We start from the raw sequence: 72,089 nt of genomic DNA, 5'->3' as shown, positions 1-72,089 counted from the left end.
AAGCTAGAAAAGCATGTTACGTGATTTAACCAACTTGTTGTTATTAGATTTATTGTTAATAATTTTTTACAACTGTCTAGTTTTAGAAGTTTATTGACACGACCAAAAGATTGATGTCTTCTCCCAAGTGTAGGAGTGTCGAAGTAATAAATAACCCGGCAAGACCGGGGTCGAACCACAGGGAGGTTAATTGTATAAATTATAGATAACAATAATACAACAACAACAATAACAACAATAATAATAATAGTGAAGAAGAAGAGGAAGAAGTTGATGAGGACTTTGAGATGGAAGATTAACGTAAGGATTAAACAATGATAACAACAAATGTCAAGGTTAGAGGATCCACTAATGGTATTTCAAACAAGTATAGTATAAACTCTTTTTATTCAATTGGAAACCACACACAAAGGAGGTTCTAATCAGATTATAAATTGTTAACATGATTACATTAGTTATCTTATTCGAATAATACTAATACTTGTAAATGTTGTCAGGCATTCATGATTATAACTTATGTTAACAACAAATCAAGTTCCTTTCATAGCTCAGGTGTCGGTTATACCATACAGTATGGGCTATGAAAGTGCCAAGTATTTGTTGTACCAAGTGTTATACAACATAAATCTAGATTAACCATTTAACAAGCAAAGTATTAAAAGTGAACAAGATAACAAATATAGACCATGTTAGTATCCAACATTAAGGTCCATGTTAAGTTTATATTATACTTATTCTTACACCATTAGTGTACCCTTTTCACCTTGACATAATTAACTTAGCAACACATAATGAAAGAAAGAAACATAAATAAACAAGGAAAGGAAATGAAAAGCATAAGCAAGAAATTAATATAAGCAAAACTTAAGCATTACAAAATATAAAGAGAGAGCAAGAGCATGATCTTGATCTGAACACCAAGATGCCTAAATACATGGCAAATGCCTCCTTTTATAGGCCAAAATTCGGAACTATTGATTTGTTGACTAATTGATGAGTGGGTGGCCACATCTTGACTTGGTGACAATTCTTATCTTCTTGTCTGCCAAAAACGTCATTGATGACGTCATAATTTGAACAAACTTAAATCATGAAAGTTCTAGGGAATTGTCTCATCTTTCCAGGATAAAAATTTGAGATCATTTGGACTTCTAGAACTCGAGATATGGGCTGAACACTGAACAGTGTCTGGGTTGCAGGACAGATTCGGGCTTCTTCATTGTTGCTACAATTTGGACTCGAAAACGGCCTTATTAAATCTTGGGCTCCGCATGAAAGTTGTAGGCCTATGTCTTACCTTTCCATCCATATAAAGTAGACCTAAATCCGAGATCTACAGCTCCAGATATAGCCCGATTACCGAACAATGTTCCAGTTTGGACTGCACCAACATCTCTTTTCTAAGTTTGGCCATCTCTTTGTCCTTTCAATTTCAGTACTTCAACTCATCAATCAATTCTTTCATTTATGTGATAGGCCTGCATTTAAGATGAACATTTACCATAAATTAAAGGTATCTTATATTATTAGATACGTTATTATAAAACATGCTTTAGTTAAGGAGTTATTGATACTTCAAGTGCAAAATAATGATATAAAACCTTGATAAAAATGCACTTTTAAGTACTAATCAAACCCCCCAACCAGCTTATTACTAGTCCCTAGTAATCCAAGCGTTAAAATAGAAAAACTATTTGCAAATTTCACAAAGCAAGGCATTCATCATTCAACTTCCATTAATCTATTCAGATAAACAAACTCTCATTAAATTTTATATATCTGCTCAATACCTCTTAAACAAAATATTATTAAACCTTCCTTTTTATGTGCTCAATGTATGAAAACATAGATGATGGGGCTTTTATTGGAAGAAAACAATATTTTGTTCTAATGTTTAAGGTTAACTTCCTTGGGTTGGGATTATTATCTTCTTTTTTTTTTTCTTTTTTTTTTTCTTTTTCTCTTTTTTTTTTTTGGTATTTTTTTTCAATATATATATACATATACTTAAAACACAATGCATCTTTAACCCATGTAACGAGCTTTCGGCTAATGACTCCCAGACCAGTTGATCTTAGGGCATTAGGTGTTGAGACACCCCTACGAGCTTAGTAACTCGGGTTGCAGATACTGATACGTAGATAGTGCAATGTTTGATTCCCTTAAGCTTTTCTCCTTAACCCATGTAACAAGCTTTGGGCCAATAGCTCCCAAGTCAGTTGACTTTAGGGTATTAGGTGTTAAAACACCCCTTCGGGCTTAATTGCTTAAGTTAGGGAGGCTACGAAACCAAACTTATCTACGTTTTTATTATCATCATTTTTTTATTATCATCATTTTTTTTCTCTTTTTTTTTTCTTCTTTTTTTTTTTTGAAAATTATATACTATCCCTATCCCTTAGTTGTTACCTTTAACAAAAGAACATAAATAATGTAATAATCCAATATGCAACCCACAATCATATGTTACAGTGTGTGTGAAAATGAAGGTTTAAGAATACTTGTTAAATGAGTATATGAGCAGAATCAAGTGATAATAATGCGAGAGTTTGTAAACCTGAATATTTCAAGAAGTATTCTAATAGGCCTTGTTATGAATATTGCAAATAACCATTGGAAAATGTTTACTAAGATGCGTCTCAAGAGTCACTAAAATTTCCCCTTACTCTGCCATCCTAGTAATAACAGTTTTGTCAAATGGTTTTAATAATAGCAAAAACAGTTAGTAAGTTAGTTTTTTTTTTTTTTTAATGTCAACTACTACCCTCTCCCCCCAACCAGAACAAGACATTGTCCTCAATGTCATAAGATAGAAAGATAGAGTATAGAAGACATCACCTGAAATAACGAACACTGACAAACCTGAAACACACTTAAACAAATATAAGAAATAACAAAACAAAATAATATGCTAATAATAAAACCAAAAGACACAAGGATTCACAAACGAAGGCTCAAATCCAATCTAAGCTTTTTACGGCTTTCTGTAGTTGACCAATTTATGCGACTCATGGAAGGATCAATTATAGGGGTGAAAGATTGTAGTTTGTCGATCAATTGTTCAGCAGTAGCAGCAGAGATTATGATTTGTCGTGCCGAAGATGTTAGAAATTCCTGTTCCACAGCTTGATCAAGAAAAGACAACAAATTATCATAAAAACCATTAACATTGAGCAAACCTATAGGTTTATGGTGAATGTGAAGTTGGGCCCAAGAGGAAATATGAAAGATCTCTTCCAATGTGCCCAAACCACCTGGTAAGGCAATGAAGGCATCAGCATGGTTAAACATTGCATTCAATCGATCAGACATTGTGGAGACCTGTAGTGTCTCTCCAATTGTTCTTCCAATGATGTCCCCTTTTGTTAAAGCTTCGGGGACGACCCCCAAAACTTGACTACCTCCTAAAAATGCAGCTATTGCCACACCCCCCATTAACCCAAGGCTGCCTCCCCCATACACTAAATGAATCTTTTTCTCAGCTAGTACCTGACCAAGATGATTTGCTGCTTCCAAAAAAACTATTTCCTTCCCAGGACTGGATCCACCGAAAACACAAATATTTTTTATGTGATAACTTGAGGGACCTGCCATTTCTACACACTTCTATATCTGTCTAATGTAAGGGTTGAGTAGAAATGAGGGGAAGGAAGAGAAGATTTTATAGATGAGGATTTGAAAATGCAATCATATCACCTAGATATAGGCCAGCTGGAGTCTCACACTCTCTCTCTCTCTTTATGTATTTATTTATTTATTTATTTTGAAAAGCATGTGTATGTACAGGTAGTTGTGATTGTGGCTCACATCTTCCCTTGGTTTTACGTCCAAGAACGGCTTAAACGCCCTCTATGGGTCGGGGATAGGCTTCCCATCCAGTTTTCTTAAAAACTGGCAAACAGGGTCTTTTTTAGTCAGATTCCCAAGACTAAGTCGATCATGTTCTTTATGAAAATGGGGTTATAAATCATGAATTGCACGATGCACATCTCCACTAGGATGCGTCTCAAGGGTTAATAGAAGATTATCTAAAGACCCCTTACTCAGGCCATCCTTAATGAATTGTATTTTGTCTTCACGATTTATAGATACCATTCCTAAAGAACGACATGTTGCATTACAAGTCCATCTAGCACATCGGTGACAGACTTTCAGTCGTTTTGCACGACGTTTCTTTGCAAAAGTGCTTTTACCTGTTCCAGGCATGTGTGAAATGAAAGAATTAGAGGACTCACCTGATAATCGGACCTTTGCTTCAATCAGCCAACAAATATCTTCAGGAATTCCATGATTCATTAACAACCTCAATCTTGCACACCTAGCACGGTAAATTTTTGTAATCGCATTCTGAGGCAGAGCGGGAAAGTACTTTTTCAATTTTTCAAGAGTGGTGTCCATTTTCAAATGAGAATTGGAGAAGAGAGTCAAAGAAGGGAGAAAGAGCAAAGAATTGCACAAATATACAGATATCAGTTATTATGGGAAACTGAAAGAACCGACTGAAGTCACGGAGTACCGTTATCCGCCATTTGACCGGGGTGAGAGAGACTAACAAAACAAAATTCACACCAAAAAGAAACACAAAACAATGTGAGAAAAACAAAATACTCAACCTTTATCTATAGGATCATTCAAACCAATGGATTCATTTTCACTAGGAAAATTATCAAAATAAGCTTTCAAACGATGTCCATTTCCATTAGGAACATTGTCATTCTTTGGATTCTCAATATCAAAGGCCCCATAAGGATACACATGTTTCTCAATAAATGGACCGCTCCATCTTGATCTTAGCTTTCCAGGACATAAATGGAGTCGAGAATTATAAAGCAAGACTTTTTGACCAGTATCAACTTTTTGACAATTTTCACAAGTTTTGCAGAATGCATGTGTGTCCTTGAACATGGTGGGCCAATAAAATCCATTTTGTAAAATTTTCGCAGCTGTCTTTTTTGACGAGAAATGACTCCCACATGCTTCAGAATGACAAAGTTTAATGACATTACTTACCTCATTGTCAGGAATGCATCTTCGAAATATTTGATCAGGACAATATTCGAATAAGTAAGGGTCATCCCAATAAAATTTCTTCACTTCGTTCAAAAACTTACCTTTGTCTTCGGTACTCCAATGAGTTGGCAAATCTCCTGTAGCAAGAAAATTGATATTTTTAGCAAACCAAGACATTGAACTAAGAGAAGGTAAGGATTCATCAAGAAAGTAATCATCGATTGGTGTGATGTCGGATGTCGAATCTGTTGTCACTTTTGACAAAAGATCCGCATCAACATTTTCGGTGTCTTTTTCATCCGTGATTTCTTCCTGAGAATAAATCACTTGCAAATCTTCAGATTCATCCAATTCAATTTTACTCAAAGTAGATTCAAGTTGATCATAAACTAATTCTTCAATAGAATCTACTTCTTGTAAATCATTATCATCTCCAGGTTGCTTGCAAATGTTGAAAATATTCATCTCCAATGTCATGTTTCCAAAAGATAGCTTCATTAGTCCATTCCTACAATTAATCAATGCATTAGAAGTTGCAAGAAACGGACGTCCTAAAATAACAGGAAATGAATTACATGCTTCAACAGGTTGTGTATCCAAGACAATAAAATCCACAGGGTAAATGAATTTATCGACTTGTACTAACACATCTTCAATTATTCCTCTAGGCACTTTTACAGATCTATCGGCAAGTAAAAGAGTCACAGAAGTTGGTTTTAACTCACCTAGATTGAGACTTTGAAAAACTGAATATGGAAGTAAATTCACACTAGCTCCAAGATCAAGTAAGGCTCTTTCAATTTTATGTTCTCCAATAAAGCAAGAAATTGTAGGACAACCAGGGTCTTTATATTTCAATGCATTATTGTTCTGAAGAATGGCACTTACTTGTTCGGCTAAAAAGGCTTTCTTTTTCACATTCAGTTTTCTCTTCACAGTGCACAGATCTTTCAAAAATTTAGCATAAGAAGGAACCTGTTTAATAGCATCCAACAAAGGTATATTGATCCTTACCTGTTTGAAAGTTTCAAAGATTTCAGAGTTGTGATTAACTTTCCTTTGTTTGGTCATGGCATGAGGAAATGGAAGTGCTGGCGAAGAATCAGTCTTTTCTTTGCAATGATCAGATTCAACCCCTTCCTTACCCTCAGAGATTGACTCATCATCATTCTCACAAGGTTCAAGATTGGGTTTTTCAATAATCTTACCACTGCGAAGAGTGATGACTGATTTTACGTGATCCATGTGTTGGCTTCCCGAACTACTTGCATTTGCATGGTACTGCCCCTTGGGATTTTGTTGAGGTTGAGATGGAAACTTACCTTTCTCTTGGAAACTAAGAGCAGTTGTGAACTTTGCAAGAGTATCTTTAAGATCTGTCATGCTTTGAGCAAGTTGAGTGTTAATTGTCTCTTGCTTTTCCATGAATGCATGCAATGTTTCCTCAAGATTTCTTCTAGGAGGTGGAGCATAAGGAGGTGCATATCCATGAGAATTTTGGAAGTTATGGTGTGCTTGAAACGGTGGTTGTGAAGTTTGTGCATTATTGTTATCACTCTTCCAATTGAAATTTGGGTGATTTCTCCAACCAGGGTTGTATGTTTGCGAGTATGGGTTATGATTGGGCCTTTGGAAACTGTTTAATGCGTGGGCTTGTTCATGGAGACATTCTTTAAAAGAAGGCAAGGTTGGACAGTCATTGGTTGAATGTTCGTTGGTTTCACAGATTTGACACGCAATGTCTTGAACAGATTTTAATTGACCATTCTTTTTCAATTCTAGTGCCTCGACTTTTTTAGCTAAAGATGCAAACTTGGCTTGGAGGTCATGATCTTCCCTAAGGTTGTACATACCTCCACTAGATGTATGAGGTTGGGTTTTACTTGGTGCCTCATAAGTTCCTGTAGTGTCCCAATTTTGTGCATTTTCAGCTAGCAAGTCTAGGTATTCCATGGCTTCATTGGGGTCTTTATCCTCAAAAGTTCCATTGCACATTAATTCAACCATTTGCCTATCTCTAGGAGTTAACCCTTCATAAAAATGTGAAACTAATCTCCATGTTTCAAAACCATGATGGGGGCAAGTATTAAGCAAGTCTCGATACCTATCCCAACATTGGTAAAATGTTTCTCCTGGTTTTTGAGAGAAAGTGATTATTTGTCTTTTGAAAGAGTTTGTTCTGTGAGATGGAAAAAACTTCTTTAAAAATTATTGTTGCATATCATCCCAAGCACGAATAGATCCAGGTCTCAAATTTTGTAGCCAAGTTTTAGCTTTATCTTTTAATGAAAAAGGAAAAAGCTTTAACCTAATGGTGTTCATGCTACAATTTGAGTCATTATAGGTGTTACAGACCTCCTCAAATTCCCTTAAATGCAAGTATGGATTTTCTAAATCTAAGCCATGAAAAGATGGTAAAAGTTGAATAATGCCTGGCTTAAAATTAAAATGAGATGCATCAGGAGGAAAAACTATGCATGAGGGTGCACTTGTTCTTGTGGGATTCATGTGGTCTCTAAGTGTTCTAACCCGAATATTCTCATTATTCTCATTATGAAGTGATTGGTTATCTTCTTCAGCCATATTTTTTGAAAATGATGAGGATACCCTACAAAGTCTACCACTTAATGTACGTGACCACACTCTCATGCACGTGTAGGAAGAGAATAAAAGAAAGAAAAGAAAAACAATAGAAAAAGAAACAAAACAAAAGAAACAAAGTTAGATACAAGAAAAGAGAAAAGAGAAAAGAGAAAATAAAATAAATACTATAATTTGTACAAGAATTTACCTCCCCGGCAACGGCGCCAAAAACTTGACACGACCAAAAGATTGATGTCTTCTCCCAAGTGTAGGAGTGTCGAAGTAATAAATAACCCGGCAAGACCGGGGTCGAACCACAGGGAGGTTAATTGTATAAATTATAGATAACAATAATACAACAACAACAATAACAACAATAATAATAATAGTGAAGAAGAAGAGGAAGAAGTTGATGAGGACTTTGAGATGGAAGATTAACGTAAGGATTAAACAATGATAACAACAAATGTCAAGGTTAGAGGATCCACTAATGGTATTTCAAACAAGTATAGTATAAACTCTTTTTATTCAATTGGAAACCACACACAAAGGAGGTTCTAATCAGATTATAAATTGTTAACATGATTACATTAGTTATCTTATTCGAATAATACTAATACTTGTAAATGTTGTCAGGCATTCATGATTATAACTTATGTTAACAACAAATCAAGTTCCTTTCATAGCTCAGGTGTCGGTTATACCATACAGTATGGGCTATGAAAGTGCCAAGTATTTGTTGTACCAAGTGTTATACAACATAAATCTAGATTAACCATTTAACAAGCAAAGTATTAAAAGTGAACAAGATAACAAATATAGACCATGTTAGTATCCAACATTAAGGTCCATGTTAAGTTTATATTATACTTATTCTTACACCATTAGTGTACCCTTTTCACCTTGACATAATTAACTTAGCAACACATAATGAAAGAAAGAAACATAAATAAACAAGGAAAGGAAATGAAAAGCATAAGCAAGAAATTAATATAAGCAAAACTTAAGCATTACAAAATATAAAGAGAGAGCAAGAGCATGATCTTGATCTGAACACCAAGATGCCTAAATACATGGCAAATGCCTCCTTTTATAGGCCAAAATTCGGAACTATTGATTTGTTGACTAATTGATGAGTGGGTGGCCACATCTTGACTTGGTGACAATTCTTATCTTCTTGTCTGCCAAAAACGTCATTGATGACGTCATAATTTGAACAAACTTAAATCATGAAAGTTCTAGGGAATTGTCTCATCTTTCCAGGATAAAAATTTGAGATCATTTGGACTTCTAGAACTCGAGATATGGGCTGAACACTGAACAGTGTCTGGGTTGCAGGACAGATTCGGGCTTCTTCATTGTTGCTACAATTTGGACTCGAAAACGGCCTTATTAAATCTTGGGCTCCGCATGAAAGTTGTAGGCCTATGTCTTACCTTTCCATCCATATAAAGTAGACCTAAATCCGAGATCTACAGCTCCAGATATAGCCCGATTACCGAACAATGTTCCAGTTTGGACTGCACCAACATCTCTTTTCTAAGTTTGGCCATCTCTTTGTCCTTTCAATTTCAGTACTTCAACTCATCAATCAATTCTTTCATTTATGTGATAGGCCTGCATTTAAGATGAACATTTACCATAAATTAAAGGTATCTTATATTATTAGATACGTTATTATAAAACATGCTTTAGTTAAGGAGTTATTGATACTTCAAGTGCAAAATAATGATATAAAACCTTGATAAAAATGCACTTTTAAGTACTAATCAAACCCCCCAACCAGCTTATTACTAGTCCCTAGTAATCAAAGCGTTAAAATAGAAAAACTATTTGCAAATTTCACAAAGCAAGGCATTCATCATTCAACTTCCATTAATCTATTCAGATAAACAAACTCTCATTAAATTTTATATATCTGCTCAATACCTCTTAAACAAAATATTATTAAACCTTCCTTTTTATGTGCTCAATGTATGAAAACATAGATGATGGGGCTTTTATTGGAAGAAAACAATATTTTGTTCTAATGTTTAAGGTTAACTTCCTTGGGTTGGGATTATTATCTTCTTTTTTTTTTCTTTTTTTTTTCTTTTTCTCTTTTTTTTTTTTGGTATTTTTTTTCAATATATATATACATATACTTAAAACACAATGCATCTTTAACCCATGTAACGAGCTTTCGGCTAATGACTCCCAGACCAGTTGATCTTAGGGCATTAGGTGTTGAGACACCCCTACGAGCTTAGTAACTCGGGTTGCAGATACTGATACGTAGATAGTGCAATGTTTGATTCCCTTAAGCTTTTCTCCTTAACCCATGTAACAAGCTTTGGGCCAATAGCTCCCAAGTCAGTTGACTTTAGGGTATTAGGTGTTAAAACACCCCTTCGGGCTTAATTGCTTAAGTTAGGGAGGCTACGAAACCAAACTTATCTACGTTTTTATTATCATCATTTTTTTATTATCATCATTTTTTTTCTCTTTTTTTTTTCTTCTTTTTTTTTTTTTGAAAATTATATACTATCCCTATCCCTTAGTTGTTACCTTTAACAAAAGAACATAAATAATGTAATAATCCAATATGCAACCCACAATCATATGTTACAGTGTGTGTGAAAATGAAGGTTTAAGAATACTTGTTAAATGAGTATATGAGCAGAATCAAGTGATAATAATGCGAGAGTTTGTAAACCTGAATATTTCAAGAAGTATTCTAATAGGCCTTGTTATGAATATTGCAAATAACCATTGGAAAATGTTTACTAAGATGCGTCTCAAGAGTCACTAAAATTTCCCCTTACTCTGCCATCCTAGTAATAACAGTTTTGTCAAATGGTTTTAATAATAGCAAAAACAGTTAGTAAGTTAGTTTTTTTTTTTTTTTAATGTCAACTACTACCCTCTCCCCCCAACCAGAACAAGACATTGTCCTCAATGTCATAAGATAGAAAGATAGAGTATAGAAGACATCACCTGAAATAACGAACACTGACAAACCTGAAACACACTTAAACAAATATAAGAAATAACAAAACAAAATAATATGCTAATAATAAAACCAAAAGACACAAGGATTCACAAACGAAGGCTCAAATCCAATCTAAGCTTTTTACGGCTTTCTGTAGTTGACCAATTTATGCGACTCATGGAAGGATCAATTATAGGGGTGAAAGATTGTAGTTTGTCGATCAATTGTTCAGCAGTAGCAGCAGAGATTATGATTTGTCGTGCCGAAGATGTTAGAAATTCCTGTTCCACAACTTGATCAAGAAAAGACAACAAATTATCATAAAAACCATTAACATTGAGCAAACCTATAGGTTTATGGTGAATGTGAAGTTGGGCCCAAGAGGAAATATGAAAGATCTCTTCCAATGTGCCCAAACCACCTGGTAAGGCAATGAAGGCATCAGCATGGTTAAACATTGCATTCAATCGATCAGACATTGTGGAGACCTGTAGTGTCTCTCCAATTGTTCTTCCAATGATGTCCCCTTTTGTTAAAGCTTCGGGGACGACCCCCAAAACTTGACTACCTCCTAAAAATGCAGCTATTGCCACACCCCCCATTAACCCAAGGCTGCCTCCCCCATACACTAAATGAATCTTTTTCTCAGCTAGTACCTGACCAAGATGATTTGCTGCTTCCAAAAAAACTATTTCCTTCCCAGGACTGGATCCACCGAAAACACAAATATTTTTTATGTGATAACTTGAGGGACCTGCCATTTCTACACACTTCTATATCTGTCTAATGTAAGGGTTGAGTAGAAATGAGGGGAAGGAAGAGAAGATTTTATAGATGAGGATTTGAAAATGCAATCATATCACCTAGATATAGGCCAGCTGGAGTCTCACACTCTCTCTCTCTCTTTATGTATTTATTTATTTATTTATTTTGAAAAGCATGTGTATGTACAGGTAGTTGTGATTGTGGCTCACATCTTCCCTTGGTTTTACGTCCAAGAACGGCTTAAACGCCCTCTATGGGTCGGGGATAGGCTTCCCATCCAGTTTTCTTAAAAACTGGCAAACAGGGTCTTTTTTAGTCAGATTCCCAAGACTAAGTCGATCATGTTCTTTATGAAAATGGGGTTATAAATCATGAATTGCACGATGCACATCTCCACTAGGATGCGTCTCAAGGGTTAATAGAAGATTATCTAAAGACCCCTTACTCAGGCCATCCTTAATGAATTGTATTTTGTCTTCACGATTTATAGATACCATTCCTAAAGAACGACATGTTGCATTACAAGTCCATCTAGCACATCGGTGACAGACTTTCAGTCGTTTTGCACGACGTTTCTTTGCAAAAGTGCTTTTACCTGTTCCAGGCATGTGTGAAATGAAAGAATTAGAGGACTCACCTGATAATCGGACCTTTGCTTCAATCAGCCAACAAATATCTTCAGGAATTCCATGATTCATTAACAACCTCAATCTTGCACACCTAGCACGGTAAATTTTTGTAATCGCATTCTGAGGCAGAGCGGGAAAGTACTTTTTCAATTTTTCAAGAGTGGTGTCCATTTTCAAATGAGAATTGGAGAAGAGAGTCAAAGAAGGGAGAAAGAGCAAAGAATTGCACAAATATACAGATATCAGTTATTATGGGAAACTGAAAGAACCGACTGAAGTCACGGAGTACCGTTATCCGCCATTTGACCGGGGTGAGAGAGACTAACAAAACAAAATTCACACCAAAAAGAAACACAAAACAATGTGAGAAAAACAAAATACTCAACCTTTATCTATAGGATCATTCAAACCAATGGATTCATTTTCACTAGGAAAATTATCAAAATAAGCTTTCAAACGATGTCCATTTCCATTAGGAACATTGTCATTCTTTGGATTCTCAATATCAAAGGCCCCATAAGGATACACATGTTTCTCAATAAATGGACCGCTCCATCTTGATCTTAGCTTTCCAGGACATAAATGGAGTCGAGAATTATAAAGCAAGACTTTTTGACCAGTATCAACTTTTTGACAATTTTCACAAGTTTTGCAGAATGCATGTGTGTCCTTGAACATGGTGGGCCAATAAAATCCATTTTGTAAAATTTTCGCAGCTGTCTTTTTTGACGAGAAATGACTCCCACATGCTTCAGAATGACAAAGTTTAATGACATTACTTACCTCATTGTCAGGAATGCATCTTCGAAATATTTGATCAGGACAATATTCGAATAAGTAAGGGTCATCCCAATAAAATTTCTTCACTTCGTTCAAAAACTTACCTTTGTCTTCGGTACTCCAATGAGTTGGCAAATCTCCTGTAGCAAGAAAATTGATATTTTTAGCAAACCAAGACATTGAACTAAGAGAAGGTAAGGATTCATCAAGAAAGTAATCATCGATTGGTGTGATGTCGGATGTCGAATCTGTTGTCACTTTTGACAAAAGATCCGCATCAACATTTTCGGTGTCTTTTTCATCCGTGATTTCTTCCTGAGAATAAATCACTTGCAAATCTTCAGATTCATCCAATTCAATTTTACTCAAAGTAGATTCAAGTTGATCATAAACTAATTCTTCAATAGAATCTACTTCTTGTAAATCATTATCATCTCCAGGTTGCTTGCAAATGTTGAAAATATTCATCTTCAATGTCATGTTTCCAAAAGATAGCTTCATTAGTCCATTCCTACAATTAATCAATGCATTAGAAGTTGCAAGAAACGGACGTCCTAAAATAACAGGAAATGAATTACATGCTTCAACAGGTTGTGTATCCAAGACAATAAAATCCACAGGGTAAATGAATTTATCGACTTGTACTAACACATCTTCAATTATTCCTCTAGGCACTTTTACAGATCTATCGGCAAGTAAAAGAGTCACAGAAGTTGGTTTTAACTCACCTAGATTGAGACTTTGAAAAACTGAATATGGAAGTAAATTCACACTAGCTCCAAGATCAAGTAAGGCTCTTTCAATTTTATGTTCTCCAATAAAGCAAGAAATTGTAGGACAACCAGGGTCTTTATATTTCAATGCATTATTGTTCTGAAGAATGGCACTTACTTGTTCGGCTAAAAAGGCTTTCTTTTTCACATTCAGTTTTCTCTTCACAGTGCACAGATCTTTCAAAAATTTAGCATAAGAAGGAACCTGTTTAATAGCATCCAACAAAGGTATATTGATCCTTACCTGTTTGAAAGTTTCAAAGATTTCAGAGTTGTGATTAACTTTCCTTTGTTTGGTCATGGCATGAGGAAATGGAAGTGCTGGCGAAGAATCAGTCTTTTCTTTGCAATGATCAGATTCAACCCCTTCCTTACCCTCAGAGATTGACTCATCATCATTCTCACAAGGTTCAAGATTGGGTTTTTCAATAATCTTACCACTGCGAAGAGTGATGACTGATTTTACGTGATCCATGTGTTGGCTTCCCGAACTACTTGCATTTGCATGGTACTGCCCCTTGGGATTTTGTTGAGGTTGAGATGGAAACTTACCTTTCTCTTGGAAACTAAGAGCAGTTGTGAACTTTGCAAGAGTATCTTTAAGATCTGTCATGCTTTGAGCAAGTTGAGTGTTAATTGTCTCTTGCTTTTCCATGAATGCATGCAATGTTTCCTCAAGATTTCTTCTAGGAGGTGGAGCATAAGGAGGTGCATATCCATGAGAATTTTGGAAGTTATGGTGTGCTTGAAACGGTGGTTGTGAAGTTTGTGCATTATTGTTATCACTCTTCCAATTGAAATTTGGGTGATTTCTCCAACCAGGGTTGTATGTTTGCGAGTATGGGTTATGATTGGGCCTTTGGAAACTGTTTAATGCGTGGGCTTGTTCATGGAGACATTCTTTAAAAGAAGGCAAGGTTGGACAGTCATTGGTTGAATGTTCGTTGGTTTCACAGATTTGACACGCAATGTCTTGAACAGATTTTAATTGACCATTCTTTTTCAATTCTAGTGCCTCGACTTTTTTAGCTAAAGATGCAAACTTGGCTTGGAGGTCATGATCTTCCCTAAGGTTGTACATACCTCCACTAGATGTATGAGGTTGGGTTTTACTTGGTGCCTCATAAGTTCCTGTAGTGTCCCAATTTTGTGCATTTTCAGCTAGCAAGTCTAGGTATTCCATGGCTTCATTGGGGTCTTTATCCTCAAAAGTTCCATTGCACATTAATTCAACCATTTGCCTATCTCTAGGAGTTAACCCTTCATAAAAATGTGAAACTAATCTCCATGTTTCAAAACCATGATGGGGGCAAGTATTAAGCAAGTCTCGATACCTATCCCAACATTGGTAAAATGTTTCTCCTGGTTTTTGAGAGAAAGTGATTATTTGTCTTTTGAAAGAGTTTGTTCTGTGAGATGGAAAAAACTTCTTTAAAAATTATTGTTGCATATCATCCCAAGCACGAATAGATCCAGGTCTCAAATTTTGTAGCCAAGTTTTAGCTTTATCTTTTAATGAAAAAGGAAAAAGCTTTAACCTAATGGTGTTCATGCTACAATTTGAGTCATTATAGGTGTTACAGACCTCCTCAAATTCCCTTAAATGCAAGTATGGATTTTCTAAATCTAAGCCATGAAAAGATGGTAAAAGTTGAATAATGCCTGGCTTAAAATTAAAATGAGATGCATCAAGAGGAAAAACTATGCATGAGGGTGCACTTGTTCTTGTGGGATTCATGTGGTCTCTAAGTGTTCTAACCCGAATATTCTCATTATTCTCATTATGAAGTGATTGGTTATCTTCTTCAGCCATATTTTTTGAAAATGATGAGGATACCCTACAAAGTCTACCACTTAATGTACGTGACCACACTCTCATGCACGTGTAGGAAGAGAATAAAAGAAAGAAAAGAAAAACAATAGAAAAAGAAACAAAACAAAAGAAACAAAGTTAGATACAAGAAAAGAGAAAAGAGAAAAGAGAAAATAAAATAAATACTATAATTTGTACAAGAATTTACCTCCCCGGCAACGGCGCCAAAAACTTGACACGACCAAAAGATTGATGTCTTCTCCCAAGTGTAGGAGTGTCGAAGTAATAAATAACCCGGCAAGACCGGGGTCGAACCACAGGGAGGTTAATTGTATAAATTATAGATAACAATAATACAACAACAACAATAACAACAATAATAATAATAGTGAAGAAGAAGAGGAAGAAGTTGATGAGGACTTTGAGATGGAAGATTAACGTAAGGATTAAACAATGATAACAACAAATGTCAAGGTTAGAGGATCCACTAATGGTATTTCAAACAAGTATAGTATAAACTCTTTTTATTCAATTGGAAACCACACACAAAGGAGGTTCTAATCAGATTATAAATTGTTAACATGATTACATTAGTTATCTTATTCGAATAATACTAATACTTGTAAATGTTGTCAGGCATTCATGATTATAACTTATGTTAACAACAAATCAAGTTCCTTTCATAGCTCAGGTGTCGGTTATACCATACAGTATGGGCTATGAAAGTGCCAAGTATTTGTTGTACCAAGTGTTATACAACATAAATCTAGATTAACCATTTAACAAGCAAAGTATTAAAAGTGAACAAGATAACAAATATAGACCATGTTAGTATCCAACATTAAGGTCCATGTTAAGTTTATATTATACTTATTCTTACACCATTAGTGTACCCTTTTCACCTTGACATAATTAACTTAGCAACACATAATGAAAGAAAGAAACATAAATAAACAAGGAAAGGAAATGAAAAGCATAAGCAAGAAATTAATATAAGCAAAACTTAAGCATTACAAAATATAAAGAGAGAGCAAGAGCATGATCTTGATCTGAACACCAAGATGCCTAAATACATGGCAAATGCCTCCTTTTATAGGCCAAAATTCGGAACTATTGATTTGTTGACTAATTGATGAGTGGGTGGCCACATCTTGACTTGGTGACAATTCTTATCTTCTTGTCTGCCAAAAACGTCATTGATGACGTCATAATTTGAACAAACTTAAATCATGAAAGTTCTAGGGAATTGTCTCATCTTTCCAGGATAAAAATTTGAGATCATTTGGACTTCTAGAACTCGAGATATGGGCTGAACACTGAACAGTGTCTGGGTTGCAGGACAGATTCGGGCTTCTTCATTGTTGCTACAATTTGGACTCGAAAACGGCCTTATTAAATCTTGGGCTCCGCATGAAAGTTGTAGGCCTATGTCTTACCTTTCCATCCATATAAAGTAGACCTAAATCCGAGATCTACAGCTCCAGATATAGCCCGATTACCGAACAATGTTCCAGTTTGGACTGCACCAACATCTCTTTTCTAAGTTTGGCCATCTCTTTGTCCTTTCAATTTCAGTACTTCAACTCATCAATCAATTCTTTCATTTATGTGATAGGCCTGCATTTAAGATGAACATTTACCATAAATTAAAGGTATCTTATATTATTAGATACGTTATTATAAAACATGCTTTAGTTAAGGAGTTATTGATACTTCAAGTGCAAAATAATGATATAAAACCTTGATAAAAATGCACTTTTAAGTACTAATCATTTATCATAACTATGTTACAGTTATACTAGATGTTATTACAACTGGTTTTCATCCTTCTGTAACTAAGTTCTAAGAAACAATTATTTACTCTATGGCTTCTTAAATAAAGAGAACAAAGATTTACTTTCTCAAATTCTATCCTGGTATCAGAGCTCCCGATCAAAGGTATGGGAATTCTCCTCTTTTTCTTTTTTTTTTCTCTTGCACTTTCCATCTCTTTCTTTTGATCCAATTATGGCTTTCGCTTCTACTTAATCTTCTTCATCCCCTAGCTCAATTGGATATGGACAAAGCACAATAATGGCATCCATTCCTTCCTATCAGATGCTTAACCACACACTGTTTGTGAAACTTGGTTGAACCAATTACATCTTGTGGAGATCTCAGATTGATAATGTTGTTTTTGCTAATGGTTTTAAGGATTTCATAGATGGAACCTCCATCTATACGGAGAAAGAACTAAGTCCAGGAGTGATCCATCCAGCTTTTGTTGCTTGGAGAAGATAAGATCAAACAATCCTCAGCTGGATCTACTCATCTCTCACACCAACAATCATGACACATATCATAGGCCACAATTCTTCTCACTCTGCTTGGAATGCATTGGAGAAAACCTTCTCGTCTTCCTCAAGAGCTAGAATAATGCAACTAAGGCTCGAGTTACAGTCCACGAAGAAAGGATTTGTCTATGATAGACTACATCATGAAGGTCAAATGAGTTGCAGATAGTCTAGGAGCCATTGGAGAACCTATCTCAGAACAAGATCAGGTTATGAATCTCCTTGGAGGCCTTAGATCTATCTATAATGCAGTTGTTACTACTATTAACATTAGAGATGACAAGATCTCTATTAAAGCTGTTTACATTATGCTTCTAGCTTTTGAGCATTGTCTTAAGCAACAAAGCTCGATTGAACAAATCTCCATTATGTCTGCCAATTATACCTCTTCCTCTAATAACAGAGGTGGTGGAAGGAAATATAATGGTGGTCGAGGACAAAACTATACTCCAAATACCAGCAACTACACCTACAAAGGTCGTGGTCACGGGGGTAGATATGGACAGAATGGAACGCACAATTCAACCAACTCTGAGAAGCCACAATGCCAATTATGTGGCAAGTTTTGTCATACGGTTCAGGTCTATTACCACATATTTGATATCTCTTATCAAAGCTCTTAGAATAGTGGTACTCCTTCTTCAAATGCTGGTAATCAAAACTCTATACCTTTTATGGTTGCCTCTTCTAATAACCTTGCAGATGACACTTGGTATCTTGATTCTAGAGCAAGTCATCATTTGACTCAGAACATGGGAAATTTAACCAGTTCTACACCATACACGGGGATAGATAAGGTCATAATTGGTAATGGTAAGCACCTATCCATTTCAAACACTGGTTCCCAACGTTTAGTCTCTAATTCACACTCTTTCCAACTCAAAAAGGTGTTTCATGTTTCGTTTATCTCAGCAAACTTGATAAGTGTTGCTAAGTTCTGCTCAGATAATAATGCCTTAATTAAGTTTCGATCTAATAGTTTCTTTGTGAAGGATTTACATACGAAGAAGGTGTTTGCTCAAGGCAGGTTTGGGAATGGCCTTTATAGGTTTCCAGTATTGAACAACAAGAAAATGGCTTATATTGATGTTAATAATTATTCTACTTTTCACTCCCATAGTTTCAGTACTGTTGATAATAAAGTAGAGATATGACATCACAGACTAGGTCATACTGCTACTGACATTGTAACCCGAGTAATGCAAAGTTGTAATGTTTATTATGAAAAGAATAAAGCTACTGTTTTCTCAACTGTTTGCTTTTCTTGGCAGCTTACTAAAAGACATAGATTACCTACTCATCTTTCTCTTTCCCATGCATCCAAACCTTTGGAACTTGTTCACACTAACATCTGGGGAACTGCCTCGGTCAAGTCTACATCTGGTGCTAAATATTTCATCTTATTTCTAGATAACTACTCACAGTACACATAATTCTATCCTCTACAAACAAAGGACCAAGCTCTTCCTATTTTTAAGCAGTTTAAACTTTAAGTAAAGAATCAATTTGATGCTAAAATCAAAAGTATACAATCTGATAATGGTAGCGAGTTCAGGTCATTTATGACTTTTCTTCAACAATTTGGCATACTTCATCGTTTTTCTTGCCCTTACAACTCAGCTCAGAATGGAAGAGTTGAGAGGAAGCATAGGCACATTGTTGAATCTGGGATGGCCTTGTTATCTCATGCCTTCTTACCAATGAAATTATGGCAATATGCCTTTTAGACAACAACCTTTCTCATAAACAGAATGCCAAGCAAAGTACTAAAAAATGACTCAGCCTATTTCACTTTTTTTCAAAAAAATTCTTGATTACAAGTCTCTTAGAGTGCTTGGTTGCTTGTGTTACCCATTTATTCGTCCTTACAACAATTATAAGTTGCAGTACCGATCTGTTCAGTGTCTTTTTCTTGGCTATAGCTTCAATAACAAAGGATTTTTGTGTCTTGATTTTCTGACTGGACGAGTTTATGTTACACCTCATGTTATCTTTGATGAAACACAACTTCCACCAACTAAAACTCTTTATCCTTCCCCAACCAATGATACTTCAACATAAATTTTCACTCCAACCATTATAACTTCCTCTACTTCTTCAACTTCTTGTTCTAATAGGAGACACGAATCACTACCATCTTTTTTCACTTTTACGAGTGACAATTCAAATTCTATAAGTAGTCCTACAACTACTCCTGCCTCTAGTACCTTACCTGAGTCAATACATGAGGCTCAAACTCCCTCTCCTCCTCCAGCTCCACGCATGACAACAAGATTGATGCGAGGTATAACCAAGAAAAAGACCATCCTTGATTTATCTGCTATAAAGATCTCAGAACCATACACTCTCAAACAAGCCCTCAAAGATCCAAATTGGACTCAAGCTATAGATATAGAGATTACTGCTCTTCATCGAAACCACACTTGGGATCTTGTTAAACAACCTTCTGATGTCAATATAATAGGTTGTAAATGGGTGTACAAGCTAAAACACAAGCCAGATGGGAGCATAGAAATGTACAAAGCCAAGCTTGTGGCTAAAAGGTATAACCAAACTCATGGTTTTGATTATTTTGAGACCTTTAGTCCAGTTGTTAAGGCTGCAACTATTCGAATCATACTAACTATTACTCTTAGTTTTAGTGGGAAATTCGACAACTTGATGTTCATAATGCTTTCCTAAATGGTGAGTTAGAAGAGCAAGTACATGTGTCTTAACCTCCTAGATATGTGGACACTCAATTCCCAACAAAAATGTGTAGATTGAATAAGGCTTTATATGGTTTGAAACAAGCACCATGAGCTTGGTTTCAAAGACTCAGTTCTGTTCTTCTATAGTGGGGATTCAACAATTCTAGGACTAATAGTTCTATGTTTCTACACTGTGGTGAGTCCATAACTTTGATAGTCATTGTTTATATTGATGATATAATCATTACCGACAGCTCATCAACATAAATTTCTTCACTCATGGCTAAGCTTGACTCTGTTTTTGCTTTAAGAGACTTGGGGCAGCTATCTTATTTCCTAGGTATAGAGTTCTTTTACAATGAAGGCTTTATAAATTTGAGCCAAACCAAATACATTTCAAATCTACTATATAGAACTGAAATGTTTGATACCAAACCAGCAAAAACACCTGGTGTTATTGGGAATAATTTGTTCAAATTTGATGGTGATCCTATGAAAGAGGTTACTCAATATCGAAGTGTAGTAGGGGCACTTTAGTATCTTACAATAACAAGGCATAATATAGCTTTTACTGTTAATAAGGCATGCCAATTCATGCAACAGCCAACATCAGCTCACTGGCTTTCAGTCAAAAAGATCCTTCAGTATCTAAGAGGAACAATGCAAGATGGGTTATTGTTAAGTGCTTCAAGCAACTTGACAATAGAAGGATTCACAGATGTAGACTGGGGTGCTCAACCTGATGATAGGCGAAGTTCAAGTGAGTACTTGGTTTATCTAGGGGGTAACTTAATCTTTTGGTCCTCTACCAAACAAAAAGGAGTGTCTCGTAGTAGTGCAGAATCTGAGTATCGAGGCCTCGCTTTAGGTACTGCTGAAATTGTTTGGATGTAAGCCTTGTTGCAAGAACTATGTATATCTATACTTGAAATCCCGCTACTCTGGTAGAATAATATCAATGCTTATCATATGGCAAAGAACCCTATATTTCATGCTAGAATAAAGCACATAGAAATAGATCTTCACTTCATCCGAGATCAAGTTATAAGAGGAAAGATACAGTTGCATTTTGTTCCTGCTGAAGAGCAACCAGCTAATCTATTGACTAGGCACCTCACAAGTTCAAGGTTTTTATCCCTCAAAACACAGCTTTGTATAGCTCTAAGTCCCTTTCACTTTAGGGGGGATGATAAGCCAAAGCTAGAAGAGTCTGTTACGTGATTTACCCAACTTGTTGTTGTTAGATTTATTGTTAATAATTTGTTACAATTGTCTATTTCTAGAAGCTTATAATAGTTGTTTTACAGTTATACCAATTGTTATTACAGCTAGTTTTCATCTTTCTATAACCAAGTTCTAAGGAACAATATATATATATATATATATATATATATATATATATATATATATATATATATATATATAAAAAAAATTTACTTTCTGGCTTCTTAAATAAAGAGAACAGAGATTTACTTTCTCAAATTCTATATTAGCACATGGAAGAGGCAGTGGAAAGGGATAACGGAGAGAGGAACAGAAAGTCTAAGACGGTTCTTTCTAAGGACAAGGATGACAACCCTTTGAAATTACATTCCAAAAGGGGAAAGGTGATTGACATGCAGTCTGAGAGTAATAGTCCAAGGAGGTTGAAATTCAGGCGAGTGAGAGTGTTGGGAGATAACCAAAATCACAAAGCTGATGGCAGAAGAAGCTTTAAGAGGAGAGGAGCTAATGGATCCGTAATTGACAGTAAACCTGATTCAGAAAATATTGTTTTGAGACATCAAGACGTTCATAGGAAAAAATATGCACAGGGGCTGTGCAATAATGTCATTGAAGAAACAACATGCAAACTTGTTGAGACAAGGAAAAGTAAGGTTAAGGCCATGGTGGGTGCTGTCGAGATGGTAATCTCCCTCCAAGATGGCAAACCCCCTGCAAATATTGTCTCTTGAATAGGAAATTAACTATTAAACTAAAAATCAAGTCAAGTTTATAAAAAATAAAATAAATAAATAAAAAGTCAAAGTGAATGCTTTTTCATTAACAATACAATAGTTTTGTAGAGGATTGGTAGGAAATTTTTTTAAAAAAAAAACTAAAATGCATCATTATTTTACTATCACCTAAGAGTTATAGTCTTATTGATTGAAACAAAATTATGATTTCTAAACTATTTTATCAAAATTGAAAGATGTTTTTTAAAGTGATTTTATATTTTCATGAGGATTTAAATGACATTGTTGAATTTATTAGGGGCTGGTCTTCACATAAAATTTTGGTATGGTATAATGAATTTTTTACCTTTAAAAACAAAATAACTTATACCTATCACTTGGAGGTATTCTTAGCGTTTTCATATTTGATTGTATAGTGAATTCACGAACTTACCCCTAAAAAAAAAACAGGTGTGCAAGGGTATTTGTGTATTTTCCTTTTGGTTTTTTGGGTAATTATCTTTTACCAATTATATAATATTATATAAATTATTAAATTGGAGGCACGTGGGACTCCAGAAATTTTGTGGCAGCGCGTGCAACCAAGTTACGTGGCCAAATGGTGGCTTTCAAGGCAACGATGGATCTTTTTAGTGGTGCCTACCTGACCATGCAGCGTGTATTTCTTCTTCGCTTTTGGTTCACTGTCAACGACTATTGTTTTTCCTTCTCCTTTTCTCTCTCATTTTAGAAAAGCACTCAGTCCATTAAAAAAAATTCATGCAGCCTTTTAATTAGTTTTATCTTTAGATTTGATCCTTGATTTATTGATTAGCTTTTTTTTTATTTGAAATAATTTATATATATAAAAAAGTTGTTTTCAATTTCATCCTCAATGGATTTTTTTATCTTTGAAATTTGGTCTTTACAAATCACAATGCAGCCCTTCTATTAGTTTTTTTTTTCTTTAGATTTCATCTTTGGTATTTTGATTAGTATTTTTTTATTTGAAATAATTTATAAAATTAGATATTTTTTTTTCAATTTCATTCTCCATGGATATTTTCATATGTTTAATATGATTCTCATTCTTTTAATTTCTATTTATTTTATTTAAAAAGGTTTATAGAATTAGTTTGTTTTTTTATTTTATTCTCCTTGGGTTTTCTTTCCTGTTGAAATTTTAAACTTTATTTTTTTTAGTTTGATTTTATTTTTCGATTTTATCATTTAGCATTAAATTTTTCGGGTGTTGACCTTCTTAATTGAGCACATGTCTAGAGCTTAACAATTTGCAAGTTTGCGATATTAATCCGGGGTTCAGAGGTTCTTCCGAGCTTACTTGGTTTTTCTCATTCTTTTTTTTAATATATTTTTTGGTTTCATCATCCGGTATTTTTTTCCATTTTCGATAGGACGTTTCTGACTTTTTGAGAGTAACCCGAGTTGCCTCTATTTTTTTTTGTCTTTGCTAGATCTACCTCTTTTAAAAGGATTTTTTTAAAATTAGATTAAATTAATTTATTTTATTTTTCAACATTAAATCGACCTGGTATTGCCTCGGTTTTTTTGTGTGTTCTTTGTTAGATCTTGGTATTTTAAAATATTTTTTTAATTAAATTAATTTGTTTTACCCTTCAACATTAAATTTGTTTTATATTAATCTTTTTAGTTGAGCCTAAGTGTGGAATTTAACGATTTGCAGCTCTAAGGGATTGATCTGGGTTTAGAAGGTTCAACCAGATTTGATTGGTTTTTTCCCTTTTTTTACTCATTTTTTTCCAGTTTCATCCTTAAATGTTTTCTTAGTTTTTTCGCCACTTTCTATGGGATTTTCCATTTATTTTGAAAAAAACACATGTTACCTAGAGCTTTTGTTTTCAAGCTTTGTCCAATTTAGTTTTTTTATGAAGATTTTTACTTTTAAATTAAATATAAGCAACAAATGTTTTTTTATGCTTTATTGCAATTTCTTTTGAAAACGAGGCCAGTCTCAGCTCCAGGTCTCTTGGGTCACAAATCAACCTGTTGGGTTTAGCATAGTTTTAAATAATGTATTTTGATTTTAATTTTTTTCTCTTTCTCAAATTGAGTCCTTACTCTCTTGATTTTTATTTTTATTTTGAATTCTTTTGTGAAGTTGTGGCCTTAGGAATTTTTAATTTTGTCATTCAATTCAATATTTGATGATATTTGAGGTTTTAACTCTTAATATTTTGATTTTTAATTTTTATTCTTCATTTTTTTATCAAATTTTAATTTGTTTTTAATTTCATCGTTAGATCCATAATTTTGATTTTTCTTTTTAATTTCAATTCACTTGGATGTGCTGGTATTTTTTTTACTTTTTTTTTCGATTACATCTTTTATCATTTTGATTCATAGGAATTAATAATTATTTTTTTTTCAAATCTTTTTCTATAATGTTGAGTTGCTAATTTTTTTAAAATATATTTACAACACTTAAGTATTGTTTTTTCACACTTTAAAAAAATTAATCCAACACACCTCGAAGCGTAAGCAAGCTATTTAGTTCTGTATGTTTGGCAGTGTGGTTACGATTGCTTTTTAAATAACTTTTCGTATCAAAATGCATGTCAATAATATATTTTTTATTTTTAAAAAATTATTTTTAACATCAAAATATCAAAACAATTCAAAATATATAAAATATATTAAATTTTAATAAAAAATAAAATTAATTTTTAAAAAACATGGTGTGGTTAAACTTGTACTTGGGAGTGTGGTTGGCGTGGAAGTGTAAAAATGATTGTGTTGGGTTGTCATTAGATTGCTTCGAGGTGGAGTTGGACGGAAAGTCTAATGAGTATTGATCTTGACGTGCCTTTTATCCATCTTCTTACCTTTCAAACCTTGTACATAGTAGTATGATTGGATTCTATCTGTGAAGTAAACAAAGATATATATACTCGTGTAGTTTTGCTGCACTAGCAGAAGAAAGCTTCATGACATGATTTTTCATTCTTCCATGATTTATTGTTGAAAACTGTTTACTGATGAACTGAGGATGGGTTTTTTTTTCAACATTGCCATATTGTTGAAATATAATCTCAATTTCATCTCTTTTGTTTGCTTAATTTTCTTTCTTCTAATGTAATCTCCCTTTGCTGCTTTGGGGGTATCTAATTACAAAGAGGCTGTTCTTCCAATAACAAGCAGTACCTGTAATTAATAAGTTAATCAAGAAACGTTTTGATGCCCAGAAAAAAAAAAGGAGAAGATGATGAAGAAGAAGAAGATAATGATGATGATTTTAAGCTATTCACTTAACATCGTCATCACCAGGAAGAACATCGGTTGATCATCTGAAAGAAGAAGAAGAAGAAGAAGAAGAAGGAGAAGAAGGTCTTGATGCACAGACACTGTAATTAGATACAGTGTTTGTGCGATTTCAATATGCAGAAAGGATTAGTAAGAGTGCTTTGTTTGGAACAGCCGCAGCTAGGGCTGAGCATTTCCGGTTCGGTCCGGTTTTAAACCAAAATAAACAACCAAACCGAATTTATTTTTTTTTAATTTTTTGAACCGAACCGAACCGAAAACCGGTTCAAACCGATTAATTTCGGTTCGGTTCGGTTCGGTTTTTTCCCCTTCCAAACCGGTTCAAACCCAATGGTCCTCTCTGCTTCTCCTACAACCTTGACCGCAACAACGTTCAACTGCACATAGCGTTGATTGTTCGAGGGAAAGTTCATCCATTTCATTGTAATTAATCAAATGGCAGGGGGTTGTAGAAATCCACGGATATGAAAAATAAAAAAAAAGGAATGGATCTACTATTCCAATTCCAACCCAAAGGAACCAAATCCATAAGGGAGGGGAGGAAAATCAAAGGCAGAGGGTAAAGTGAGAAAGATGCAGAGAAGGGAGGAATGGATCTACTATTCCAATTCCATTTGTGGCACAGACTCAACAAGAAAATTAAAACCCAAAGGAATCAAATCCATAAGGGAGGGGAGGAAAATCAAAGGCTAAAGTGAGAAAGATGCAGAGAAGGGAGAGGGTGGGGGGGGGGGGGGACCGTGAGGGGCAGAGAAGTGAAAGGGTAAAGTGAGAGACAAAGAAGGGAGAGGGTTAGGGGGGGTAACGTGAGATGCAGGGGGATGAAGTGAGAGGGAGAGGGGGGGGAGGCGGCTAGGGTTAGGAAATGTCAGCTAGGGTTAGGAAATGTTTGTATTTATAGTTGTTTTTTTTTTTAAATGTTGGTTGATTGAACCGGTTCGGTTCGGTTCGGTTCAATCGGTTTCAGACTTTAGAAACCGAAACCGAACCGAACCGGAATTTTTTTATGATTTTTTAATCGGTTAATTCGGTTTTTTTTTTCGGTTCGGTTTCTTTGGTTATTTTTTTTCCGGTTTTCTCGGTTTAATCGGTTTATCGGTTTTTTTGCTCACCCCTAGCCGCAGCAGATGTTGTCACCAAGATCCAATCCTTTATCTTCACCTTCATAAATACAAACATCTATCTTTAAGATAACGTTTGGGAACGCGGCTGTGGCTTTGTTTTAAAAAAATTTTAATTTTTTTTTTTATTAAAATTTAATATAGTTTGTATGTTTTGAATCGTTTTGATGTGTTGATATCAAAAATAATTTTTAAAAATAAAAAATTATTATTAACATTTATTTTAACACGAAAAATTATTTAAAAAATACTTCCAACTACATTACTAAACACGCTCGTTAATCTCTGAACACAGCAATGCCCCCATCAAATCAAAGAAAAACAGGTGTAAGAATCCCTCCTGTGGACTGGACAGTGTCGTGCCCACTCCTATTTACTCTGGACCCACATGACTACTGTCCTTTTCTCCCAAATAACCCACCAACCACCTACTAACACATTAACCATTCTAAGCAGCCAGCCTCAAAATTCTCCCCCTCTTTACTCTCTCACGTGGCGCAATATGAGTTGTGTTTATTCAAGTAAATAACAAGCATGTTATTTTATCTTTTCAAATAACATAAAACTATTTTATGGAAAGCCGTCATGTCTCTCTCTCACTCCAATCTGAGTTTGCTTCGCTCTCCACGCCTTCTCTCTCTCTCTCTCTCTCTCTCTCCGTGGAGTGCGTTGTTTCGAACCGAAATACCCTTGTGGAGAAAGCGACTCTCTAGTTGTTTTTGTGCTTGTAAGTGGTCAAAGCTTGTGGCTTTTTTCGTTAAAGTATTTTTTTTTTAATTTCTAGTGTTTCACAACAACCTAATCCTTGCTTCGGTTATTTGTGTAGATTTGTGTTTCTAGGGTTTTGGAGGCTATGAGAATAGGATGCTTCTTTTTCTGAGGTAAGGAATTTTTGGTTTTGATTTGATTTTAATTACGATCCTATCCACTTCTAGCTTCTTTGCTCTTCTTGGTTGATTTTGATGTGGGCTAGGGTTTTCTTACTTCTTCAACTTCGAGTTCTGTTCTTTCATGATGAAGTGAATATGTGAAGTGGGTTTCGTTTAGATTAAAGTGATCGTGTGTATTTTTTTCCGATTAAAATGGCTTGGAGTTTGATAAAGGGTTGTTGTGGATCTAAGCTTTGGAGGGTGACTGACATCGATAGAGAAATGAAGAGAAAACAGTTGTCTTAGTTTGGTATGGGATGCTTGAGATGATGGAACCTAGACAAGTTTTAATAATGGTCAGGATTAGGTGTTAAGCTATACTGTGGCTAGTTTCCTATTAGTGTTGTTAATGTTTAAAGCATGTGTACTCGAACTGAAGCACCAGATTTCTCCTTTGTTATGCAATATGTAGCTGGTATTCATATTCAATACTTACATATAGATTAAACTTGAACCTTTTTTTGATAAGGTTCTGTTTTTCAACTAAAGTTTGTTACAATTGTGTATCTTTTGTGGCCACCATGAAGATTGTGATGCTGTGTGCTTTCAAATTTACATTTTTTTTTCTTTTCCCAATTAACTTCTGGATTAATTATTGCCGAAGATAGTAGAGATTATGAAAGAAATAGCATTTAAGCGATGTAGAGGAAGTTATGTTTATGCTTAAATCTGTGCATTAATAAAATGGAGAAATTTGCGAGATCCCCTGATTCTATTTTATATGCGCATTTGGTTGTGATAAAGATGGTATTTATTTCTGTCTTTGTACAGATGTTGATTATCATCTTACAAAAGTAGTTTGCCTAACTGATCTAGAGTTACATGGAATGTTAATTATCACAGATTTTGTGTATCGTTCCCTATTTCCACAGACATGCATAATGATTGGCCTGACTTGCATGCAGTTGATAATATTATTCATATGATGGCTTCATATTTGGTCACACATTTAATTGTTTGAGGAGTAAGTTGTTTGGTGGGTAGTTTTATTTGTTAAGATCACAGTTCATGAATTTTCTTGACTTAACATCATTGTTGTGGACACTTATTCATGTTCTTGGCTGAGAATCTATAATTTGAATGGTTAGCTTGTAGCTGTATGACTTCAAAGAGAGCCATATTCACTTCCTTGACTATATAAATGATATTTAACATGTTAGTCTTATTATTATATCATACATATAAAGAAGATCAGAATCCTAGTCTGACTTTTTTTGTCCACTTTTCAAATTTGGTTATCAGATGCCATAACTGTTACTGTTAATTATCATCTTCATTTCCTTTCTTTCTTTCCTTCTTACTAGGTGGAGACAATGATTTTAACAAAGCAATATCGTTGTATACACTCCTCGAGTTGTCAATGCACAAAAGGGCACCTAAGTGAAGACGTGATTTTTTTAGTATTTCAACAGCTGAACTGGAACCCTAAGTTCATTGCTACTATGTCCTGTGTGTGCAAATGGTTTGATGATCTTGCCAAGCGAGTGTTATGGAAGGAGTTTTGCCGAACAAGGGCTCCAAAGATGATGCTTGATCTGCAATCTAGTGGAAGTCACAGTGTTGATGGGAATTGGAGGGCACTTGGGAAACTGCTTATTTACTGTTCAGGATGTACAAAGGGTGGCCTGTTCAATAACATTAACATCCCTGGTCATTTTGTTTATAGGACTCGGTTTTCTAGGACTTCAGGGAAGAGCTTTCTTTTGCCACAATGCAGGACAGATGTATTATACGTGTCTGATCCCTGTGAACATCTTGACCAGGGGGATGAAGGGGATGTGGGGTTTTTTCGAGGAATTTTCAAGTCATTTTCCATGTCAAAGGTTCGGAAAATGCTAATTAAAAGGAAGGCCCAGCTTCACCCAACAGAGGTGTGTCCTTACTGTAAGGCGAAGTTGTGGAGTATGCAGCAAGCTGAAATGATACCACAGAGTGCCAGCTGCAGACTGGGTGCCTATGATGACTGCATTGAGTATTATGTGTGCCTCAATGGACACATGCTTGGAATATGCACTCTCCTACCTTTGTCTGATTCAGAAGAGGCCTCTGAGTTGGAATAAATGCAGGTATCCCCCTCAACTGAGGAATATAGTTTTTGTTAGATAAAATTTCGGGGAGATTTTGACTGTGGTCAAAGAGACATCTATTTGTCACGAACAATATGGTAATAATTTGTTAGACAGGATACAGTCTCTTTTTGGTCATGGAGGCTAGGAAGATGTATGTGTTTCCCTTTATGAAATTAGATCTACGAGCAGATCATTTTGTTCAATAACTAACAGTAAGGAATTAAACCACAGCTTTGCTAACAAAGCATGCCTTCATGAATTTTGGTATTCCTACTCATTTGGACCTTATGATAATAGTCATTTTCTTGTACATCATCTGTGGTGGAGAAATTCATTTGCGTTATGGTATGTTGTTAGTAGACTGATCTGTGTTTGGTCTAGGACATGCCGTAGAGCTACCTGTTCATTCTACACTCTGCCTGTTACTGACATGTAAGGTATTTCATGTGCTTTTCCTTACCAGCAAAAATCTATAGCTTACAGAATCTTCTTTGTTTCTCAACAGTTGTGTAGGCCTGGGTTTGTTTCTTGTTGTGGACAGCAAATTTGGATGGAAAGTGATAGGCTTCCTGATAGCTTTATTACCCTGGAGCTGAAACCAATCATCACAATTTAAACTTCGATTCTGCTTCCTGGTCCTGCTTAGGCCAATTGTTTCATAGAGAAGGGTTGGAGTCTATTGCTGACCGTGGTTTAATCATCTGTTACTTATTGTGAGCGTGTGATACTGTAGTGTACATTTTATGTATTGCCCATATTTGTATTTGGATGGCAGATTGGTAACTGCAATAATTCACAGCCCCATGTTGTCAATGATCAGTTGTTTTGCCTGTTAGATTTTCTATGAAAATCTTAATATGATTTAGAAGGTTAATCACCGGTACATGTTTTGCATGAGCGATGTGGTCTTTATCAGCTAGGGCGAGATGACAGTCTATTTTTATTCTTGTTTCTCACTGTGGCGCCAGAAATGCATGATAGGAAGTTGGTTTATCTTCTCAATTTAGGGCTGACTTGCCCCTCTGGTTGATTTTATGGGTTGCCATATGAAAAGTTATTCGCTGTGTCATTTCAATTTTTAATAAACAGACGAAGAAGCAGTGTGTTGTTCATACTGAGAGGGTGTTTGTTTACGCGGTAGCTTTTGCTTTTAAAGTAAACCGTGTAAACCAGGCGTTTGGTAACATGTAAAAAGCAGTTTATTATTTGGTGGGTTCCATAATTTTTTGCATCAGTGTTTTGCACAAGCAGCTGGGAGCTGCTTCTCTTATAGAGTGTGTTTGGTATTGCAGTAGCTGTTGTGGTTGTGGTTTGAAAAAAGTTGTTTTATAAAAAATACTTTTAGTTGAGGTTGGTTTGAAAAAATAGGTGTTTGGTTAAAACTGTGGTTGAAATTGAGGTTGAAGAAAAAGTAGTTTAATGTGTTTGGTTAAGAATGCTTTTGAAATTGAGGTTATAAAATAATTTTAAAAAATATATATTAATATTGATGGTTTTTAATTTAAATATTGTAGATTTAACTATTACTATTATATCATAAAATAAATAATATTTTATATAAAATATTTTTTATTGTTCCATTAATTTTTTTAAGAGTGCAACAACATAGATAAAAATAAAAAATATTTTGTTAAAAATAAAAAATATTTTTTTTATTTTGTTAGATCGGACCCGGTTTAATGTATTTTTAGAATTGAACCGGACCGGTCCGGCCAGAACAGTGGAGCATGCTCCACTGTCCATGGAAGAAACCCATGAACAGTGGAGCATGCTCCACTGTTCATTAAAGGAAACCCATGAACAGTGGAGCTAGCTCCACTGTTCATGAGTTTCCCAGCTCAAGAAGCAGCAAATTGCTGCTTCTTGCAAACTTGTGGCCGTGCCACAATTAACGGTAGGCCCCACCAGTAGAAATCTGTTGTGGGAGCATTACCAAACGGGTGAGTTGCTGTGATTGCTTCAAACGCAGAAGCAACCATGCAACCAAACACCCTCGTAATTCACATGGACATTGTTCATAACAGTGCCCATGCCAGGTGAATTATAATTCACCAGCGAGAAGCATTCACCTGGCACTGTTCACGTGAACAGTGCCAGGTGAATTTTTTTTGCATTATTCATACGAGTAAAATTTATTGGACCGCGTCCGACCTGGTAAAAAAAATTTAATTCTTTTAAAATTGTATTTTACTAAAAAAAAAAAATATTTAATATTATTTAATAACACTACATAAATTAGAAGAACATCGCATGATGACATAGCACTTGTGGAATTTAATCGCAATTTCAATTCTGTTTCTGATGATATTTTACCTGATTTTGTTGCACGCTCAAAAAACCATGAAAACTATAGTTCTTATCAGATGAATTTTATACGTGATGAAATTCTAGATAATTTAATGGAATAATAAAAAGTATTTGATATAAAATATTATTTATTTAATAATGTAATAATGATAGTTAAATCTACAATATTTAAATTAAAAACCATCAAAATATATATATATATATATATATATATATATATATATATATATAACCTCAATTTGAAAAACATTTTTTTAACCAAACACATTAAACTACTTTTTACTCAACCACAGTTTTAACTAAACATATATTTTTCCAAACCAACCTCAACTAAAAGTACTTTTTATAAAATAATTTTTTTCAAATCACAATCAAAACAACAACCGCAATACAAAACACATTCTGAAAACAGAAGACCCCAGCTTGGCTTATGAAGAAATTTGTCTTTTTCCCCGTGTCCTAGTCTTGAGATTTATTTTCCTTGTTCTGGACAAAACTGGAATGCAAGGCCCTTTAATTGATTAGATATGATTGATGTACCCGATTTCTTTAATTAGGATGATGGTTGTGCAATAAAGTTGCGCTTAGAAAGTTGGTCCTGAGTTTTCTTGCTGAGCATAAGATTAGCATAATTTGGATAAAGCAGGGAGGAATGAAAATGGTCTGTAGGAAGAGGCCAGCAGTTTGACTGTGATATCATGACTGTAAGCCTGTGACAGGAAAATTCGCCTACAAGAGCTCTCTCTTTCAGCCTCGGAATCGGAGGAAGAAAGAATACAATGGTATGCAACGGAGCCCTCAAGTTGAAGATATGCTCTCCTGTGAATAATAGGACAAGCTAGCCTTAAAAATCACTTGTTCATGAAATGAAGCAACAGAGGCCCTTGTTTACGAAGTGCATTTTTCGATCCTAGATGAGCAACCATATCAAGAAAGCATTAAATTGATTGATTTTAACACACAACGCAAAACAAGTATTAAAATAAGCTAATAAGCTGCACGTTAGTCCAATAATCATCAACAAATCCAAAACAATTCGAGTTGAGTGGTGCAGGAATCTGTTACAAAATTCTATGCGAACCAAGCTTATATTATTATAATTCAACAATTTCTGAGGTTTACAAGCTATACAACTTTACTTGTAGGAAACTGTCATGACTGAAAAAAAAGAGTCTTGTCAGAATAAAGCTTATATAAATCAGTAACTACTGGACTTGTTGACATAATCTGATTACTGAAAGCAGTTGCAAGCACTACGGGTTGCTCGCTATCAGTTAGCAATTTCTTATTTTATTTTTTCGTTGTGGCCAGAATGAGCTAGCTCGCTCTTGACGCTTATGGTTAAGAATGGTATGAAACCAATAGAGGATGCAATGCATGCGGTAATTGGTGCATGTTCAGAGGAGGGGAATTGGAACTTGGCTTTGAATGTCTTCCAAAATATGCTGAAGCAGCCAAATCTTATTGCCTGTAATGCGTTGATTAACTTACTCGGGAAAGCAGGGGAGATCAAACTAGCATTTAAGGTCTTAAAAATTCTTGAGTCTTGGGGCCATACACCTGACGAATACATTGCTTGGTGGCCTGTACAGAGCAAATCAACATGTTGATGCTCTTCAGCTCTTTGAGAGAATATAAGGAAAACAAAGATCTCAATTGAATGAACATTTATACAACACTGCTCCGGTGTCATGCCAGAAACTAGGATTATGGGATAGAGCTCTTCAGCTTTGATGGCAGGTGGAAGCTTCTGGACTTCAAGTTGGTGCTTGTGAAGTTGCTCAAAAGCCAAAAAGTTGCATTGGAAGTATATGAGCACATGGTTCACCAGAAATGCACTCTAGACACATTTACTAATCTGTCATTGATTGCATTTGGGCATCTCTTTGGGATGAAGTGGAGGGAGTTCTAGATGTAGGTTTATTTCTGAACTTTCTATCCTTTCGTGCTCGAGAATAATCTCATACAAAGATTGATCTAGTCTATCTTCAAGCCTTCACTCTTCATGAACTCTTCCTTGCTTCTACCAGAGTAGCTGTGATAATTGACTGACCAGAAGGGTAAAGAATTAATGTGAATTCAGGTCCTTGTCTGTAACTCGGTAGTCCTATAAAGTTCAGAATCAAATGCCAAAGTGCAAAGTTTGGTCCTTCAAAACCTTACAGGTGGACCCTTCTCTTTGGAAGAGCATTGCAGATGGTTCAGAATAACTGATAAATTTCAGTTCATCTCATCTGCAGCAAGTTCCACCAGATGTCTCCCTCTACAACGCTGTAGTTCATGGAATGTGTTTAAGATGCAAGATTGAATCAGCGAAGAAGCTGTAGAGGAAATTGGTCTCAAACATGAGATGGCAAGACACGGGCCTTGATCCTACAGGAGTTGCGAAAGAATTCGCCTATAAAAGGAGCAGGTTCTGTACCCACCGTAGATTTTCATATCCTCAGTACTGTAACTAGAAATCGAGGAAGAGAACACAAATGAAAGAGTTTACTGACAAATGCTGTTCTGACCTGTTCAGAACCCACGTTACGTAGTTGTAGCATGATATGGCAAAGTAAATGAGCTGAGCCGTGTGTGGTCTTCTGGCATCTCTCTCCTCTTGCTCGATTCTATAAATGGAGGGCATTGTGAGTCAGAGGGCTGGCAAATTAACTCCATATTCCCCTGGTTGCTCATGTCCAAAAGGAATTTGTCTTGGCTGTTGTTTTTTACCGGTTCATGTCCTTCTTGATTGAAGATTTGTATCATAGACAGGGTTAATCATCTGGGTAATCATTGTAATTTCCACCCATCTCTTAATCATCTGCTGCTAATGAACACGATATCGTTATGTTTTCTAAAACCATGAATTTCTGATACAACGTGACGAATTCGAATGCAGAGACATACCAGCAGCAACACAGCCAAATACATTAGGAATGGCTTTGTAAGAGCGACTTTTCCTTTGTTTTGTCCACTCCAAAATACCTCGCAAAGAATTCATTTAAATAAAAATACTGTCAATTCGTTTCACTTTTAAGAGCATGTATAACAACAGTTCTGGTCTGTCAAATTAGTATCATGTCGCTCTCGTGCACTAATGACTACAAGAACACAAGATCACCCCAACTTCACCAACCACAAAGGAATATAAAATATGTTGTTAGGAAGTCAAGGCACCTTACAAAAACTCCTCGAGACCTGTAATTTTACACAAGATGGGAAATACTCATTTAGCATGAGTTATGAACCCTCTACCCAAAATGTATAGCACCTGTATAGTGTAGTGCGGGTAAAAACATTTAGACAGTCTGTGAAAAAGCTCGACTTTCTGCAGCAGCCTTATCTTCACTAGTTTCCAGACGCTTGAAAACTAGCTTTTGTTGGGGGAGGTGGCCATTAGCAAATGCTGTAACCTGCGTATCTATTGCGACAGAATCCTCATCCTTCAATTCCCCTCTCAAGATACCCTTGGCAAGTTCGTTTTCAACATGCTGCTGAATCACCCTTTTGACTGGCCTAGCACCATAGTTGGGATCATACCCAAGAGTCCCTAGAAACTCTACAGCTGCATCGGTGACCAATAATTTAATCTTTCGGTCTGCAAGCCTTTGCTGGACACGTCCGAGCTGAAATGCACAAGCAAACATGGCATAAGCAGTCAGGAAAACGCATGAAAACAGGACCAAAATGCAATATGCTACGTGCAGTGTAAAAAGCATAGTGAAGTTAGCATTGGAATTCAAATCAAATCACTCCATGATTATCCAATAAGAGGTCATTTCCCATGAGTCTCCATGAAGAGTTGTAAAAGATCCAGCACATCTTCGCACACATACATGTAAGCACACATACATCTACCAGGCTGCAAGATGATTGCAGTTAACAGCTAGGATTCAAAACACAATTATTAATTTGGGCAGTAGGATCTAGAATGAACCAAACAAGCTCTAACCATGTTTCTGTAATTATAGTTTATAACAAGTTGCAAAGACATTCACTGAAGAAAAATCATTATCAACCCAAACAAACAATACCAACATACCTGTAACCTGACAATACTGTTTATCTGATCACGATCCAGAGGCTGGAAAACTATGTACTCATCAACCCTATTCATGAACTCAGGCCGAAAGACTGATCTAGCAGCATCCATTACCCTCCTCTTAATTGTTTCATTAGCTACCTCCTTTGGCAAGTTATCATCTGTGTCGAGTATATATTGTGAACCCACGTTTGAAGTCATAATGATGACAGTGTTCGTGAAACTGACAGTGCGACCTTGTGAATCAGTCACCCTACCATCATCCAAAACCTGAAGGAAGATATTAAACACGTCAGAGTGAGCCTTTTCTATCTCATCAAAGAGAATAACTGCATACGGCCTCCTGCGAACTGTCTCTGTTAACTGCCCCCCTTCTTCATACCCTACATAACCAGGTGGGGCTCCTACTAATCGTGAGACTGAATGCTTTTCCATGTATTCACTCATATCAATTCGTACAAGGGCTTCTTCAGTGTTGAACATATAGGAAGCTAGGGCTTTAGCTAGTTCTGTTTTTCCAACACCAGTGGGGCCCATGAACATGAAACTAGCAATTGGACGGTGAGGATCTGAGAGACCAGCACGAGATCGCTGAATGGCCTCAGCTACTGCTTTCACCGCAGGGTCCTGGCCCACCACACGTTTATGCAGTTCATCTTCCAAATGTAATAGCTTCTCCCTCTCAGATTGTTTAAGCTTGGAAATAGGAATACCAGTCCACTTGCTAACAATTTCAGCAATGTCATCACCTGTTACTTCTTCTCTCAGCATGGACTTTCCTGACTTTATATACTCATCCAACTCCTTTTCAGCACTTTCAAGTTGGCGTTGCAGAGAGCTCAGGCTCCTATACTTCAATTCAGCAGCACGATTTAGATCATACTCTCGCTCAGCCTGCTGAATCTCAAGATTTACCCTGTCAATCTGTATAAAGCAAAGGAATAAATTTTAGCTTTGAGATTGTTACATCAATATGCATTTTATTATTTATTTTTAAATGATTTTTGGCAAATTTGTTTTGATAATAGTTAAATTACATTGGAGGTCACACTTATAATTAAGTTTGTCTTTTTTAAACTAGTAAGTGTGGCAGTGTGCAACAGAACTGTCCTCAGAGTTATCTAATATATGCTGAAGGGAAAGTTTAACTTCTGACAAATATTCATGGTGAAAATATACCTCTTCTTTAATTGATTGAATGCATGTCATGACAGACTTCTCGTGCTCCCATTGCTCTGTCAGCTCAGCTTGTTTCTTTTTTAGCAGAGATAACTCAGTATCAAGGCGGCTCAACCTATCTTTTGAAGCTTTATCTGTGTCATTCATAAGAGATAACCTCTCCATCTCCAGCTTTAATACTGAACGGTTGATTTCATCTAGGGCAGTAGGCTTTGAAGTAATTTCCATTTTCAGTTTTGCAGCTGCTTCATCAACTAGATCAATAGCTGCAATTTGAAAAACATGAGCATTTTGTGGAACTTGTAGTTCTTAAAAAAAATATTGTACAGACACTTAGACATTGTAGGAGCATGTGCATCTAGAAAAGAGTGTGTGTGTGTGTGTGTATTCATGCAAACCTTGCAAGTTTATGCTTTCCCAAAAGAGAACAAAATATAGGACTTAATACAAATTTTATGCACAATTGATATCTCTTCTAAATAAATTTAGCATATGATCATGAGGTTTAATATTAGCCATTGGCTGCAAGCACAATTTTGGAAGAATGACAAAAAGGTACAGAATTGTCACATTCAATCATCCAATACAAAATAAAAAATCTTCCAGCCTTTTAGGCTGTTATATATCTATGTGCATCAGTTTTACCTTTGTCAGGTAAAAATCTTCCACTGATGTAACGGTCAGACAGAACCGCAGCCTCCACAAGTGCACTATCAGAAATACGGACTCCATGATGCAGCTCATATCTTTCACGCAGTCCCCGGAGTATAGATATTGTATCCTCTACTGTAGGTTGATCAACAAAAACTTGCTGGAAACGACGCTCCAAAGCAGGATCTTTCTCAATATACTTACGATGCTCGTCCAGTGTTGTTGCACCAATACATCGCAACTCTCCCCTGCCAAGCATGGGTTTCAAGAGATTCCCCGCATCCATCGCCCCATTTGTGGCTCCTGAGACAAGTATTACCATGTCATTATTGCTATCCAATGTACTATCAACAGTTCATTAACAAACCTCATTTCACATATTAGAACAGCCCCTAGGTCTAGGCCACATTCAAATTCTTTATTATATTAAGAATCACCTCCTTCCAATCTAACTTCATCCAAATTACAGGTATGTTTCACTAAGTAATGGCATTCTCAAATAATTACATTATTCTAATTAAAGAAAATTCAATTCATAAAAACATAAGAGCTCAAAGGAAAAGGATATAAAGTAAAAATATCTGATATGCAGCTTACCAGCACCAACCACTGTGTGAATCTCATCAATGAAAAGGATTATCTGACCATCTGAATCCGTGACTTCCTTAAGTACAGCCTTCAATCTATCCTCAAATTCTCCTCGATATTTCGCCCCAGCAATGAGGGAACCCATGTCAAGGGATATTAGCTGTAAAGCAACAGCTAACAAAATCATTACCAGGTTATGGACAAGGCAGCCCTTCCTCTGATAACATGGGAGAGGAGAAAGGAATAGTTCCAGTGAGTAGAACTTAAGATGCACATAAAGAATGCACCTTCCGGTTCATCAAAGCTTGAGGTACATCCCCTTCCACAATTCTCTGGGCAAGCCTGTCCAAAAGTACAGTCAGAGTCATCTACACAGTACAGAAGTAGACCACCAAGACGTCATGGAAACCTAATGTAGGCAGTCAAACTAGACAAAAATTATTTAACCAACCCCCTTGCAAACTCCCCACGGCATCCAGAAGCTCAAACCAGGTCCATAAAACAAACAATCCAGTAGGAGAGTGCTGATCCCTGCACTTGGGACTTGGCACATACTTGAGTACTGTTTTCATTATCTTAATATGTTCTATGATACAAGTAAAATATTGACATAACAATGAGTAAGTTTGTTTAAGCTGCAAGTCAAAAAAAAGTTCAGGAATAACAACTTATAAAGCCAATTGCTGGTTTGAAGTAAGCCAGAAAGTGGTCAGATCAAGAACCCAATGTATCAGAAATACCCAGCATCATGGTTGATCCTACCCAATGATATTGTTTCTATGAAGAAGCAAACACTTAACTGCTTACCCTTCGGAAATTGCAGTTTTCCCCACACCTGGTTCACCAATAAGCACAGGATTGTTTTTCGTTCTCCTGGATAGAATCTGGATGCATCTACGGATTTCCTCATCCCTTCCAATAACTGGGTCAAGCTTTCCTGCTTTTGCCATGGCTGTCAAATCTTTTCCATACTTCTCCAGTGCTTCATACTTCCCTTCGGGATCTGTAACAAACTAACAGCATTTCTGATATGCTTCATGCAGAATTTTAAACATTGAGAGAAACAAAAAGGTGAAACTATAAATCATTCATCAACTAATATGCAGTTAAATACATATATGCATGAAAAACTACATTTTATAAGTAACCATCTATCATATTAAAAATTGGAGATGTTTCCTTGTCCCAGGAACACTAGTTCAACCCAGATGACTAACTATCCCCCCCCCCCCACCCCTCAGCCCCAGCATATTGTTGCATTAAAAGAACCTGGACCATTTCACAGTTCAATCCCCCTTCCCCCAACACTTATACACACATGCACACGCGCACGCACACAAAAAGCTCACAGGGAAAGTATTCAACCTTGGTCTATAACTGATTGGCGCCCCCTAATGGATTCTATTGCAGATTTCAGAGTTTGTAAAGATATTTGGAAATCCTTAAATAATTGCTTCCCAAACCGTTGATCCTGAGCAAATCCAAGAACCAAATGCTCAACAGAAACAAATGAATCTCCATACTCTTTCTTGTATTCCCTGGCTCGCTGGATCAGGGTCTCCAAGTCACGCCCCAACATTGAACTAGTAGATTCGCTATGAACCTAGCATAAATAGACATAGAGACTCATAAAATGATAATGTGGCCATTGTAAGAGCTTCTGACACAAAATCCCAAACTTGTCAAATTATAAGTTCACCGAATTGACTGACCTAGTATATGATGGAATATCCAAATGATATGTAAGTCTGTATATACCAAAAATTGACTGTTATTCTGCTAGCTAGATTTTGTTTTTTCATTATCGTGCTATCTATATAGCAGAAGCTGCTTCACAATTTCATGCTTTAGATTCAAATGAGGGTCCATTAACATATTGTGAGGTGTTTCAGCCCATTGTTTCCAGTACCCAAAACTGTGTTCATGACTTGAACACTAAGCTACTAAACAAGTGCTGGTCAGGTTTCCAAAGACATCCAATCAACGCCTTACATTGTATTGAAAGATTGGCCGCCTAAAAGAACACATTGCTTAGGAAGTTTTTGATAGTCAGGTGTCAAATTATTAAGCAACAAAATGGCATTCCGGCTTCCATCTTGGAGAATGATGCCAAAATCCTAGCTTAAACTTGAACATATAGGAATTACCTTGGGTTGGCGTTGTATAGACTTGTCGGTGGCTTCAAGAAGACGAGTATTATCAACCCCAACTTTGGAAAAGATGCGGCGAGCAAGGCCATTCTTTTGCTCCAAGAGGGCTTTCATCAAATGCTCCGTCTCCACTATCTGATGCTTGTTCTCTTTCGCCACATCTAGAGAAGATACAATTCCTTGCCATGCCATGTCTGTAAATTCTTGCTGCGTAACCTGTCAAATCTCCCAAACTCGTCACTCAAGAAGCTCTAGTTCAACATAATTTCAATATATAAATAATTGGCCATCATTGCTACTTTAGGTATTAACTTATCACATACCCTTCCATTAGAAGAAGCAGCACATCTAACGACAAAGGAAGAGGGTTTAGCCCTTGTCGAAAAGGCACCATTTCTCTTGTTCAACTCCAGCGACTTCACAGAATTCCGCTTTACGGGGAAGCTTATAAGAGACTTTCGGGGTAACAAACCATTACTGATAGAATCTGAATAGAAAGGACACAAACTAAACGAAGCCGCCGTAGCGGTCGTGGTTGCCATACGGCGGGGCAGAGTTACGAAAGAAAATAAAACAAAGTGAGGAGATAGAAGCAGTTAAAGTGAAAGGAAAGAACTTTCTTATATATATATTTTTGTAAAAAAAAAAAACAAGAAGAAGAAGAAGAAGAAGAAACTGTTGGGTGGTACAGTAAGTAGTACTGTACTATCATCAACTATGTGTTGGTTTCTTTTAAAGACAGAAGAAGAAGAAGACGAGAAGATAGGGAAGGGGTGTTTTAGGCCCTCTTGATTTGTCGAAAAATAATTTTGTTCTGGAGAGTGGTATCTTAAAAAAAAATGAATTTTTAAAAAGTAGATTATTGTTAGAAAAATATTTATCATATTTAGCTATATTATAAAAAATAAATTAAAAAAATATTTATTAATATTTTATTCTTATTTTATTTAATATATATATATATATATTTATAATATTAAATATAAATATTTGATCATTTATTTAAAATAACTATACATATAGTATAAATATTTTAAATATAATATCATAAACATATAATAATTTCTTAGTGTTTGAAGAACATTAAAAATAAATTTTTTATGGTATCTTAATTTTATAATATAATTCATATAATTATTGTATAACATAACATGTTTTTATTTCAAAAGTATTTTTTTTAGTAATATTATCTAAATTAAAATAATGTATGCATTGATATATCAAATTATTATATTTTTATATTGTATATTAATATTTTCTAAATAAATATATTAGTAATTTATTATTTTTTAAAGTATCTTATTAATATATTATTGTATATATATAAAATAATGAAAAAACTTTAGTTTCTAAAAGTGATTTTTAGTTTTTTAAATTGTAAAACACTTTCCTTCATCTAAAATTTATTTATTTTTTATTAAAAAATAAATTTTATTGACCAATTTTTTATAATATAGATAAACATGAAAAAGTAAAGAAAATATCTTTTTAAAATGTTTTTTTTTCTCCGGCGGCTTTAACGTAGTTTTTGCCTCTCACGATTGTTTTTGAGTTTTTTATTTTATTTTGTTCGAAATTGGACCACGTGGCACTTTTTTGGTGCAAGGACCGACCGACTTATGGATGGATGGATACGATGGAGATGGTCTAGATAGGGCTTTGGGCTCATTTTCAATTTTTATTATGATTTGGGCCTTTTTTATAATTAAAAAAGAGAGAGAGAGGGTGGAATAGTTCTCCTCCATTCATGTAAATTATGATGGTTCTCGTTTGAGTGAGAAAAGTATTGCTTGCACTCGATAATATAATATCTATATAATAATATTTTCTATATATATATAATTACAAAGAATAAATGCATTAAAATATTTGATTCAATATTATACTATTAACGCAATACAGCCATAGTAATATATATACACCCATACTAGTATGTAAATCTTAACAGCCTTTAATTAAAAAAAATAATATTGGTGAATTTGTTTCTAAATAAATTTATAAAAGATACATTAATCTCATTTTTATATTATTTTCCCATTTATTTATCATGTAAAATTATAAACAATATAAAATAAGTCTTTTAAATCACTCTTAACCTGTATATTATTTTATCGGCTCTTTGTTTTTTTACCATCAAAACTTTTATAATACTTAAAAATAAGCCAAAACTAATAATATTGAAATCCGAAAATAATATAATTTATTTAAACAATTACACCTTTTTTGTTTTTTTGTGTAAAATTTATTGTAAACAATTACAGATTTTACCATATAAAATCACGCTTACTTAATTAATGTCTTTAATAAATATCAATGATTTTTACTTAAATATTTTATTTTTATTTATTTTTAACACAAACCAATAATAAATAAAGTTTAATAAATGCACCTAGATAATATTTAATGGATGCTCTAAGAACACTTCAAAATGCAACTCAACAAAATCTTTTTAACCTCTCTCCACAAGCATCTTGTGCTACTTGGAAAAACACCACATTATACCACTTGTTGTATTACTAATCTAAATTAAATAAGAAAACTCATTATATATAGAAAAACTTAAAAAGTTTCCATCAATTGAAATTTGATACACAATACTCAACATTCTCTATTTGAACCGGATTTCACCATGCAACATAACATCCTCAAATTTGGATTTCTTGAATATTCGAAGTCTTTTGATTTAATTTGTTAGCTATGATATCCATCTAGGTTTAGGAAGATTAATTGATATACAATTACTTGATTTATAAAGATTAATTGATGAACAATTAATTATGCGTAATTATTGTTTTAGAAAGATTGTAATTATGGTCCAAGAGTGATTGTAGGTCCAAGAGTGATTATAGAATATAAATATGTTAATGCTTTGACTATTTAAAGAGAAAAGGACAAGAGCTTTCATTGAGAGACATGGAGACCATTTTGACATGATATCGAAGTTAAAATTCTAAATGTTATGCTTAACTTTTTGGGTTAGTATTTGTTTCTAGGTCAAGTTGTGGGATATTTTTCTTGGGGTTCTCTCTTGAGATTTTTTTTTCTTGGTTTGGGGTTATAGGCGATTTCTAGATGTAAAAAGATTATTTTGACACCAAGTTCTATTTTTTCACTAGTTCAATTCTTTTTTTTAATTTATCATGAAAGAAAAAAAATATTTTTTGTTTTAATGAAAAGAATTACCCAGTTTGAAGTTTCAATTCAAGATGTTTATAAAGAGAAAAGAATTATAGGTCACTTAGATGAGTCATCTAAAGCTCTCACTAATCCTTAGGTTATTGATTCTTTGAAGAATAAGGATATTCATATTTTCTCCTGGTTATTGGGTTCTATTGAACCACATATAGTGAATCATCTTTGATCATTCATTATTGTTATGGAAATGTGGACTTATCTTTAAAGAATTTATTCTCAAAATAATTTTGTCTGCAAGTATCAATTAGAGTTAGAAATTGAAAACTATCACCAAGGTAATCTTTTTATTAAACAACTTTATCAATTGGAGTTAAAAATTGAAAACTATCACCAAGGTAATCTTTCTATTAAACAACTTTATTCTAGTTTTCTTAATTGTGGAGTAAATATATTAGAATAGTTCATTCTATTGTTCCTAATAAGGCCTTAATGGCACTACAAGTTGTTCATCTTGAGAGCCAAAGAGATTAGTTTCTAATAAAGCTTAGACTAAAATTTAAAACTCCACGTGTTAGTTTAATCAATCAACATCATGTTCCATCTTTGGAGGTTTATTTATGGGAATTATTTTATGACGAACAACACCTAGTCACTTAACATGGACTTAGCCTAGAAGTCATGATGTTTAAGATAGTTAATGTGACATGTGTTACTCAAGAAAAAAGGAAGATTCATCTTAATAGCACTACAAGTTGTTCATCTTGAGAGCCAAAAAGATTAGTTTCTAATAAAGCGAAGACTAAAATTTAAGACTGCACGTGCTAGTTTGATCAATCAACATCATGTTCCATCTTTAAAGGTTTGTTTATGGGAATTATTACATGAAGAACAACGCCTATTAACTTAACATAGATTTAGTTTAGAAGTCATGATGTTTAAGATAGTTAATGTGACATGTGTTGCTCAAGGAAAATGAAGATTCAAGTCATAAACTTAGTAAATCAAATGTAGGGAGTTTGGATATATTGCAAAACACTATAGCAAGAAGTTTTGCAATTATTACAAAAAAAAAGGGCATATCATTAAATATTGTCAAGTGTGACTTCAAAATTGACAAACTCTAACCCTTTATAATATTGTCCAGTCCAATTTCACAATTGCCTATTTGATTCTATTTTTAGATTGGTAATTTGTTAGTTATTCTTTTACTCTTACACCTGGAATGGTTAACAAATTATTGTTTTTGCCTTCTTTTCCTTTGGCATGCAAGGTAAGGGGAATTTTCTTACTTTTTCTTGGATGGTTGACTCTACAATATTCAATCATATGATTAGTAGTACAAATGCTTTACATAATATTTATATTCAGATAACCAATGACAACTCTTTTTATATTATTGAGATTGGAGATTTAGGATATTTCTTCAATTATATTTTTTATGCCTCCATATCTATCTATTGAATTAAAATTTATTGGCTAATTGTTATATAATAATTGTAAAATTCAATTTGAACATGATGGTTATCGTGTGCATGATTAAATGTCGTGGAAAATGATAATAAATGATCTAAAGTGGGATGTTTATTTCCTCTTCATTTTTTGATTCTTGGGTCTATTCCTTCTAGTTGTAGTATGATTGTTAATAATAATAATGTATGACATAAGAAATTAGAACATCTCAATTCTATTATTTTAACTTATCTTATGAAACATGGTTATTTAGGCAATAAAAATTTTCTTTCATATTCTACTATGTCTTTTGATTATGGTTCATGTAAACTTGGTAAAAACAACTCCTAACCCTTTCCTTCACATAATAATTGGGCTTCTATTTGTTTTGAGATCATTCATACTAATGTATGGGGTGTTAGCCCCATTTTCTCACATGTTTAATACAAGTATTTTATGAAATTTATTTATGATTATATTTGTTTAGTTTAGACATATTTATTTCTTTCTAAAGCTTATGTGTTTTCTATCTTTCAAAATTTTATTGTCTTTGTTGAAAATTAATTTTCTACTTGTATTGAAACTTTAAGATATAATTCAATGAGGAATATATGTTTAATTTCTTTCAACCGGTTTTCTCTTCCAACATTCCTGGCTATACGCTCTTTAACAAAATAAAGTTGTCAAATGTAAGAATTATCACTTTTATATGTTATTTGTATCTTGTTAATTGAGTCTTCTGTACCACCAAGATTTTAGGTAGAAACATTATCCATAAATGTTTATTTGATTAACCATCTACCCTTATAAGTTCTCAATTTTAATTCTCTATGTTCTCTTTTATTTAGTTTTTCTCCTAAATATAACTCTTTTTATATATTTGGTTGCATTTGTTTTGTTTACTTACCATCCACTGAACAACACAAAATTGCTACTCAATTTGTTTTGTGTGCTTTTATAGGATATACTAATGTCTATAAAGGGTTTGTGTGTTATGATTTGGCTGCTAATAAACTTTGTATTTCTTGAAATACAATCTTATTTGAAAATCAACATTCATTTTAGTCTTTTACTTCTCATAATTCCTTTTCATTTTTACTTTTAAATTTTGATGATGTGTTAAGTTATGAACATTTTAATTTAGGAATTATGTATTAATGACGTCATCCACCAGTCTTATAGCATGAACTAGCCCCAACATCAAATCCTATCAAAGTTTAACCTCGTTGGTCATCTTGGATTTCACATTTTTCAAATAGGTATGAGTTCTTTCATACAACTCTTCAAGCTACTCTTAATACTGCTATTGTACCTAAGTCTTACTCTAGACTTCTACTCAAGCATGTTGAAAACAAGCTATACAAGAAAAACTTAAGGCTCTTTAGGATAATCACACGTAGGATATTGTTCCTTATCATGATTGCATAAATGTTTTTAGCTATAAATGGGTTTATACCATAAAGTTATAGCTCGATGGTTCTATTGCAAGGTATAAAGCCCCGTCTGATGGCTCATGAGAATCGACAAGAGTATGGACTTGATTATGAGAATCTGTTTGTATCTATTGCTAAAATAGTCATTGTTAGCATTTTTTATGGTTATTATTGCCTCGAAAGGATGATCAATCTGATATATAATGTGAAGAATGCATTTCTATATGAAAACCTCAAAGGAAAAATATATATGACTCCTTCACCTAGTAAGTTAACTCACTCCTCTACTGAGGTTTATCATTTAAAACAACATTTATATGGATCGAAAAAGGCATCATTTGCCTGGTTTGAGAAGTTTTGTTCTACAACTCTTGATTTTAATTTTATTCAGAATCAGTTTAACTCATCTCTCTTTCTCTAAACGATTACTACTAGAATAAACATATTTAATCCTTTAAAAATATCTAACATGTTATTTTCGATCAACTAATTTTGTTAGTTCATTTTTCAATCTCAACATGTTTATGTTCATTTATGGCTCTTCTGTATATATATATTTTTTTCAATCTCAACATGTTTATTCCCATTTATAGCCCATTAATATTATTTTTCAATCTCAACATTCTATGCCCATTTATGGCCTATCAATATTATTTTTGCATCTCAATATTTTTATGTCCATTTATATACTTTTTATTTCAATTTCAACATGTTTATGCCCATTTATGACCCATCAATATTATTTTTTAAGTCAATATTTTTATTCTCATTTACTCCATTCATTTATTTAATACAAGCACATTTTTTGCTCCATGATACTATTAACCATCACATCAAAATAAGTGTTTGTTTAATTCTGCCAAGATCCACAACCGCGTTTATGTGGTCGACTAATTACTTTTCTAATTCATAGCCCCATCTCATGCTTTTAGCTCATTTCATTTTAAATTAATGTCCAAACAACTGGCTTCATTTAATTTTTATAGTTCATGTCTAAACGACTTACTTATTTAGATTTTATATCCCTTTTTCCAAACAATTGGCTTTCTTTCATATTATATATTATAAGATCCACTGTTATGGTCACTTTAACTTCACATGCTAATTTTCTTTGTTGCGATCGATAACAATTTACATTCATTTTTTTCATCATTGCGGTCAATTATAGTTCACATATGGATTTTTCTTCGTTGCAGCCAATTACGATTTGTATATGGATTTTTTGTTATTATGTTCAATTAAAATTCATATACTAATTTTTTTGTTGATGCGATTGATTACAATTCATATACTAATTTTTTTTTCATTGCAATTGATTACAATTCACATACTAATTTACTATCATTGCAATTGATTACAATTAACATACAAATTTTATGCCTTATGGGCATAATTTTTATGAGGAAAAATATATACACAATACATAATACTTTCATTGAATTCTAACATTATAAGAGCAATTTAAATAATTAAAAGACAAGAGAGTTGACCCTTACTTTGAACTCCTACTATACAAGTTTTTGAGAAGTCGGGTCCTATTCTAGACACTTCTCCTACAACTCCCAAACTATAAAAATTGACGTCTAGACTACTAATTAACATTTAACCATAGAAATCTTTATACATCCCAATATTCCAATTAATATTCATAAATGTTTCAAACATCAGTTAATCTTACAATTCATAAGTTAATATCCATACCATTACATTAAATCCTCACTTAGAACTTTTACATTTTCAAATTCCATGAGGATAATATATTATTGCGTTGTGGTGAATGTTAAACCGATTATGAGATGGTGATTGAGTTGTTGACGAATATTAAACCGATTACAAAATATTGATTGAGTTATTGATTAACTTCGGCTATTGGCATCCGAGATGGATGACTGAGTTGTGATTGGTGATTAGCTTCGGCTAATGGCATCCAAGATGGATGACCGGGTTGATATTTATAATTAGCTTCGGCTAATGGTATCCAATATGGATGACCGGGTTGTGATTGATGATTAGCTTCGGCTAATGGCATCCGAGATGGATGGCCGAGCTGATTTTGATGATTGACTTCGGCTAATGGTATCCGTAGAAATGACGGGTTTGGTTTTGTGATTAATTTTGGTTAATGGCATCTGAGATGGATGGTCGAATTTAAATGTTGCGATTAACTACGGTTAAAAGTATCCAAGGTGGATGATCGGGTTAAGTGAAGTAATTAACCCTGACCGATATTAAACTTCGGCCCCACAACTCCTATGAAGAGGTTGGGATGTGTGAGTGAGAAAAGTACACTTAACAATGCATATAAGAAGTAAAAGAAAGAATATACCCATTCTAAGTTAATAACAAAAAGTAGCGATAAAGTACTTCTAGTTGTTTATTATTATGTTAGATTATTTACAATTCTTGTATCCATGTTGTTTTTGTAACAGGGACATCACATAATCAAGGTACGTAGGACAGCCCATTCCACGGGTTCACATATTTTGAAAGGTGTTATGCAATAATATATCTTAGGTGTTATGTTGAATATTTGTCATTCGACACTTTTATAAGGGGTTGTAATGAAAATTGTAATGGAACATGGATGTGGATATGCGAACATGTAGATACGATGTTATGAATATATTTATGTGATACTCTTTTTTATGAGGATGTTGTGTTGTGAAATCACTTGAGGATCGTATGAAATAAAGTACTAGCTGTGTAAAATTGTCATTTGGCACTCGTGTTGATAACGAGACTAAAACAGGAATGCAAACTCATGAGAATGTCAATATGATGTAATGTAAATGTATGAATATGAAGATATAATATTATGAGCATATGTATTGAGTATCTGTCTTATAGTAATGTTGATTTACAAAAACTATATTCGTATGATGGCGTGATAAGGAAGAAAACCTAATTACTAATTCACAGAATGTCATTGTGAAAAGTATCAAGAACAAAAAAAAATGCCGTCGATTTTGGGTTTGAAAAAACCGGGTCGTTACACCTACATTCTCCTAAAACATACATGTAACATGCATTTTATATATTAAACCAAAACCTATCCCAAACATAATTTTCCATACTTCTAGATTTAATACACATACAAATTCACCTAATTTACCAATTTATGCCATTTTCCAAAATCACCCTCCCATGGTCAGCCTTAAGTTTGTCAACATTTCATCGATTTAGCTCACTTGTTTCCATTATTTCTCCCTAATAAACACCCATTCCATGATTATTTAGATAATTTGTAACAAACTATATTTTTCCCCGTGCATGAATCAAGAACCGTATAATTGAGATATTGAGAATTTCTCATCTCTAACACCAAAACCACTAAAACAAGGAAATAAGGTATGAAAAACATCTTACCAACTGAATTTGCACCCTAGTTATTGATTTCTTTGCTAGCTTTTCCTCTTAATATTCTTTTTTTTTCTCAAACGTTCGTTTCTCTTTCTACCAGTTAACTTTCTCTCTTGTTCTTCCCAACCTAATTCTGTTTTTTATATAAGTTTCCCCTTAAAAATCCTTATTTCCTACCTTTATAAACCACTTCTCTATTATTATTCTCATTTCATTTGTAACTATTTATACTCTTTGTAGACTAAATTTTCCATTAATCATTATCAAACTTCTCCCAAAATAATTTTCATCATTTTGGTTAAAGATTATACGACTACATGTAAGGTTTATACTAATGGTCGACATTAATCGCGCATAGATTTATGCATTTATTTATTTAGAGTTCCATTATGTTTTTTCTAAGGATTCTCTCTCAATTCATGATTTTTCTTTTAATAATATTATATTTGGTTGGAATTTATTCAACCTATGATGGCATCCACTATACTGTTTTACTGTTTCAGATCAAGGTATATGTTTCTTCTTATAATTTTACGTGGCCACCGTACTTTTGCATACTTATATATTATTTAATTTCATTAATATTTTTAAACTAACTCATTGGGACCCTCCTCTAATCATAACATATTTATTATTATTTCTCTATAAAAAATTCAATTATTACTAATATTTAATATAAATTTTTACTAATTTTAGATCGAGGGTTTACATGTTTCTGTTAAGCTTCATCGATGAGGGAGAAGGGGTGACTGGATGATTGGCTTAACAATGGGCCTCCTAGTGGTGGCTATCGGAATGTAGTGGTGGCTATCGAAATGTGGTGTGGTTTGGTGAAGGGAGTCTATCATTTATTTCCCTTTGATTTAGGTAGAAAATATTTTTACAACAGAAACTCTATTTAATTTTGTTTTCTTTTCCTTGCTCATGATTTCACTCCCAATTTTTTCCTTCTTCCATTTTTATTATAAGAATCTACATGCAATAAACAAAAGTGCCTAAAAATCATAAAGAACATAAATTGTTTAAAGTGCATTGAAAAAGTGTTTTTGAAAATTATTCTAATTTTGAAAATACATTGAAAAATAAGAGTGAAAAATAGGTTATGACAGAGTTTTTATTCATTATTTATATAATACATACAAAATAAAATCTAACTATAGAGGCAACATTGTGCTATGTTTTTTAGGGTCGTTTATCTCCAAAGTTATAAAATCTTTTCTTTATTTTTAAATATTCCATAATGGTATTGTGTTTGTTTCAAAAATAACATATTGTTTCTTCAACTTTTCTTTTATTTGAGATACTATATATAGTTTCATATTTTTTAAGAAATACACATGTTTAAAATTTTCTATTTTAGATTCTAAATCATAGTTGTTAAACATGCCTAACAAGTTAGTCTGGTAACCCATCGATCTGGAGTGTGGCTCAAGTCGGGTTTCATTTCAAATTGGTTTGAAAATTGACTCAATTAAATCTGACGAACTTAATTGACTTGATCAAACCTGAGTGAGACCTAATCAATGTATTCAAGTCAACTCTAAGATTGTTTTTAAAATATTTGTCCAAAATAATATCATTTTAGTTTTTTACTAGTTAGATGGCCCCCGCTACGTCGTGGGCTCACTTTTTATTTCAAAAAAAATATATCATAAAAATCTAAGACCCAAAAGTGTTGGATCTGGTTGCAAAGTCGGACCCAAGAGCGTTGAGTCTAGCTGCAACGTCAAACCCAACAATAATATTTATAATATTAATCATAATATTTAACTTATCTGCCAAATTTTTTATATTTTTTAATCTTTCAAAAAATATTATGGTTTTTCTTCGATAGTAATAATAGTTTTTTAAAATTTATTAATGATGATAATTATAATAATAATTTTACACTCCAAATCAAATTTATGATTGTTTTTCAATATTGATAATAATTTTTAAAAATTTTAAATTATTTTATTTATAATATTAATTCTAATAAAAATAATAATATTTATAACACAAATAATACTATTTTTTATAACATAAATAATAATATTTACAATTTTAATAATAATATTTACAATTTTAATAATAATATTAAACTTGTCTGACTTAAATTCTTGTAATAATTATAAGATAAATAATACTATTTTTAATATTAATACTCTTAATTATAATAAAATAATAATATTTATAACATAAATAATACTATTTTTAATATTAATACTAATAAAATTTAAAATATTTATAATACAAATAATAATATCCTTGGATATGCCTGCACATCCAGACCCAAAGATATTGGGTCCAGCTGCCCAACCAGACCCAAGATCGGCGGGTCTGGTTAGGGAGCCAGACCCAGCCCCGTTTGAAGTGTTTTGGGTCTGGCTGAGCCAGACTCAACAGTATTGGGTCTTGCTGAGCAACAGGATCTATCACTGCTAGCTCATTTTGGAAGTGTTTTGGGCCTGACTTGGCAGCCAGACCTAATAGCTTTTGGTAGAGGAGACAATGCTCCCAACCGCAATTCTTGACAAAAAACACAGCAGAGGAACGCTCCCCAGGGCTTTACAGTATTTATAACACAAAAAATACTACTTTTAATATTAATACTATTAATTATAGTAATAATAATAATATTTATAACATGAATAGTACTATTTTTTATATTAATACTTTTAATTATAGTAAAAATAATATTATTTATAACACAAATAATACTATTTTTATATTAACACTTTTAATTATAATAAAAAAAATATTATTTATAACACAAATAATAAAATTTTCATTATTAATAATAATAAAATTTAAAATATTTATAATACAAATAATAATATCTTTAGGCATGACTGCACAACCAGACCTAAGATCGATAGGTCTGGCTGGGAAGCGAGACCCAACCTCTTTTTGAAGTGTTTTGGGTCTACTCAGCTGAGCCAGACCCAACACTATTGGGTTCTGCTGGGTAGCAGGACCCAACGCTATTAGCTCCTTTTGGAAGTGTTTTGGGTCTGACTTGGCAGCCAGACTTAATAGCGTTGGGTCCAGCTGCCAAGTTAGACCCAATAGCTTTTGGTAGATAAGGCAACGCCCCCAGCCGCAATTCTTGATAAAACAAACATAGCAGAGAAACGCCCCCCATGGTTCTATAATGTTGTCCACAGTGAAAACAATCTATGACTATAGTGTTGTCCATAGTGCAAAGTATTTGTCCACTCTAACGCGTTTTGAAAGAGCCCAGCAGAGGGTAAACCTAAATAGTGCAATCCACGGTAAAAGTACTTACGATGCACAGCGAGTCGAAACATTGCAATACATAGTGAAAGCACTCACAATCCACAGTAACTCACTCTACCGTAAAACATTAATCCTTTTTTTGTTATAGTTAATACTTTTGTTTAAAATAATGATGTTTTATATAGAAATATAAAATGACATTGTTAAGTTGACTCAACAAATCTACAAAGTGAGTTAGTATGAGAAGTATGTTGTAAACACTAGATAAGCTTCCAAAACAACATGAAACTTCATGACTAGAAATCATTGAAGACCTTGATTCACAATTCCATATCTCAACAAAATGCGTAAGAATCGAGGTCTTCAAAGATTTGTTTATATTAGTTTGCATGCTCACGTTACGCTGTAAGGGTATCTAATTTTTTTTAAATGTAAAACAAATTTTTAGGTCTTAAAAAATTATATGGCATTTTCCTTAAACCTGAAAATACAATCACTTTAAATTGTTGGGATCATTTTTTTTTTCTTAATGTATCTTTTTTTTTTATCTTAGTCATCACAATGTTTTTAACTGAAATCATTGATTTTATTTTTTAAAAATATTTTATGATTGTTAAAATAAATTAATAAAAAATATCAAAATATTATGTCCTATGTGATTAAAAGCTAGAAAAATTATAAATATGATAAAATCATGATTAAAATTTATATAAATATGTTACTAATAAAAAACCGATTTAAATTGAATTTTCATGAACAATTTATTATTAGTATTATTATTTTCAAATCAGATAAATGATAATTAAAAATATTAAAATTCAAATAAAAAATTATAATAATATTGAGAATTATATCAGAACTGAGTAGTAAATGAATTTAATTAAAAAAAAAATGAAAGTGTTAAAAAAAATAGAAAAAAGAAAAAGACAGCACCCGGTCCCCTAATAAACTTGCAAAACATGTCATGAAACTATTTTTAATACACCAAAATCACATTACCATATTTGACCTTTTCGTGCCCACTAGGAAGCTTGAAACTTGCAAGCAAGCCTCCGGACAAAACGAACCAACAATATTCTATGTAAAAATAAGGTAATGTCCAGGGTGGTAAGGGAACATTTGGCAAGAAGGTTGTAAGAAACTGCGAGAAAATAGGTGATTTGTATTTACCAAGGGCGATGATAATAGCTCCACTAAAATCTGACTTGTCTTTTGGGGACATGAAGTAGAGATCACAGCAGCATGGCAACATTAAGGAAGTTTATACTGGTAGATATGAATATGGAGAGGGCATTTTGATTTCATATGCAATTAAAAGTCAGAATCTGGTGTCTTGCTTGGTATGTTAAGCACATGAATTATCTAGACAATGAAAAGCAATTAGCTAAGAGCAACTCTGCAATGATGAGCCAAACCGGTGAATCCCCCATATTTATTAGTAGCAGCCATGCATTATGATAATCTCTCCGGTGAATCCCCCCAGTGTTTATTAGTCAATTATGATAACATCTCCCAATATTTCTTCGCCTGTACCTACAGCTAAAGCATTTAAATAATGCTGATCTTACCACTTTCAACTTGAGCTTTATAAAATGCTCCACCTCTCCACCATATAGGAGGAGTTCATGCTCTCATCATCTCTGATATAATCAAATCCATTACTCTACCGTAATTCTAAGCAATTGGGGTCATAGAAAACAAACATACATTCACACGAACGAAGAGTGCATATGGCTTTCAACCCAAATACATCACCACAATAGAAGTAAATGTCAGTAATATAACCTTCCTTCTTCAAAAAAGTCTTAAGAGATAAGCAATGTAAGTAATATATTGATTTTCTTCTCCGTCAAGGAGCTCCATGTCGTCCGTCGTAGCGATCAAGACTAATATGGAAGTCCAAAAAGCAATACTCATAAACAACATTTAACTTTAGACATTTTACTTTCTGCATTCCAGAACACAGTCAAGAGCTCTTCAGCATTCAGCTAGGTAAATAATGACCGCCAACATGAATTGTTATACCCACTCAAATTGTCCAGCTATGAATGATACAAGACAAGGTGACACAAATTCAATATGCAAAATCTGGGATAGGTGCCAGTGAGAAATTTTCAACTAAATTTGAGATTTAGTTGCATGAATGCAAAGTTAAATCAACTTAAATACAATCACCGTATACCAAATGGGTTGGATCTGCAAACTGTATGGGGGGAGGCTATGACCTGCACCTATATATGATAGATGATAAAAGTTCATAATGTCATTGCCTCTCATCAAATCCACAAGTTGCCAATTTCATTATCTTTACCAGCACCAAACTCTATACCTGTGAAAACACAAAGAAAAAGAACACAAAATTAACTTCGAGCATGGTGTTTTGTTGAAGATGAAATGGATAATCATGTGTCTAAATTTACCTTGATGTAATTCCTGCTCTTGGAGGTGAAAATTATAATATAACACAAACGCATTTGCTTTGCCTTGGTTGGTTTGCCGCTTTCTTCTCTGCTCCGCAAAAAAGGGATACAAATTTTAACAAGACACTAGCAGCAGAATTGATTATTCAAATAAACTACAAGCAACAGGACATGGCCAAAGTGATTAGGTAATCAGCTGTATAGTTGGCAAAGGTATACTGTCCATTAATATAGTATTGAAATGGCCAATAATTGATTTGAATAGACATAAACTATTGCGTTATAATTTAGAAGGTGCCTGGGACCTCAATGTAATGCAATCATTTCTGCTGTCCCTGGCCTGTAAGTAATAAGGTATTCACAAGAATAGCCATTATCTAACATGGTAGACCAGAAAAGGGGAAAGAATGGGACAGGGTATTATTCTCAAAACCACCAACAAGGCTTTTTCACCGAAAAAAAGAAGCATATGGGAATCTAGAAAATTTCTACAAAAGAACAAAACATGCCATGCTAGTTGCGAAGTGCTCAAACAAAACAAAAAAAATTATTTCCAAGAGGCTCCAAGAAACAGCCGGTGGGAAAAAAAAGAATATATTTAAAAGTTTTGGCCGTCATTATCAGATGATGGAAGAATACTCGTACCTTTCTCTACAGAAGATGGATGAACAACAACATGCATGGTTGTAACCCCACCAGGGATGTCACACAGTGGGCTTTGGCATTCCCCTACAGTTCTGTTGTTTTCCAGTATTTTTCCTGCACTTATTAACTTGACATCCTTCAATGTCCTTGGACCATTCTCCTTTTCTGGTCAAATATTAACAGGTTTAAATACCTCGAATTATATTTCTTGGAAATTACTTAAAACCATAGAAAGCATCAAAGTTCAGAAGGGAGAACTCTTGTGTTTATACTGGAGAATAAACAGCAAAAAAAATAAAAAACTTAAAGATGTTGTTGATCTAGCATGATGACATGACAAATCTGATGCTATGCTATCAAGTTTGACAGTGGTTCTTAATAACTAGCATCTGAAAATTAAAATGCAATTGCTTTACAGAACCGTATTCATACTGGATTGCCAATGAACAAAAACAACCACTCACAACCCAAACTAGAGTCTCAGTAAATTTCTAAATTACTTGACTGAAGAAAGAAGAAGAGTATTAAAATCCAAATTACCAACAACGATGAAGAAACGACTGAACATGAAAACTAAATAATTTGTTACTTCAGTTTTGGTTTGAGGCAATCAGTGTTGATATCAGTTCAGATTTCAGAATTTTGTTACAAATTTTCATGAATATTCATAAGAACAAAAACGCATGCAGTTTATGTATCTGATAATTGTAACTGAAGAAATCAAGGATTTCTTCCAATAATGGATTGGGTATGCATATTGATTCAAAGCAGAAGGAAACAAGCATGGTTCTACTTCATCTTGTCAAAGTTGTTGCTTCTGAATAAATTGCACAGAATTTTAAATAGAAGCCCAAAATCAGTACATTTCTGTTCTAGAGCACAATTTGTGCCAGATTTCAAAATGAAACAGTCAAGAGAAAAGATCATAATTTGAGATTTGAGGGGGAAAAAAACCTTTGAAAGTTTATCTAACCTTTAGGCCAGTGGGCAAGAATATTTTCCTTCAAGGTTGCAACACTTGTTGCAGCAGGAAAGGTTTTGGGACCAATATCCGATCCATCCGCCAATCGAAACTTGATCTCTAACTGATCTTGCACCCCAGCCATCTTCAAAGATTCAGTCTTTCAAAATCAAGTCACCCACCTCTACTTGAACCTTTTATCTCGATTGATTTCTATCTCAAATCAAGCCCACTAAATTTCTTGATTTGGATCCTCACAGAGACAAATATTTCACCAAGATCCTGAATTGGATACTCTGCCAAATAAAAACGAAATCAAAAAAAGAAAAAAGAAACAGAGAGCACATGAATATGTTATGCAGAACAGGTGAGTAATGCAAAAAAGAAACACTGTTAAGGAAATAGTTTTGAACTGGGATTTCCAGCAATCAAATATAGCCAGGTGAATCTATCCAAAATTAGAAGCAAAGCTAACCACGCTATCATGCAACAAAATGATGCAGGAGGCCACACTAATAGAAAGAAATCACAAACACACGTACATATAAGCATACCAAGATTTCTAACAACAAATCTTCTACAAATCACAACCACCTAAAAAACTTCAAGTAGTTCTTCCTCAAACAAATCCTCAGAATCAAAGGAAACACTCAAAGAATAAGGATAACTTGCATGGACATAACAACATAAAAAGAAAAACCCACCAAGAGGATGCTCCCATAAACACTAGAGTCAACCCAAATCCTCAACTGGGTCATCAAAAAAGCAAAACAAACATTCAACAAAAGGGAAAATCCTTGATGGGTTGGCTTACTTTTCTCTAAAACTGATCTGGGCCAATCTCTTTTTAGCTAAAGAAAATCCAAACATGAATAAAAAAGAGAAGAAGAAAAAGAAAAAACTGATATGAGTGTATCAATAGTGAATAGGGATCAAATAAATCCCCTGAAAGGAGGCTGTTTCGAAGTTTTCAAAGTCTTCTAAATCTATGGTCAGTGCTTCCATCCTTGCCTTCTCCTATGACTAAGGGAAATGGAGAAGACTTTTAGCCCTTTTGTTTCCCAGGTTTACAATTTCACACGATGTGCTTTTTTTTTCTTCTTTTTTTTTAAAAAAGAAAAAGAAGAAAGAAATAATAATAAGAAACCATATATTCCTCTTTTATGATTGTGTGTCACACTTATACACAGATTTATGTTTGTCTATGCACCATCATCATAGCCATTCAATCATGATCAAGATTCACTAATCACTCTGCATATTTTTCAAACTAAAAAATAAAAAACTAAAACGTAACAATATTTTTTACCTTTGTATTTATTTTGATCTCTTCTATCAGTCAGTATGAAAGAAATAAACAAAAAAGAATTTGATGGAAACAGCACCAGACTTCATCCATTCTTCTTTGCACATGCACAATTTTTTAAAGAAAAAAGAAAAAAAACTGCAGCTTCTGGAGGACGTTGTCAAATTTGATGCAGAGCACTAAAACTAAATCATTATTGTCTGCTAAAGCTTGCATGGGCAGGCAGGCAGGTTAGTGGCAGACTTATGACTTATCTTAAGGAGATGTGGAGATAGATGTATCCATTTATCATGCCTCCAACCTGAAATTAAAGGGAAAAAAAGAAAAGAAAAGGAGGAGGTTTATAAATGTTATGCACCGCCTAAGGCATGTAGCCAGAAAATTGGGGGGATGTCGATGCCAAGCAGATACATTCACGGTATTATTACAATGGTCAAAAATGAAGGCAGCCAATGCGTGGAAGGGTCTGCGAGGACCCTGTCAAGGAGGCAGGCAGCCATGGAAACATCAAATACAATTCCATTTCTTCTTTCGATGATGATAACTGATGAAACCCATTTTATATTGTGTGCATTCATCTTCTTTTTGTATTGAGTAGGCATCTGTGATGTCAACGAACCTTTCGGATTCTTCCCTTTAAAACTTGGGAAGAATCAACTAATAGCTTAATGATTCAAACAAATGATCGAAAAGCAAAATCCCAAGAGTCATTCAAGATAATTGGGACGCGTTAGGCATAAGGAAGATCAGAACTACAAAATTCGGTTTTCGGATGCTTAAAGAAAGTAATCGTACAAGTAAATGGATTCCTTGTCATCATGGAATCCCACGAACAACAAGAATCTCTCTTGTTTGCCAAAGATATTGTATATTATATTTCTGTCTCTATGTGACCATATCTTTCTCAAGGGTATTGTCAATGTCTCGGCGAGGAAAGGAGACAGAAACTGCATGCAAAACATGGACTGCCTCATAAATTAATCATTCTGCACAAGAATATAATTCATAATTGATCATGGACCTGTCCACATGATTTGGCAGGTTGGATGGTTAGTTAAGAGTATCATGACATCTGGGATTAGGTTTTGCGGAACCAAACATCAGCATCTTGATTTCTTCCCAACAAAAGAGAAAACACATTAGCATCATGGTTAACATAACACGTCACAAACAGTGAAAGGATGCAAGGAGCAAGACTTTGAAACTGGACATGGTCACCAAAGCACACAGAATTCTGGAGAGAAAGAAAGAAAAAAGGGTCAAAAAAAAAAAAGAATTTTCTGCGCATTTTAATGTTTCTCATGAATCGTACATAACAAATACTGATATATAACCTAAAAGGTTCCCCAATTCAATAGGTCCTGTAACAAAGCAATCTCCATTACCTACTACTAAGTCTCACCTTGATGATATCAAATTAACGAGGAAAAAAAAGGGGGAGGTGCTAGCAAAAATAACAAGAGGATGAAAAAAAACGAAGGGAAGAAACATTTCTAGACCAATACTGGAGCCCTCACTAGAGGCCTGTCCTAGCCTTCCTCTTCCCTGTACCAAGCAGTATGATGCATTGGCATATGCACTTTCTAACATGTGTATCTTGCTTTATTCTAATATATGTTCCAGGAAATCAGGCTTGATAGACTCTCTGCAGGAAGCCCACTGATAGTATCCATTTTTCAACCAAGAAAAAAAATGATGGGTTGCTATGTTAAAGATTGAAAGAAAGAATCCCATGCCCGTGCTGGTGATGCAGCCATTTTCTGCAAAGGTACGAGGTATGACAGTGAATTCAGACCTGAAACTCTGCCCCCTTCTGTATGAATTTCTACTTGCCTTCTCAAGTAGACCTTGAGAAAATTCTCAATCATGAAAAAACTTACATGGCACCTGGAATCACTTGTTTTTTCCATTCCAATAATAGCTCTAGCCCCTATGGTTAATCAAACTGAATCCAGGATGTGGCAGTTCCTTATAAAATCATTAGAGTAATTCACATACTTGGTCCAAAATGGTCGTAGATGCTCAAAGCCAATTTCCAGCCAAGGTTTAGACTGACCATTGTAGTGAATAACTGCAGCCTTCTTTACACTCTCGATATTTGTATTATTCTGATATCCCAGTCCAAGCATATGCCAGAATGGATCAATTGGATGAACATGACCTTTAAAGGCAATCAAAGACGGTGGTAGGGTTCCAAGTTTCCACATCGTCAGGTTTGACTTCAGGTTCTGCACAAAATAACCCAGAATCTGAGAAAAATGGTGGCAAGGCATCCCTTATTTGCCAACAGTTATATACAAGTCATTATAAGCGCAAGCAACCTCACCAACATCTGGTGCATACAGGAATAACCTGTACAAAATATCAGTATTTGCTGTGTTTGATACTGATCAAAATTTAGATCCATGGTGAAGTTGAATGTTTGATTAATATTCTGGCAATCAACAAATATGAAACTATCAACTAGAACATACGGGAAAAGTTTGAGGGAGACACAACCAAGTGATGTGCTTGCAAATTAATTAAGAGTGTATAGAACCAACAATATCACTTCTTGTGTACCCAGTCCTTGTAAGCACACACAATCAGAAGCCCGCGCCCAAGCAAAAATCGTACTTCATAAATGAAAAAAGATGATGATGAAGGTTGTTTACTGACACAGTGCTACTCATATAGGATTTTTTTTTTTTTTTCAAAGAGTAATGCTGGAGCTAGCAATGCTTGTTTAGTGTAGTGATTCTTCAGATAGGAGTTTATTTATTATTTATTATTTTTATTTTTATTTTTATTTTTATTTTATTTATTATTTTTATTTTTTTGAGAATCAAGGTTATGTTTTAGCATGTTCAAAGAGTTACTTACCACATAAGATGGCAAATACAACAACATGAACGTGTAAGTGAAAATTTTAGAGACAGTAACACTATCCTGTTATTTTATTAGACCAAGAAAAGGTGGAGGCCAGAAGAAGGAACAACAAAATTTTTAGGATAAGCAAGAAACTAAATAGTGTAGGGCTTACCTCTTTCATCCAGGAATGGTAGGTTTCTCTTATATTCGTGTTCCTCCATGCATGGAGATCAAATATATTCATTCCATAAGCCCAAGCACATTCATCAGGGTCCAAATTCTTTGCTATAAGGGGATGTGAAAAATTGAAGTAGTTCTTGAGATGCTTGGACATTACCCACTCATCTTCACCTTTACAAGTTTCTACGGCTCCATTGACCTTTCCCTGAAGGTCAATTTCCCAAAGTGGAGACAAATCATGCTGAATTACAACATCATCATCTAAAAACACCACCTTGTCGAGGTTTGGAAAGAGCTGTTCAACAAAACCAATCAGCAAGAAGATTTTGGGGCAACAGATGAAGAAAACAAAAATACAAGAACTTTGGCCAAACTCAAAGGTTGGACTATGATACACTAGTTCATAGGAGGGAAAAATTAATGCTAAAGTTAGCAACAAAAACAATGAAGAAATTTTTGTTACCATTCCACATGCATTGGATCATCAAACTGCTATTTCTTTTTTCTTTTTTCTGAAAAAAATGCCTAACTTCCTGTAACACATCATTTGTTATTCATATGCATCTTGCTTGTTCAATTTGTAAGTATCACACTTAATTCATATTTCAATATGTTAAAAATTTTGGAAACTTCAGTAATTCATAGGTCTCTCCCAATACAAATCAATGAATGTTATCAACAATCCCAGATACTTGTAAATCTACTAAAGTTAAATCCTGACTTTGTTTGGCTGGTGAAGTACTATAATTTCCAGTGAGATCAGGTGAGTTTCTACCTCTGAGAAGATGAATTAATCCCCCAACAACAATGCCTCATGAATTAGAGTTTTTTCGCTTGCTTGCTTTTTTTTATCCTTTAACATCTTCAGTTCCCTAGTTCTTTTATAATAAACCATACACATCATAATTCATTAGTCTCCTAGTAGGACAACAGAAAAGATAAACTTCATATGAGATTACCTCGGGTATGTATATCCGAAGATGGTTAAGTAACGATATATACTTCGGACTTCTAGCCTGCAATTTAGAAGCAAATCTCCGAGGTGTTGTATCACTAAGATTTGCCCCTGCAATATGATTCCCATGGTAATAATCCCTGATACCATTATGATTCTCCACAGCTTCAAGCACTGGAACATTCTCTCTTGTTAACCAGTCAAACTGGTGAACACCCTTCACTTCAACAATAGCAGGGGAGGCTGGATTTAGTGCAAACCATGAATGCATACCCGCATAGGTTTTCTTGTCAGTGATGATGTGAAAAACTATCCTGTCAGGCTTTAGAGATGACTGGACAGTAGAAGTGACAACAACTGAGGCAGCCAAAATGTTATCAGTTGAGAGGACAAAGTGGTGATACGAGTTGTCAGAGAGCAAAGGAAGGAACTCTGGAGAAGGCAACTGTGTACGTGCATGAGCATTAGAAGAATATTCATCAGTCAGACGTAGAGAGAGACAGTGGATGCTTTTGGGGATGGAACTTGCAGCAAAGTGTTTGTTCATCAGCTCTGCAAATTTAGATTCCCTAATTTCTCTTTCCAACTTTTCCATCTGTGAAAGATAATAAAAGAATGACATCAGTTAAAAATATTTTCTTAACATTCCATCAGATTTTTGTTTCTTATTTTCTCTTGGAGGAGCATGGGTAACTGCACTCTCTAACATGCATTTATGCATAAATGTTGACATAGGATAATAAGAAAAGAGACTAAATGAAAATGAAGTTGATGGATCGATCATGACATAACAAAAGAAAGTATATACAAATTTTACATCCACTTCAATGAGACAAAGTATCATGAACATGTTGCAGTTAAAAGATCTAAACTTAACATACAACAGTAGTAGTCCCATGACTGCAGCATTCCAGCTCCATCATAGTTGAGTACAATAATTCAATTTATTTTTGAATAATGAAAGAGTCATATCAATAGCATGTTTTCCCAAGAAATAACTTAACACAAGAATAGCAGAGAAAGAACATGAGGTAAGGAGTTTCCTCTGGGAAAGGGGCCATGACCAGAAAAGGAGGCTGCAAACTGATTATTAGAGCACATCATTAAGAAACAATTGGTGGTATCTTCACAGTCAGCAAATTGTACAACACCGCGATTCATGACATTAGCCAATTTACTACCAAACTATGTGAAAACTGCCCCATCTTTTGCCTCTGAAAGACCAAAAATAATTATAGCATCCCAAACATGCTAGAATTATTACAATAGTACGACCTAGAGAATAGAAATGTAAAGAGGTCCTGTGGACACATCCTGTGACAACCTTACCAGCATGCCAAGCAAGCAATAAATCAAAACTCAAAATCAGATGCTCACCAAGAGAAAGTCAGTTATAAAATAAGCAACAAGTATAGTTGATATAAAAGAAGTGTCAGACATGGCATGAAAGGTCTCAAAATTATGGCCACCTCATTTATTACAAGGTCAAAGAAAATAGTCAATTAGATAAGCAAAAAGGATAAGTTTGAAGCTCGAGTTAGTGATCTATATAAATGAAGAGATCAGACGGTACAGCATAAACATATAACAACTTGAAGTCCATCATCCAATGTAATTTTTTAGGTTTAGAATAATCTTCAATGATTGGGAGATTGGGTCAGATAATTTATTTGAGCATAGATTGAATTGGCATTTTAGTTCTAACAAAGTATTGATGAATGAAACTGACAAATCATTTTCTAGCACGCAATAATTGAATAGCAATAGTTCTAATTCTCTTAAATCTTCTCTTTAGTTGTCTATAAAATTTTAGCATGCAATAATTTAATAGCAATAGTTCATAGCATGCAGAGAACACTTCTGGCAAATCATTACTTGATAGAATACACAAGGGCAAAATTTCAAGTATCATCTATTACCCATTCCCCTCGCTTTAGAATCCCTTTTCTTTCTTTCTTTCGCTGGTGAACCAAAAATAGAAACAATTACTATTAGAGGCGTCACCCAAATATCATATATTTCTCCACTTCAAAAATTTCCAAATGTTAAGATTACCATTTAACAGAAAACAAGAACAAGAACCAAGAAAGTTAAAATCTAATTCCTGTCTAACAGCCCTCATTCAGGGATATAACTAGTTTAGAACAAGATTAAAGGAGCAGAAACAAGTCCAGAGCCATGAAACTAATACATATTAGTCAACCCTGCTCTCCTCCAAGAAATTAAGAATAAGGAAATGAACCAAATCTGAAAGTAATCATGTCCATGTTTGAATAACTTGACACATACCATAGCCCTCAACATGAACGCAAATGTCCTTGCATCATACTGATTGTTCTTCATTTCAGAAACAAGGTGATTAAAAGAAGCCGGAAGCTTTACACCATCTGGGATTTCCTCATTTTTTACTTGATTGAGTATCTTGTAAAAGTCTTTAACAAGCCTCTGTTGCATCATCACCACAAGCATAAGTATTCAATTTGTAATAACCATTAACAAAATTATCCAAAAGTAGGAGAGCAGGTAATATACTTAATCTGAAACTGTGAAGGATGAAGGAAAAAGCTTACTTACCCCTGAATCATCTACTCTTCCAAGAAGCCTTGGTCCTAACCGCCTACCTAAACAATCTGTAGAAAAAAAGCAAAGTAAGAACAAGAATCCAGTATGCAGCACAAACACAGAAACATCATCATGGAAGGAAATCCTAGATCCAGATCCCAGGACATAATAGAGTGTAGACATGCTACAAGCAGATCCAGACTGCTCTGTAACATTTAAATAATTTGAATTAGAAACACTGGTGAACAAAATTCACAGTATAAGGGGGATTAAAAAGAAAATGAAATAGCCAGGAGAACAAAATAAATAATAAAAAAAATTGTGATTTTTTGTTTTTTGATCCACCACAAATTGTGATTAAGAAGTCTTTATCTGTTTAAAGTATCAGCAAATTGCTATTAATCTAGTTTTGAATCTACCAAGTAATCAAATTCTATTTTATATGATATTGGCATGCATGGACTAAAACTCATTCTTCATCCAGATTGTAATCTGCAATAATAATCAAAATTCAAGTGCAAAAGTCCATCAAATCTTCATTTAGCTCATATTTATCATAAATAGTAATCAAATATAATCTCCCAGAATTCATAAATTAATGAATTTGAAACCTATCCCCTATCAATTTACAAGTGCAAAGCCTAATTGGTTAAAACAAATGTGCAAACATGGGTGAAAAACGAATGAAAATGGAAGAATCCAGGAATTAACCATGCTTGATCAAGAAGTCCAAAGCTAAGTTAATCGAATGAAATATAATCAGCTTAAGAAGTTACTATGGCAACAAATATAACATGCTACTGAATCAGAACAAGATCCATCATCCTCAATCTCAATTACAAATGCGAAAATCATAATCAAATGAATACAATTATACATACGAGTGTGCCTTACGTATGGTACGAACATTTGATGATTGATAATTTCAATTTCTTTACATTTGAAAGTACGCGGTATTAGGATTGCAGAAAAAAGATGTAAACAAATTGAAATTATCAATCATCAAATGCTCATACCAGACATGAGGCACATTCATGTATATATATGCACCGGATGACACAAAAAGACATAAATGCATTACATGTGAAAAACAACCTTACCCCAGATCAAATCAGGAACACACCAGAACAACCACAACCAAATGCATACTTACAGAAAATGAGAAAATCATGAAATTAGAAAGCAATCCCAACCCAAATCGAATAATGATCCATCCACCTCGTCAAGCAACAATCACAATCAAAATAACCACAAAACTAAATATTTAAACACGTCAGAAAACCTTGAAAAGAAATTAAAAAAATAAAAAAAAATAACCAACCAAACTCACCAAATGAGGAGCACTTATTGACTCCTTCAAGCGTAACCAGAGCAGTAAGAATGAATACAAAAGGTAACAAGAAAGCAAGAATGAGTATAGTATGAAAAAGGGTTCGATAAGAGATATGGCGAGCTGCGACTTTGATCTTCATTGAGTCAATAAATCCATTGTTGCCGCTCGAAGATATAGTGATGCTTCTCATGCTAGGAGAGATGTGAAGCTGCATATTCCTTTCCTATGCAGCCCCACCACTACAAACCTAGCTGCGGCAAACACAAAAGCAACAAATTCTACCTCCTTCCCTCCCAGTAATACCCCACCCACCATCAGATCCACAGCTATCTTTAATACTTTCCTCTTCACAGATAAGATTTCCTTTCTGGGTTTTCCTGTTATGATATTTGCCTCTTTGCCCTTCCCTTTTTTGTGGTCTTCTCAAAGACCGCATTGGAGATTTAACAACAACGATAATGATAAAATGGGCTTCTATATCTAAGCATCCAAGCAAGAAAGATTCAAGAATTCAATGGTTAATCGATATATCTTCAATGGTTCTCTTTTTATTATTATTATTATTATTATTATTATTATTTTCTCCTTCTGGCATGGATCAAGAAAGAGACGGAGAAAATGAAACAAAGAGAAGGAGAAAGGAGAGAGAAAACGGGGTTTGTTCTGTGCCTGTGTTTTTGTCCTTATTTCCTTTTTCTCTTTTGTTGATTGGTTGGAACGTGAGATTTATTTATTTATTTATTTATTTATTTATTGTGAAAAATAATGAATAAGTTTAAGAAAGTAATTAAGGGTATTTAAGAGTCAAAACCGTGTGTTTATTGTGATGGGTTTAGAGAGAGAGTTTGACCTTCGAGAGCTAAATTTAGATGTCTGACTGTCTCCCTATGTTTATGGCCACCACTTGGTCTTGGATTTGATTTCCTTGCATGGGTTTTCGAATTTTAGTTCATATCTCATCAGCCAAACAAATAATAATAATAATATTCAATTTCCCATATCACTTTATTTATTAATAAATAAATTAAAAAAAGTGTGGCCCACCAACGGTTCTTCTCTTTTCTGTCATTGAGTTTCAAAATTACATATATTTTATCAAAAGCTTTCATATGAATGTTTTTTTTATAATTTTAATGTATTGATATAAAAAATAAAAAATAATCTTAAAATATTCATTTTAATATATTTTTAAAAAATATATATTAAAAAAAAACTTACATCTAACACACACTTGATAAACCTCACTTAAAAAAAAAACAATTTTTTTTTAAAATGGCATTGTAACTTTTTTAAAAAAAAAACCTTTGGAAGTAAAATTGGACAAAAAAACATCGGGTCAACCCAAGGTAACATGATAGATAAATAAACTAGGCAATAAGGGGCAAGCCACCTTGGATTAACTCGCAAAACCAGTGGTCAATGCCATAAAATGAAGATAACCTGACAGAAAAGAAATTGAAAAAAACCACAAAGCTAATTTTTTTATAAAAAAAAATAATATCGAAAGATAAAATCAAAAAAGAAAATAAGCTACAAGAAAAACAAATATCAACCAGCGTTAACTTTTCTAACTCATGATCCTGAAAAGCACCATACATGAAAAAACCATAAAACACAATCCCTAACAAATCAAACTTTAAATAATGAAATTGGGAAACAAAAATGAATTATATAAAAGGATCCAAAAGAAAAACATCAATTAGAAGAATTAGAATAAAAATCAAAACCAAAAATAAATTAGAGGCCAACAAAAAGATTTCGATTGAATGGTGAAATCAAAAGGGAAAAAAAACTTTAACAAAAAAGCAAAAAAAATCAAAAAAATAAGGATCAAATTGAAAAAAATTAATACATCATAAATATGGATTGAGAGATGAAATTGAAAACCAATAGAAGTTGCATAAAAGGATTAAGAAAAATCAGAAATCGAAAGATGAGGAATAAAAAGGTAAAAACAACACATGACAAATTGGGATTGAAGGATAAAATTGAAGAAAAAAAATGTTAAGACTTTACAGAAAGGTCAAGAGAAAAAAATAGAAATCAAAAGAGTAAGGACCAAATCCAAAGGCAAAACAAATTGAGGAGCAGCTCTGAAAATCTGGAAGGCTAGGCAAAAAAACCGAGGGGGAGAGAGAAGGAAAATAAAAGGGCTCACGGTGCTAAACCGAAGGTCCGTCAAGGACACGCGCTGGCCAAACACGGAGGGGCCGATGAGAGGACTTGAACGCCGCCCTGGAAGCCACTATTTGGCCTTTAAGAGACGATGCATGCTCTGCTCGAAAACCATGACAATCCTTCACGGGCTAACGCATGCAATGCACTCGTCAATCTTTTTTTTAAAATATTTATTAAACATTAAAGTTCAAACTTGCCCCTAACCCTATTTAACAATAAAAAAACCAAGGTTAAAATGACAAAAATAACCCTCGACCAAAGCTCTTTTTACCTCAAGAGCATTCCAGTAACTTAACTGTGCATTTGAAGTTAAAAAAAATACAAAAATTCCTCTATATGCCAAGCTTATTTTTTTATCCCAAAGGTATTTTTGCATTTTTATTATTCAAAGAACAATAAAAAAAAAATCCAAATAGCCCTAAATGACATTGTTCTTACCCCTTTTCCTTTTAGTTTATACTAGATAGGTGGCTCGCATTACGTCACGGGTCTACCTATTTTTTTCATCATAAAAAAGATATAAAGATGATGCAAACATTTTCAAACAAGAAAAAAAATCTAAGATTTTGGTCATTGACTCGAATAAGTTTAATAAACTTAGTTAATTTAATAATATGATTAGAAAATAAGATATTAACAACAAATAAAGCAAGAAAAAAAATAACAATGATTTAATTCAAAAGAGGAACGCTTGTCAATATTATGAAAATATATCTTTACAATATTCCTAAAACATTTCAACAATTTTATTTGTTAACAAAGTAAAAATTAAATGAGAATGAGATAATTGCATAGATAGAAAAAATGAAAAAAATATGAATCTCAATTCCCAACAAATAAAATGACGAATGATAAAATTGAAAAGAAAACAATTTTTAAAAACAAAAACAATTGACCTGAGTCTGTCTAAGCTATCATATAGGTGAGTTCTTAAATATACATCCTCCAAAAGAACCGAACATGATAACCTTTTATCATCCAACTTGAGCGAAAATCAAATCAAAGTAGATTGAATAAAATCATGAAGCTCAATTCTCCAACAAACCTAATATTGAAGGGTGAAATTAAAAAAAATAATTAAAAAACAATGAAAATAAAATGCTAGAGTCTAACCTGGAGAACCTGTTGAATCCATAACCTGAGAATCCAAGACATGATATCAAGATAACTCTATAGAGAAAAAAAATTAAAAAAAAAACAAAGAATATCAATTTCCAACTAATCTAATAATGATGAATGAAATTAAAAAAAAAAAAGATCAAAGCCAACTTGGTCCAACCTTCAGAACCTGTGACACGAATCATAAGGCTAGATCATGATATAAAGGCAAACCTGAGAAAATAACTTTGTAAAATTCTAAACTAACCAAAATAATTAAGGATACACTTGAAAAATAAAATAAAAAAAGGATAAAAAAGAAAAAATATAAATTTGAAAAGAATGAGAACCAAATTGGATATAAAAAAATAAAATCAAATCATAAGGGATGAAATTGAAAAATAATTTCAATTAATAAAAGAATAAGAAAAACTAAAAAGAATAATCAAAAGAATGAAAACCAAATTTGATATAAAAATCAAATGTCAATGAATGAAATTGAAAAAAAAAATTCAATAAAAGATCCAGGACTAAATGCATTGCAATTAAAAGAATGGGGATAAAATCTTATATAAAAATCAAATGTGAAAGGATGAAATTGAAAAACAAAACTCAATATATGATTTAAGACCAAATACATTGCAATCAAAAGACTAAAGACCTAATTTGACTCAAGAAAAAAATAACTAGACTTATTTGTTTTTTTATAATGGCCAACATGTTTTTCTAAAAGTGGAGAAAAGAAAGAGGGAGGAAAGAAAAAACATGTGGTCGTAGCTCAATCGTCGATCAGCTGACACCACAAGCCTCACCACTATGATGGGGGCGATAAGGCGCATCGAACGTCATCCCGAAAAAGGGCGTTTGGAGTTGTTTTAACACAGCGTGCGCCACCTGAAGGGCTCGAGCGACGCCCACTTTTTAATTTAAATAATATTTTATATATATTAAAAGACTCAATTACCCTTGACCCCACATGAGAATAACAAGAAAACCATAACAAAATAACTAAAGTGCCCTTGCATCCAAAGCTAAAAAATATTATTTTTAGGGGCATTTAAGTAATTACACTGTAAAAAACAATTGAAAAACCTGAAAAGCTCTTGATCTAAGAAAATGATTTTTTTTTCTTTTAATGGTAATTTAGTAATTACACTATGTATAAAAAATGAAAAAAAATATCAATTAACCCTCTCATTTCCTGTAATGACTAATGGGTCCTATAAAAAAGATCTTTCTACCCCTAAGTCCAAGCTAAGTGAGTTTTCCCTCCAAGGGTAAAATAATAATTTCATTATGCGAATCCATAGTGAATGTGAGTGTGCGCACAATGAGTCCCTGAGCTCTTTTAGGTTTTTGTATTGTATTATGCAGTAAAATAATGGTTGGCCAATCTTTTATACAAGTTGGGGACCACATGCAAGGCTCGCAAAATGTTTAGTAAATGATTATATTAGTCCCATACTATAACACCATGACGTGTTTCCCTTTTATCTATCCCCATTTTCATTGGGATAAAAGGTTAGGGATGTCCATAACATAGGCATACAAATAACAAGAAATGTTCTTAGGTTCTCGCTAAATTAGATTTCTAGTTTTGTTTTTCTCCTTGTGGAGGTTTATGACCCCTTGGGAATATTAATTATTAACAATACTCTAAAAGATGGCTAAATTATTGTGAAGGATTGCACTGTGGGTCCCTCACATTTCACTGTGGATTCACTTTTAAAATTTTCCTATTTTTTCATTTTGATTCTCAAATGTTTTATCTAGGTGATTGTATCCTCCATGGGCCAAATTAAAGGATAGTTGATTCAAATTTGTTGACCAATTACAATATTTAAAGAAGGAGGAACATAGTGAAAAAATGGTGAAAATAAGTGGTTGTTTTGAAATTTGGTCAAAAAGTTCACTTTGATTCTTCTACTTTTCAAATTATAAGCTTTCAATCTTTATATTTTTTTGAAAATTCCATTTTGGTTCAAAATTTTATTTTTCTTATTTTTGAGTCCCTAGTTTAAGAGAGGATAAAGAAAGTGGTTGAATTTCAGTGGTAAAGAGAGAAAGTCTCAGTTGACACCGATTTCGGCCATGAAAAGGTTGATTTTGGTGTTAATTGATTCTATTTGATGAAGTGAGCTTATCTCTAAGTGTTGTTTGCCCTTAACTTTGCTTGAGATAACAATCCAAGCTTGAAAAGTTTTTAGTTTTGAGTTGTTTAAGGCCATATACAAGTTTATCAAGGAGTTTTGGATGTTTTGAGTAAAAAATATGTTGAAAATGGATTTCAGGTAAAAAAAAAATAACAGCCATGATTTTCTAGCTGCTATAATGGTCGGAATCTAGAGAAAAGTAGATGATGCATCGCTTGCTTATTTTTTTTTTAAAAAATTAAGG

At 33.9% G+C, this 72,089-nt stretch overlaps 4 protein-coding genes across 11 annotated transcripts; 1 reads left to right on the top strand and 3 right to left on the bottom strand.

Moving 5' to 3' along the window:
• The first annotated feature begins 27,269 nt into the window (after positions 1-27,269).
• On the top strand, positions 27,270-30,519 carry LOC7472616 (EID1-like F-box protein 2). Of its 5 annotated transcripts, none has more exons than XR_002981524.2 (5): positions 27,270-27,435; positions 27,535-27,589; positions 28,942-29,703; positions 30,100-30,143; positions 30,212-30,519. XR_002981524.2 is itself a non-coding variant. In XM_024599978.2 (5 exons), exon 3 carries the CDS (start codon positions 28,951-28,953, stop codon positions 29,695-29,697), a length of 747 nt encoding a protein of 248 aa, XP_024455746.1. In that variant the 5' UTR covers positions 27,270-27,435; positions 27,535-27,589; positions 28,942-28,950; the 3' UTR covers positions 29,698-29,703; positions 30,100-30,138; positions 30,212-30,519. The 5 variants fall into 5 exon arrangements, 2 of the variants coding, with proteins under 2 accessions (XP_024455746.1, XP_006384316.1); XR_002981523.2 differs by having other exon boundaries at positions 30,088-30,138; XR_002981525.2 differs by having other exon boundaries at positions 30,088-30,143.
• A 4,479-nt stretch (positions 30,520-34,998) lies between these two features.
• LOC7472615 (chaperone protein ClpB3, chloroplastic) lies at positions 34,999-41,345 on the bottom strand. Its single transcript, XM_002305340.4, has 10 exons — positions 40,932-41,345; positions 40,606-40,824; positions 39,824-40,061; positions 39,266-39,461; positions 38,746-38,800; positions 38,468-38,618; positions 37,865-38,173; positions 37,220-37,485; positions 36,041-36,964; positions 34,999-35,624 (listed from the first exon to the last, which is right to left on the bottom strand). Exons 1-10 carry the CDS (start codon positions 41,148-41,150, stop codon positions 35,298-35,300), a joined length of 2,904 nt encoding a protein of 967 aa, XP_002305376.1. The 5' UTR covers positions 41,151-41,345; the 3' UTR covers positions 34,999-35,297.
• Positions 41,346-55,120: 13,775 nt separating this feature from the next.
• Positions 55,121-58,397, bottom strand: LOC7472614 (membrane-anchored ubiquitin-fold protein 2). Of its 4 annotated transcripts, none has more exons than XM_024598871.2 (5): positions 57,935-58,397; positions 57,243-57,526; positions 56,270-56,434; positions 55,625-55,712; positions 55,121-55,533 (listed from the first exon to the last, which is right to left on the bottom strand). In XM_024598871.2, exons 2-4 carry the CDS (start codon positions 57,373-57,375, stop codon positions 55,657-55,659), a joined length of 354 nt encoding a protein of 117 aa, XP_024454639.1. In that variant the 5' UTR covers positions 57,376-57,526; positions 57,935-58,397; the 3' UTR covers positions 55,121-55,533; positions 55,625-55,656. The 4 variants fall into 4 exon arrangements, with proteins under 4 accessions (XP_024454639.1, XP_002305375.1, XP_024454640.1 ...); XM_002305339.4 differs by having other exon boundaries at positions 58,045-58,397; XM_024598872.2 differs by lacking the exon at positions 57,935-58,397 and adding an exon at positions 57,785-57,921.
• Positions 58,398-59,799: 1,402 nt separating this feature from the next.
• Positions 59,800-67,105, bottom strand: LOC7472613 (probable galacturonosyltransferase 14). Its single transcript, XM_002305338.3, has 6 exons — positions 66,414-67,105; positions 65,096-65,151; positions 64,811-64,966; positions 62,526-63,116; positions 61,559-61,861; positions 59,800-60,764 (listed from the first exon to the last, which is right to left on the bottom strand). The coding sequence occupies exons 1-6, from the start codon at positions 66,628-66,630 to the stop codon at positions 60,477-60,479; spliced, it is 1,611 nt and encodes a 536-aa protein (XP_002305374.2). The 5' UTR covers positions 66,631-67,105; the 3' UTR covers positions 59,800-60,476.
• Positions 67,106-72,089: the final 4,984 nt, after the last annotated feature.

This window comes from Populus trichocarpa, chromosome 4, assembly GCF_000002775.5.
Source record: "Populus trichocarpa isolate Nisqually-1 chromosome 4, P.trichocarpa_v4.1, whole genome shotgun sequence".
NCBI lineage: Eukaryota > Viridiplantae > Streptophyta > Magnoliopsida > Malpighiales > Salicaceae > Populus > Populus trichocarpa.
This window is presented reverse-complemented; position numbering and strand designations above follow the sequence as displayed.

What these genes read in the sequence shown, in the direction of transcription:
- LOC7472616 (XM_006384254.3), top strand. Translation starts at nt 28,951, where the DNA reads ATGATTTTAACAAAGCAATATCGTTGTATACACTCCTCGAGTTGTCAA.
- LOC7472615 (XM_002305340.4), bottom strand. Translation starts at nt 41,150, where the DNA reads ATGGCAACCACGACCGCTACGGCGGCTTCGTTTAGTTTGTGTCCTTTC. An exon ending in AAGATTTTTACCTGACAAAG is followed by an intron (nt 37,486 to 37,864) that starts GTAAAACTGATG and finishes TTCAAATTGCAG; the next exon opens with CTATTGATCTAGTTGATGAA. An exon ending in TTCAATCAATTAAAGAAGAG is followed by an intron (nt 36,965 to 37,219) that starts GTATATTTTCAC and finishes TGCTTTATACAG; the next exon opens with ATTGACAGGGTAAATCTTGA.
- LOC7472614 (XM_024598871.2), bottom strand. Translation starts at nt 57,375, where the DNA reads ATGGCTGGGGTGCAAGATCAGTTAGAGATCAAGTTTCGATTGGCGGAT. An exon ending in TCTTGCCCACTGGCCTAAAG is followed by an intron (nt 56,435 to 57,242) that starts GTTAGATAAACT and finishes ATATTTGACCAG; the next exon opens with AAAAGGAGAATGGTCCAAGG. An exon ending in TCCATCTTCTGTAGAGAAAG is followed by an intron (nt 55,713 to 56,269) that starts GTACGAGTATTC and finishes TTTGCGGAGCAG; the next exon opens with AGAAGAAAGCGGCAAACCAA.
- LOC7472613 (XM_002305338.3), bottom strand. Translation starts at nt 66,630, where the DNA reads ATGCAGCTTCACATCTCTCCTAGCATGAGAAGCATCACTATATCTTCG. An exon ending in CGTTCATGTTGAGGGCTATG is followed by an intron (nt 63,117 to 64,810) that starts GTATGTGTCAAG and finishes TATCTTTCACAG; the next exon opens with ATGGAAAAGTTGGAAAGAGA. An exon ending in ACCATTCCTGGATGAAAGAG is followed by an intron (nt 60,765 to 61,558) that starts GTAAGCCCTACA and finishes TATTTTGTGCAG; the next exon opens with AACCTGAAGTCAAACCTGAC.